Source organism: Hylobates moloch, unplaced genomic scaffold (genome assembly GCF_009828535.3).
Source record: "Hylobates moloch isolate HMO894 unplaced genomic scaffold, HMol_V3 SCAFFOLD_9, whole genome shotgun sequence".
Classification (NCBI taxonomy): Eukaryota; Metazoa; Chordata; class Mammalia; order Primates; family Hylobatidae; genus Hylobates; species Hylobates moloch.
The window spans coordinates 107499653-107571741 of NW_026652284.1; the positions used below are offsets into that span (position 1 = coordinate 107499653).

A 72089-nucleotide genomic window follows, 5' to 3' on the forward strand; every position below is an offset into this window, starting at 1 on the left:
AGAGAGTGGCAGCAACTCAACTCCAGCCAATTGTTTCCATACAATATTCAGCCCAGGGATTTTAGAACTTCTAGCTAGAAAAATAGAGGCTAGATATGTATATTCTTGTTCAAAATTGCCTCAATTAGAAGATATTAGCAAGTAATTCAAATGCAATACGTTTTTGTATTATCACTATACTGGTCCACATAATAAGGGGACAGTTTGCTTCCTGCTCTCACAAAGTGTTTCAGATTAAGTTATGACCACTTAAGTATGCAAAGACAAAACACTATATCAGTAATGCAGCGATTGTGAGCATGTACTTCAGAAACAAATGATCTGGGTTCAAATCCTAGTGTTGACATTAAGTAGTTTAAGAACCTTGGGCAAGTCACTTGACTTCTCTATACCTCAGTTTCCCTATCTGTAAAATGGAAGTAATACGAGTACTTACCCCTTTCAGTGGTTGTGACTATCAAATGAATTGACATGGGTAAAACAATTAGAACAGTTCCTGACACATAGTAAGAGTCATGTAAATATCAATGCTTGTGAAAGCTCTCATCCCAGGATAAGCATCTCCTAGGAAACATCTTCGTCCATGTACCAGCTTAATCATATTTATTCTGCAGTTGATGTTTATGCCACATGTTCTTTCTGGGTAAAGAAGCCTGAAGTTATTCTGTTTATCCTAACCTTGGAAAAGACAAAGCAGCTCATGTCCCCAGGGATCTAAAAATTTCACTGGGAATGATCACCCAGTGTCCCCAAAACCTCGGCCAGCATTTCTCTATTCACAGCTGCACTGAAGAGCTTCCTTCCTGGCTTGTGTCTCCAAAAGGGGATACGATGGCAAGGTCTGTAAGAGGAAGGAAAGGGGACCTTTTTAATTAGCTTTCTCTTTTGAATGACGCCACCACAGATCTGATTCATTTCCATGAATTGAAAAAAAAAAAAAGCAGGGTAGGTGGTAAGCGCTCTGTAAGGAATGAATGAAACTGTCAGCAGAGCACAGATTAGAGGAAAGCTGAAGTTGGAGAAAACAGCCATGTGAATTTGGCCCTCCACCATGACCCACGTTTAGGCCAGGAGATGATGTCAAAATCTAAATTTAAAATGGAGGTGGCAAAAGGTTTGCTTCCATGATTGGCAAGGAGAGGCCAAAAGAGAGATGGAAATGTTGGTCTACTTCTCAGTGTTGTAGAACATACCAAATTGGCTATCTGGAAACTTTTATGAAAGGATCTCCTGTTTGCAGATCTATTTCTGTGATATTCCACAGGAAGATTTCCTGCTTTCAGGTCACTTTATGGGGTGTGTGTGTGTGTGTGTGTGTGTGTGTGTGCGCGCGCACATAATACATTTATGTGTAAGTTCACAAGCCTGAGGCAGCCTACTAATTGCATGGCATGGTCTTTCCTGCAGACATTTACTCGATGACAAACCAATGTGCCTCTTTAGAGACTGAAGAACAGGACTGAGATCTATGGAATCTGGAGACAGCACCATTTCTCCACTAGTTTTCATGTTGTAGGCTCAGTATTAATGTCCTTATTACATTACCTCATCTTTCTTCACGTCAGTCCTTGGAAGTAGATATTAATTCTACATGATAGATGGAGAAACAGGCCCATAGAAGTCTACTAACTTGCCATAGCTACATAGCTACTGAGTGGGATTTTAGTTAGGTCTGACTTCTTCAAAAGCCTAGGCTCTTTTTACTGCCCCCCATGCGATCTTCAAAAGAATTACTTGATAAACAAGAGGTTTTTGCACACAAGACTATTAACCATTCTCCAAACCATCACTTCCCTCCATGCCACTGAGTTTCTTTACTTCTGCTGGGAAACTTCTACTGTCCTTTTAAGACCTAATTCAAAAACCCTGTCCTCAGTGAAAGTTTCACTGACCTACCATTCCCTCAGCCAAATACCATCTTTGTCATTTCTGGAATGTCACAGCCTATAGTAGAGGGCTCAGCTGTGTCAGTGATTATACCAAATAATAGGCAGGAATGGCTTTCTGAAATTTGATGAACCTCGTTATGTCTAGGCCAAGTCATGCTCATCATCGACGTCCAGTCCAGTGCCTGACTCATGGTGTCAACAAACCTATCTTGTATGTGTTTGTAGAAGGAAGAAAGGAAGGAAGGAAGGAAAAACTGAAGGAAGAGAGGGAGGGAGAGAGGCAGCAGGCATACAGATATGATTTCATTTTCATAAGCAAAAGAGACTTAAGTAAGAATCATTACTCTTTTTACTGAAGTAAAAAGTCTTTTAGATTTTGATTCAACAAATTGGTTCCCAGTCTAGGCCCCTCTACTATATAATAGCTCATACAGAGCATGTATGTATGTATGTATGGACCTCAGTTTCCCTCAACTGACTGGAGAACATTGCTTGTCTCCAAATGTTCATTAAATATCCTGCAAAGCCTTGCACTCATCAATTCTGCTAACATTTTATTGTATCCTGGCTAAAGTTAACTCAACTCTGGCAGCAAGGAAACCAACTCAGATGGGAGCAGATGGCTTTCATACACATTATTTGCTCTGTTGTCTGTTCTCATTCTTCCTGTTTGTATTTGTTTAGTTCTAAAGCCTTCCCCAACCCCACTTGAAAAAAAATGTTTCTTTCTGGGTCAACAGGTGTCACTGTTGAGCAATACAACTATGCACCCCCCCCCCACCGCCCACACCCCAACTTTTTGGTGCTGACAACCCTGGCTGCTTACAAGGCCCACCCTCTACTCAGTCCTGATGTTATCAGGTGAGTGAAATCTATAGTCACTGGGTCAGTTGCCTGAACAGACCTCCGAGGAGCACCAATATATCTTTTTCTTAATGATCTAATTTCTGAATGCAACTGTAGACCTTACTACCCAGAAAAGGAGGCAACTAGAAAGAAGAAACTATAACTGTTTCCATTTGCAAGAGGTAGCATTAGTGGAGGAGCCTTGTTGCTCCATGTAGAATGTCTAAACTTTAGTGCTTGCACTATCCCAACCAGTTGCCACTGGTATAATGGGCTCAAGCCAGAGGAGCCCCCACAGCAAGTTGGCACAGGAGTGAGATAGGTTGCAGATCACCAAAAAGACCAGATTATTAGTTTAGACCATAGATCTTCCAGGACACTCAGAGTTATTCAGGAAGAATTTAAGGGGAATGTATTCACAGAAAGTAGGTGGGGATAGAGCAAAAGAAATGTGTCAATTGCTACCTGTTTATTACTCTCAGGCTGATGTGGCTGGGGAGATGAGGAATAGTGTAGAGTGGAATGCGATGGAATATGAAATGGTGTGGAATACACTATAGGAATGCAAACAGAATGAAATCAAATGAAATGGACCAGAACAGACCAGGACATAAAACAGATTATTGTGTCAAAATTATGAAATGAAATAGAGAATGCAATAGAATTAGATGGACTTTTTCATTAAGTGCTTTGAGACATATAGAGATGTGTTTAATTGGCTTGAAAGTAATTAGCAAATTCAGGAAATTGTCGTTATAGTTCCAGGCCAGATGATTTAGCTACATAGGGACCTAAAAGTCTGGTGCTTTTCTTGAGTTATTCTACTTTAAAATTAGCACAAGTGGTCACCTGTCATGGCTCACAACTGGCACTCTGTTGTCACAACTAACATTTATTGCCTCTTTGCTGGACACTTGGTATGTATTATTTCATTCAATTATTCTATCAGTCAAATGGCAGATGTCCTATTTTGATCTCTATTTTATAGATGGGGAAATAGAGGCACCAGAAGGTTAAGATACTTGCCCAAGACCACACAGCTGGAAGGTAGTGGAATCAGAATTCAGACATCAGGCAGTTTGGCTTGAGCTTCTACATGCTAAACCACCACACACACTGCCTCTCATCATGCCAGCGGCTCATAGCCTATGACACTTAAATGTAGAAATATTAAGATCTGCGTATTCTGTTTTAGCCACCAAACATTACCTGCAAAAAGGCTGGAAAACTTGGGAGAGGCACTGCTCTGATACGGAAACAATAAAACAGCAGCACTTAACTCTTCTGCCATACTCAACACAACCAACACCACACTGGTCCCTTTTATTTTTAAACAAGGTTTTGTTGGGGGCTTCTGTGATCCTATTAAACATTCCTAATCCTGATACTCATTTGCTCAGCAAACATTTCCTAAGGGTCTGCAATGAATACAGGCAATCCAATCATTCATTTACTCATTTACCATTTGAACAGCTATTCTTTCTCCTTAGGTTTCCTTTCTCTGTCTCTCTCTTTTTTTTTCTTTCCTTTTTTTTGAGATGGAGTGTCTCTCTGTCACCCAGACTGGAGTGCAATGGCGCGATCTCAGCTCATTGTATCCTCCTCCTGGGTTCAAGCGATTCTCCCGAGTAGCTGGGACTACAGCCATGCACCACCATGCCCGACTAATTTTTGTATTTTTAGTAGAGATAGGATTTGCCATATTGGCCAGGCTAGTTTCAAACGTCTGACCTCAGGTGATCTGCCTGCCTTGGCCTCCCAAAGTGCTGGGATTACAGGCATGAGCCCTGCACCCAGCCCTCCCCTTAAGTTTCTAATAAAGTAGATTCAGTTATTGTAAAAAGATTCTCAGCAATAACTTTTAAAAAGACAATGCAAGAAAAATATAGAATTAATAATCAGGTAACTGAGATCTCCCCTAACTGAGATCCTAGAATGCCCATTTTTTAAAATGCCCCACTGAGGCTACTGATAGCTGCCTTTGTTAAGTGTTTACTACTCGAGAGAGGCTGTACGGTCTGCTCACTGAGAGAGACTGCCTGAGCTCAAACCCCGGCTCTAACACTAGATAGCCTTGTCTCCTTGTATGAGCTACTAAAGCACTCTGTACCTCAGTTTCCTCATCTATTAGATGGGGTTAATAGTATAGCTTGAAAGATAAAACAAGTTAATGTACCTGAAGCACTTTACAGCTTGATACAAATTAAGAATTTCATAATGTCAGCTATTATTCTTTTCCAGGTCTTGCATCATGTACTTAATAGATATTATTTCTTTTTTTAACACTGAGTAACAAGGAGTTTTTGAAAAATAAACTTATTTTTAGAGAATATTTAGATTCACAGCAAAACTGATCAGAAGTTACAGTATTCCAAAATGCCCCCTGCCTCCATTCATGCTTAGCCTCCCCCATTCTCAATATCCCCTACCAGAGTGGTGCATTGGTTACAGTCAATGAGTCTATATTGACAGATCATTATCACCCAAAGTCCATGGTTTACGTTAGGTTTCACTCTTGTTGTACATTCTCTGGGTCTGGACAAATGTACAATGATATGTATCCTTATTATAGTGGCATACAGAATAATTTCACTGCCATGAAAATCCTCTGTGCTCCACCTATTTATCCCTCTCTCTCCCCAACCACTAGCAATCCCTAATCTTTTTTAATGTCTTTATAGTTTTGCTTTTAAAAGATTGTAACATAGTTGGAATCATACGGTATGTAGCCTTTTCCTATTCAGATTGGCTACTTTCACTTAGTAATATGCATTTAAGGTTCCTCCATGCTTTTTCATGAGGCTTTATAGCTCACTTCTTTTCAGTGCTGTATAGTATTCCATTGTCCACCATATCACAGTTTATTTATCCATTCACCTACTAAAGGACATTTTAGTTGCTTTCAAGTTTTAGCAATTATGGTTAAAACTGCTATAAACATCCATGTGCAGGTTTTTGTGTGCACATACCTTTTCAACTCCTTTGGGCAAATACCAAGGAGCATGATTGGTGGGTTGTGTGGCAAGTGTATGTTTAGTTTAATAAGACACTGCCAAACTGCCCTCTAAAGTGGCTGTACCATTTTGCATCCCCACCAGCAACAAATGAGAGTTTCTCTTGCTCCACATCCTTGCCGGCATTGGTGTTGTCAGTATTCTGCATTTTGGCCATTCTGATAGGTGTGTAGTGGTATCTTATTGTTGTTTTTATTTGCATTTATCTGATGACATATGATATTGTGCATCATTTCACATGCTTATTTGCTATCTTATATCTTCTTTGGTGCAGTGTCTATTAAGGTTGCAGGTCTATTTATAAGTAGGATTGCTGGTTGTATTATTGTTGACTTCTTTGTGTATTGTGAATAGTAGTTCTTTGTCAGATGTGTCTTTTGCAAATATTTTCTTCCAGTCTGGCTTTTCTGCAAATTCCTTGACATTGCCTTTCATGGGGCAGACATGATTAATGTTAATGAAGTCCAGTTTGTTAATTATTTATTTCACAGTTTATACCTTTGGTGTTGCATATAAAAAAATATCACTATACCCAAGGTCACCTAAGTTTTCTTTATGTTATCTTCTAGGTGTTTTATACTTTTATATTTTAATTTAGGTTTATATTCATTTTGAGTTAATTTTTGTAAAGGGTATAAGTTCTATGTCTAGATTGAGTTATTGCATGTGAATGTTCAGTTGTTCCAGCACCATTTGTTGAAAAGACTAACTTTGCTCCATTCTAGTGCCTTTGCTCATTTGTTGATTATCAGTTGACTGTATTTATGTAGGTCTATTTCTAGGCCCTCTATTCTGTTCCATCTATCTATTTGCCTATTCTTTTACTAGTATCATGAAGTCTTTGTAGTAAGTTTTGAAGTTCAGTAGTAATAGTCCTGCAACTCCATTCTTCTTCATTATGGCTATTCTGTGTATTTTGCCACTCCATATAAACTTTAGCATTAGTTTGTGGATATCTACAGAATAATTTTTTGAGACTTTGATTGGGATTGCATTGCATCTATAGATCAAGTTGAGAAGAACTGACATCTTGACAATATTGAGTCTTCTTTTCCATGAGCATTGAGTATCTCTCCATTTATTTAGTTCTTCTTTGATTTCTTTCATTAGAGTTTTGTAGTTTTTCTTATATATATCTTGTACATATTTTGTTAAGTTTATACATAAGGATTTCATTTTGGGGGTACTAATGTAAATAGTTTCATTTTTAATTTCAAATCCCTCTTGTTTATGGCTTGTATATATGAAAGTAATTGACCTTTGTATATAAATCTCATATCCTGAAATCTTGCTATAATCATTTACCAGTTTCAGGATTTTTTTGTTGTTGATTATTTTGAATCTTTTGCGTAGACAATCATGTCATCTGCAAACACACACAGTTTTTTTCTTATTAATATAACTTTTTTTTTTTTTTTTTTTTTTTTGCTTATTGCTCTAGCTAGGACTTCCAATATGATGTTGAAAAGGAGTGGTGAGAGCATACATCTTTGCCTTGTTCTTACTCTTACTGGGAAGGCTTCTAGTTTTTTACCATTAAGTATGATTTTAGTTGTAGCTTTTTAGAGATATTCCTTATCAAGTTGAGGAAGTTATCTTCTTTTTCTAATTTACTGAGCATTTTCATTGTGAATGGGTGCTGGATTTTGTTAAATTTTTTTTTCTACATCTACTGATGTGATAATGTGGTTTTTTTTTCTTGAGTCTGCTAATGTGATGGATCACATGAATTGATTTGCAGATGTTCAGCATGGCTTGTATACCTGAGATAAATTCCAATTGGTCATGGCATGTAATAATTTTCATACATTGTTGAATTTGATTTGCTAATACTTTGTTGAGGTTTTTGCATCTAATTCATCAGATACTGAACTCTGATGTGTCTGTACCTCAGGACTGTGAACTTCATGCCTGCTTCTCAGGTTTCTTCCACTCCCCGTTTATGTGGGACAAGATAGCTGAAGTGGGCTGGAGTTGGGTTTTCTCCTCCTCCATTTGGAAGGCTGGAGCTTGCTGGAGTTGAATATTTCTTTTCCTCAGGTCAGTTAGGTTCTGATAAAACCCTAGTGGGTTAGGCTCTGGTTAGATAGCTTCCCCTGAGGGCAGACCCTGTTTTTTTTTTAAAAAGAATGCATTGCTGTATTTGAAAAATGCTTCCTTTTTTTCTTCTCTTGCCAAAACGTGAGGAAATTTTTCTCAGATATTCAGTGTAAGAATGTATTAGAGCTCCCAGAGGTAAAACTCATAAAAGTATTGTACCCCCTATTTCTGGATCCTCTGGGAGATTTATCTCTGACTTGTTGACACTGAGCCTCCAGAAATAAATCGATGTATAGTTCAGGTTTTCCTACCCTGGCACTGGTTCCAATGGATGTTTCAGCCCATAGGTTTCTGCTCCAGTAAGTTGTGATTCTCTTTATCTGCCTATCTGTCCCTCCAATTCTGGGGGCAGTCGTTTCCCTTGTGATCTTCCTTCTCTTATGTATCTAAGAAGAGGTGTTGATTTTTTTTTACCATTTCTTCAGATATTTACTTGTTTTTACGATGGAGTGGGAACCTTCAAGCTGCTTCTATGTCAAACTAGAAACAAGAAGTCCCTGGCATTTTTAATCATGATAACCATCCTATGAAGTAGATGTTATCATAATTTCTACCAGTTTACAGGTAGAAATGAAAAATCAGGTACCAACAAATTAAGTAATCAGCCCAAAGCCTCAAAGTTAGTAGGTAATAGAACTGAGTTTTAAATCCAAGCCAGTCCAACTCAGAAGCCAGGGCTCTTAACCATTATGCAATAATATCTCCTTTTCAAGCTGTTGGGAGGTCTAATAGAGTATAGGGAAGAACATCCAGAAGTTGGGCAGAAATGAAGGGTTTCAAGTGGTCCTGAAAGAAGGAGAGTTATGAAAACAGGAGAGGAGTACATGGGTAGAAAGTGGTGAACTTCAGGCAGAAAAATATAAAAACCGCCAGGCCATCAAAGAAATGTGCCAGCTCTTCCTGGAAATAGCTCATAGCTTCCTGAGGGCCCCACCCAGAAAACCACATTTAACTTCCTCCTCTACTTACTCTATACCTGCTGTTACCTCCTGTCTTTCTCCTACCACAACTCAATTTAGCCTTTTCTGATTTACCAACTACCGCCATGCCTACAGGACAACTAGGTACTAAGGAAGATCACAGAAATTAGTGCTTCCAGAATGGCCCTGCAATATTCGGCCTATCTAATGTGATGACACCCTGGTCCAAGCCACTATCTTCTCATTCCTGATCTCTATAATCATTTCCTAGCTAGTTCCCCTCATTTACACTACTCCTCCCCAATCTGTTATCCAACCTATAGACAAAGTGAGCTTCCAAATCATAAATCTATTTATCTCATTGTGTTGTATAATGTAATGCTTGCTTTTAATCATTCTTAGATCACATCCAAATCCTTAACAAGAGGCATCTTATGCAAGGTCTTTGTGGGGAGAGGAGACAACAGGAGAGTAGCAGGAGAGTAGAAAACAAAAGGGACAGTGGAGGATATGAAATTGGAAAGTTACAGGGTCCAGCATCTTTCAACATTAGCACTCATCCAGATTTGTAATTTTAGCCTCCATTGAGAAATTCTTTGATTCATGTCAGTAAGGGACAACCTCATTCATTCTGAGGTTCATATGAAAGCTTTGGAGACATCTTTGAATTATCTTTTCCTCTTACACTCAGAGTTTGATCTTTCTGTATATGTGACTTCTTAACCTTCAAAATATCTTAACCAACATAGCTGTCAGCAGCCTGGTCCAAACTACCTACTTCTTACATGGAAAATCATCACAGAGGCCTTTCTAATGATATTGCTGCTTCCCGCTGGCCTCATACAGTCTGGTCTCCATATGGTAGACAAAGCAAATCTCTTAACACCTAAGTCAGACCACGTGACTCCTCTGTCCAGAACTTTCTGGCATATTATCATCTCACTCAGAGCAAGATCGAAAATCTTCACCAGGGCACACAGGGCTCTACTCAAAGCTGCCCACTGCTCTTTGCTCCCATACCTTGTCTGATGTCACTTCCCTTTCTCTCTCCACTCCAGCACACTGCTCTCTTTCTTGCTTCTCAAACACTTTAAACATATTCCTACCTTCAGGTTTACATCCTTGCTGTTCTTTCTCAGAATATCCTGTTCCCAGATATCCACACAACTTCCTTTCCAGTTTCCTTCAAGTCTCAGTTCAAACATCACTTTATCAAAGAAAACATCCCTGATCATCCCGCCTAAAATCATCCCCCTCATTGCTCCTTTTCCCATTTTTCTGCTTTAATTTTCCCCTTATCATATCCTACCACCTGGCACATCATTATTTTGTGTCTGTTGCATACCTCCCCAACCTACCCCAGTACGATGTAAACTGTAGAAGTCAGGGACCATATCTGTTCATTCTCTACTGTATCCTTCATTTTAAGAATAATCCCTGTCATGGCCAAGTGTGGTGGCTCTGGCCCGTAATCCCAGCCCTTTGAGAGGCGAAGGCGGGTGGATCACGAGGTCAGGAGATCAAGACCATCCTGGCCAACATGGTAAAACCCCATCTCTACTAAAAATACAAATATTAGCTGGGCATGGTGGCGTGTGCCTGTAATCCCAGCTACTCAGGAGGCTGAGGCAGGAGAATCACTGCAACCAGGAGGTTGCAGTGAGCCAAGATCGCACCACTGCACTCCAGCCTGGTGACAGAGCGAGACTCTGTCTCAAAAAAAGAAAAAGTCCCTATTACATAGAGGGTGCTTAATAAATATTTGTTGTCAATAAGTGAACATCTGTCAACTTTAAGAAGCTACAGCTTCATAAGACTAGTGTTGTTCTCCATTAGTCCCCGATGCATGGCAGAATCTGGCTCAGAAAAGACACTGAAAATATTAATAGAAGAGTGAATGAACAAACAATTAGGGTAGCTTATTGACCGTGAGATGAGGATCTTAAAACATGTAGTGAAAGGGTCTGGAAATGTGAGGCAGGGTGATCTGCCACCTGTGAAGGTCATATGAGAAGAACAAGTCAATACCCCATTTTCAGAGGCCCAAGTTAGATTCTGGGCTGGAGGATAGACACAGCATTGGGGGAACATCCTGGAAGTCAGAAGTGTGGCAAAGTTGGGCCTGTAGGAGTGAGCACTTGATGCTTTATCCCAGGACATTAGAGCCTATGAGCTCTCTCTGGCCTCTGTTGAGGATTAACATTAGAAATAGGCAGGAGGAAGTCTCCACTGGAGTGTCAAGGGCTTCCATGCAGCTGGAGAAGCTGAGCAGTGCAGAGGCTGGGAAGGGCAGTGTCTGTGCATGAGGCATTTCAAAGGTGGAGTTTTGTTTTCTCAGGGAAGTTTTTACTTGGGTGGTCAGGGGGACTGTTAGTCCATGGAGAGTTTCCTGGCTTGAACTGAATGTGGATCCAATTCTTCTAGAGAGGCACTGTGCCTTCCAATATGTTTTATTTCAGTGCAGGCACAACTGTAGTGCCACATTTTGCTGACCCACCTGAAATGCAAATAGGAAGAGCCTGCTTTGCTTCAGAGGCTGCCTCCCCTCCTACTCTGCAAGAAGCCAATCAATAATAATTTTACTGAAGACACTAGGTTCCAAGGGACTGAGTCTGAAGAGATGTCTTGATATAACAAGGAAAAGTAAATGGAGGGTGGAGGAGATGCCATTCAAATTTAAGAGAACATAAACAATGGGTTATCTGTGCTATGTATCTGAGAGGCAGTGTGATGGGAAGGAAAGAAAACGAGCTGAGCACTCCAGATCAAGTCTTACTCCGGAACCTACAGAATGTGGGGCTTTGAAATGGCACTTAAGGTTTCTGAGCCTTTTTGATCCAAAAAATATTGTTTCCTATATGCTTCTTAAAACTCAATCAAGAGGTTAATAATATTTGTGTAGTATTTTTTGAAATACTTTCATGAATTTGTTAATGTAATCTTCTCATTCATTCTACAGAGTAGAAATTAGTGTCATTCTCATTTTATAGAGGAGGAAAGTGAAGATTTAAAAGTTGCAGGAGCCTACCCCAGCCTTGGTGTTATTGTGGCAACTCAGCCACTCAGCTGTCCTCCTCTCAGAGTTTTCTACTGTGGAAACCACACCCCAGGGAGCATTAAATATATAGAAAATAAACTAACACCATAAATAACCAGAGAAACCCCAAATATCTCTAAATGTGGAACTTTCTAGTAAGAAACTGGGATGGCAGTAATGTCTGAATCCTACCCCATTTCTCAACAACCCCTCTATGAGACATCTGGGAAAATTCTTGAGTGAAGATGAAGGAGAAAAGATAAACAAAGGTCTGGATTTTTCTGAGCTAGATTGATGCCCCAAAGTCTCAGTAAACTGAATATAAATGGCCCAACTAATAGACTAGAGGGGCTCTCCAATTCTCAGTTTTCTTACCAAACCACTGAAGAGTTGCAAAAGTGTAGAAGAACACACACATGCATGCGTGCACACACACACACACACACACACACACACACACACGCAGAGAGAGAGAAGACATACACACACAGAGACACAGAGAGAGAGATTCTAGAGAAGCTTTTGTCATAAAGAATGGAAGGAGGGAGGAGAGATGCTCACAGGTAGGAAACGTTTCAACAACCGTTGCTCCCATTTAATCATCAAATTGAGCACTCCACAGGGCAAGGTTAGGGTGAGGTGAGCATGGCCCCTCAGGTGAAGACTTTACAGAGGCATGGATTCTCAGACTTGTGACACCTGCAGGGTCAGCACCTGAGAGTGGGTGCTTCTGGAAATGTTGCACCCTGTGAGCCTCACTTACATTACCCTAGTCCCAGGTCTGCAGTCAGTATCCTAAAATCAAAACAATTTATCAGTAAATTCTGCTCTTATGGAGGATCTAGGTGAGAAGAGGTGTGTGAACCTGTATCTCCCCACAACCCTAAGCATGGGCCTTCTTATTGCCTTGCATCTGCCATTCCTCTAGACTCTCAATCCTTCTCAAACTATACTGCACCTGGGGATCTTGTTAAATTGTATTCTGATTCAGTAGGTCTTGGGTAGGGCCTAAGATTCTAAATTCTAACAAGCTTCCAGGTAATATTGATTTGTGATGGTCCACTTACCACTCTGAGCAGCAATGCCTAGAAATGCTGGTCCTTCAAATCCAAGTGATAACCCATAGTAATTAACTCATTAACTTAGTTCTGCCATAAAGTCAGAACAAAGCAAGGAGAAACAGAACCTCTGCAGTGAATGGGGGCATTTCTGAGGGCGACTTGAAAGCAGAAACTCAAGAGCCTGAATGAATAATAAATATGTAAGCTTCTGGATATTTGCAGAAATTTAATAAAGTTGTAAGATTCAGGGGCTTATAATAAGGCTGGCTTAAACCAAGAAAATTATGCTTGTTTCATACTGCTTCCATTCCAAATGGCTTCTTTCCAGATAGATAGACCGGTCCTCCTGAAAAATCTAGTCATCTCATAGAAAGACCCAAATAGCAAATTGAAGCTTTTAGGTACTGTCTTGGATCATTTTGTGTTGTGAGAAAAGAATACCTGAAGTACCTGAAGCTGAATAATTTATAAAGAGAAGAGGTTTCTTTGGCTCACAGTTCTACAGGCTATAAGAAGCCTGGCACCAACATCTGCTTCTGATGACAGCCTCAGGCTGCTTCCACTCCCGGTACAAGGCAAGGAAAGGCTGGTGTGAACTGATCACATGGTGAGAGAGGAAGCAAAAGGGATGGGGAACAGGTACCAGGCTCTTTTTAACAACCAGTTCACTTGAAAACGAATGAGTGAGAACTCACTCACTTCTCCTCCCACTCCAGGGAATGCATTAATCTATTCATGAGGAATCTGCCCCCACGACCTGAACACCTTCCATTAGACCCCCATCTTTAAAATTAGGATCCAATTTCAACATAAGGTTTAGGGGGACAAACATCCAAACTATAGCAGGCACCTTTGCACATGCATCAACTCTGCATACCTCCTGATATCTTATGGGTGCAAATAAAGTGACTCAACATTCATTTAGCTACCATTTTCAAGTGTCCATAATATTAAGCACAAAAATTTATACTATTACAGAAATAATTTATATTGCATGTATATCTTCTTATTCAAAATTCCTTATTTTCACATGATGTTGTGCTTGGAAACCTAGAAGGACATGCAGACCACACACACACCACACACACACACACACACACACACGTACAAACATGCACACACACCACATACACACAGCACATACACACATACACACACACACATATACCACACACATACACACACACACCCCACGCACAAAAGCATATCTACAGCCAGAGAAAATCCTTGACAAATTGATAAGACATTTAAAGTTTTTGAAAACAATTTTATATTGACAAATAGGACAAAAGAGGATTGAGTAGCTGCTACGTAAGAAATATCATGTGAAACATGATAAATCATGTTAGATCAAAAGTATCATTTACTTGTATATCCCCAATTCCTAGGAAAATGTTTCATATACAGCATGTAGTTCATTTCTATTTTAATGTATATAAATAAATTGTTGGAAAAAAAAAAAACAGAGACATGGAAATGCCATGGTAATGATTCCATCTTAAAGCAGTATTTTAGCCAGGATTAGGGGAGGAAAGACCAGGAACAATCTCTACCAGTGGGACCTGGAAAGAGCAGATCAGGGAACAAGTTTTCAAGTAAAGCTTGAACATTTAAGGCAAAACTTTAGTCTTGGTGAAATAAAATTTGGGACAGGAAGTGAGAGAGGAGTCCAATTATTTTGGCCAGGCCAGTTTGAAGGGCATCAAGGAAAACCTTCAGAGGAGTCAACATTCCACCATTCAGTGTTGACACCAGATACAGCAGGAACTAGCCATGGGCAGGAAACCATTCTTGATTCAGCCATTGCTGGCTGGGGTCCATGCATACAGCTTAACCTTGCCAAATAGATCTGGAGCTGCTAATTATCTCCCTTGTCACTTACCACTATCTAGGTTTCCTATATATTTTACCTCCTTGATCCACTAGAACATGGGCTCCATGAGGGCAAGAATGCCTCTTTCATTATACTAGCATCAAGAAAAGTGCCTGGCAATGGAATATTATGCAACCATAAAAAAGAATGAACTCCTGTAATTTTCAGTAACATGGGTAAGCTTGGGGGACATGATGTTAAGTGAAATAAACCAGGCATAGAAAGATGAATATTGCACATTCTCACTCATATATAGGAACTAAAAAAGCTGATCTTATGGAAGTAGAAAGTGGAATGGTGCTTACCAAAGGATGGTAGGGGAGGTGATAAAGAGGTTATTCAGTGGGTACAAAAATACCATTAGAAAAAATAAGTTTTAGGGTTCAATGGCACACTAGGGTGATTATAATTAATAATAATGTATTGTATATTTCAAAATAGCTAGAAGACTTGGAATGTTTTCCATACAAAGAAATGATAAATATTTGAGATGATGGATATCCTAGTTACCCCTATTTGATCATTGTATATTATATGCATGCATCAAAATATCACATGAACTTCATAAATGTGCACAGTTATTACGTATCAACAAAAAGAAGAGCGAAACAAAATAGGTACTCAATAAATATTTATTGCATGAATAAATAGATGAAGTAGAAAAATTAATGAAGGTATGAATGAACTGAATGCACAGAAGCGTTGTGGGAGGCTTAGAGTACTTCACTTTGAATCAGGAATGATGATGCAGAGTATCAATATATGAAGTCCGGCTTCAGAAGAGATTACAAATAATTGAGAAAACATCGCAGAAACATAAGAAAGGTTAAATAAAGATATGAGAATTAACTAGCCAAGGAATAATTTCAGAAAATGATAAACTTTTTTTGCATTTTAAGTCATGTCATTTGACTGGGAAATGAATGTAGAAAAAGAAAGGACAGAGACATGTGGAGTGGCCACCACAACATTTTTAGAGATGAGGTTTCATAATACTTTTTAAAAATTTTCCTGGATCATCAAGATCTTTTCCAAAGAGTCAAAATCATGAAGATTAAAACCACAAATGTTTATTATCTGATAATGCTATCAACGTTGATTTAAAATTTGCATGGAAATGCCATCAAAAAGGCTATCTTAAAAGGCATATGTCTGGGCCAGCCCAGCCGAAGAGATTCCTGAGATTTATAGATTCTTTAAAGTCATGGCAAACTATTCCAAGATACAAAGAAGCTTAAGATAGAAAGAGAAATGATATCTCAGCAGCACTCCCTCTCTGAGCCAAGGTCTCCTTACTTTTGGCTCTGTAGGCATCAGGAGTTATCTAGAAAGTTGCTCAGCTTTGCTCTATGTAAACACCTTGGGCTAAGTGACCCTCCCACATCTTTGTTTTACATTTATAAAAGAGAGGGTGTGATTAGTTTTTGTAGGCAGCAATTGGCAGAAAGTGGGTCAGTTGGTCAGAATTCTAATCAGTCACCTCAGAGGCAGTGAAAATGTCTCATGCTCAACCCAAAGATGGGAACTTTCTTTGATAACACAAAATTTAATTTGTTGTGGCCCCTTATAATGTCTCCAGGCATGTGTGATATCAACTTGGAAGAGCAGGTGAATTACTGGGACATTTTCTTTAAAAAGGCACAAGGAAGCACAAAGACATTATCAATTTTTCTTTATGGACAACAATATGTTTTTAAAATAATTTCTTAGCTGCTTCTTACTAAATCCTTTATGTTAAAGATAATCTGTTAAAACACAAGATGATATAGAAGTCATATTCATCTGATAGAGGAGAATTATTGCGCATAACTTTCAAGTCATACATAGCTAATGACTACATCATCCTGATGTTTCCCTCTTCTATGGACAAGAGAAAGTTTCTTTCTTCTGATTAGGAGAAATTTGTCATGAGGACTCAATAAACACAATAATAAAAGCTATGTTATTGTCCTCTCGGTTCTTCAATGTGAAAGAAATAAAAGATAACTTATTAGGAGCTAATGTTGATAGAAATCATTTCATTACCAAGATATGGAAAAGCAAATATATTAATAATTCCTTAATTAGAATTACGCATTGTAGAAAGTTTGAGGATCCTGTGACTGAATTTTAGCATCAACTTGGTCTGAAATTACACAATAGTACTCAATCTCATAAAAATAATAGTACAATAGTTCTCAATAGTACAATAGTATTCAATCTCATAATTTCAGACCCACAACCATCAGGTTGGTCTAAAATTACACAATAGTACTCAACTCATAAAGATACTAACAGCAAAATTTGGCTACAGAAGAATAGAAATAAGCATGTATGCTTTCGCTGTGACTAGTAATTAATAAGGGATAGTGAAGAAGATACGTACTTTTATCTTTAACTTTAATTTCTCTAAAACCATTCATACATGTAGACATGTAGAGTTTCACATACATATGCAGCTATTCCTGCACACCTGTATATATAATCTTTATAATTATTAAAACCATAATTAGCTATAGAAGTTCAGTTTTAGTATTAAAGTTTACATTTTGAATTTTAAGAGATAGCAAGTAAAAAGGCATATCAACCTTTTCAAGTTGCCATGAAAAATGAATGAATGTATGAATGAGCAACTATTATTCAAAGATAGCTACCACAAGTGAGGCCCTCATTGCCACCTGGTGGCAGCATACCCTAATTGAAGAATTAGTTTTTAAGTGAAATAAAGTGACAAAATCACATCACGTGAGATATATGACACACATGAGATAGTAGAGGGTCACAACCCCTGGTAATTTGAATGCAATACTTCTATTTTTATTTTCTACCTCAAGTAAAGGGGAGTAACACAACTCCCTGGTCGCCACGGAGCATACTTTGGTTCCAGGCTGGATTCTCCACTGGCGATATCTAAGAGTGCTCATTTAATGAGCCACAAAGCTATTTTACCCATAAGGTGGCCTGAAGCCTATTCAGTTGCCATATTGACTAAAAATGTTTTTTAAATGTTTTATTATGTCATTCTATGGGCAGAGTGTAGTGAAAATAACATTGGTTATCTATCTAGACCAGCAGTGTGTTCTAGGGATACCTATCCTTTACTTCTCAAAAATTCTCTGTAGTTCAATGAATTTGTGCACAAAATTATTTACAAAAGATTATTTTATTAAATTAATCCCAACGCCCAGGCCACAATTCAGACCAATTATACTAGAATCTTTGGGAATGAAAATAGGCATTGATATTTTTGTTAACATTCCAATGTCCAGCCAGTGTTAAAATCATTGAACTGGAGTAAAGGTTGAAACATAGACCAAGGAAAGATAATTTTCCTATTTAAAATTAAGCAAATTTACAGCAAAGATCAATATAAAATCCAAGCATATATAAAATATACGAAACCAAAAAATGCCATCAGCGTCTATCCTTCAGTAATGAAAAATTACTGTTTCCGTTATTGAAGAGCAGTGGAAAGTAAACTAGCTTTAGCTGATAGCTTACTGTGGAGGAGCTTTCTATTTACATTTCATGTAAGAACAATGTATTTAATCTTCTCCCACATCTTCACCCATGTGGTAAGCAGACTGTATTATCCCTGTGCCCCTTGCCGTTTTGGAAACTAAAGCAAAAATTGATTAATTAGCACAGGATCATGCAAGTTTTAAATAGCATAGCATGGATTTAAACTTGACTGTGTGACTCCAAATCTTCAGCGACGGCTTGCTGAATTCAAATTGTTTGAGAAACAGAATAGCAGCCATCAGACATCCAAGGATCTCCCTTGATTCATGAACTGGATTCAAGAACTGGAATAAAGAGATACTTTACTTCTTTTCAAGCCTTACAAACCACTAAGGCCAAGGCCAAAGTCTAAACAGTAGCACTGTACCCTGATTCTAAGCTTGCAGTTGGAATTGATTCAATAGTAGGAATTTTCACTAGTATTTTACAGGTTTAGAGACAGAAACTCCATTCAATGATGCATCTGACTTTCCCTGTGTGTTTTCTCCTTGTTTACCTGCTGGCCTACTAAAAGAAATCTACTTCAAATGCAAAAAAGGTAGAAGGTCAGCTGATTAGAAGTTAAATGAGTCAAAGGCAAATTTTCAGTGGAAAATCTTGGTAGAAAGAATGACTTTTTCAGCCATAATACAGACTACACCAGTAGTGTCAAAGTGAGGTCAGTCATGGTAGCTGGTTCACGGTGTCCTCTACTTTGGACTTCCCCCAGGCACCTGAGCTGTTTCAGTTTTGCCTTCTGGGTATCTTCATGATTTAATCAGTCAAATAGTAAAATAGGATTTACTCAGCTTCTACTCAGCCTCTACTTTTTTTTTTTTTTTTTTTGAGACGGAGTCTCACTCTGTCACCCAGGCTAGTGTGCAGTGGTGTGATCTTGGCCCACTGCAAACTCCACCTCCCGGGTTCAAGCCATTCTCCTGCCTTAGCCTCCCGCGTAGCTGGGACTATTGGCACCCCCCACCACACCCAGCTAATTTTTTTTGTATTTTTAGTAGAGACGGGGTTTCACCGTGTTAGCCGGGATGGTCTCGATCTCCTGACCTCGTGATCCACCAGCCTCGGCCTCCCAAAGTGCTGGGATTACAGGCGGGAGCCACCATGCCTGGCCAGCTTCTACTTATATGTGCTTAATGTAGGTCCCTTCCACCATAAGTTTGCGCCTGGTAAAAAAAATATATATATATATGCACATGTGCAAGTCTATTCATGCCACTTCCGAGCTCAAAATCTCTACCGTGACTTTCTCTTGCTTTTAAAGAAAAAATTGAACTCACAGCCAAGCATTCTAGCTCATGCCTATAATCCAAACACTTTGGGAGGCTGAGGTGGGAGGATTGCTTAAGCCCAGAAGTTTGAGACCAGCCTGAGCAACATGGTAAGACCCTGTTTCTACCAAAAAAAAAAAAAAAAAAAAAATTATCTGGGTATGGTCATCCACACCTGTAGTCCCAGTTAGTCAGGAGGCTGATTGCTTGAGCCCAGGAAGTCAAGGCTGAAGTGAGCTTCAATTGTGCCACTGCATGACTGCAGCCTAGGCAATAAAGAAAGACTTCTTTCCAAACAACAACAAAAAGATGAGATTTTTGACAGATTCTAAGACACTGCTTTTAGACTTGGCCTTGCCTAGCCCTCTGAAGTCTTCTATCTCATCATCTTTTTCAGTTCCCTAAAAGTTTATTCTTCCCTCCTCAGGACCTTTGCCTGTATCTTTCCCTCTTACTAGAATTCAGTCCCAGCTTCCATACTTCTCTCAGGGTATCAATAACTGACTGCCATGTAACATGCCAACCCCAAACTCAATATCTTATAACCACAGCTGTCTTATTAGCTCATGGTTCTATGGCCAGCAATTTGGGCTAGGATCAGCAGGATGGTTCTTCTGTTATTGCCTGGAATCACTTTTGCAGCTGCAGATATTTGGTATCTGTACTGGGGCTGAATAATCTAAGATGGCCTACCACACCGTTGTTGCAGGCTGTCAACTGGTTGGACTCAGGGGACTCAGCTGGAACAGTTTTTCTCTTTTCTACCAGCCTCTCATCTGCTAATAAACTAGACTAGACTAGACTTCTTCAATTGGCAGTCTCAGAACAATATTCCAAGGAAGCAAGAGCAGAAACTTCCACTTTATCTGTTGGACACTGCAAGTCAAAGGCCAGTCCAGATTTAATGCATGGGGAAAGCAATTCTACCTCTTGGTGGATAAGCTGGTCATCTTTTATATACTACACCTGGCTAACTAATGCTGACACTTCATATTCGGTTCCCACATCTCTTCTATAGGAGAACATTACTCTGAATCATCAGATACAATAAAATCCTATTATATACTCTCAAATCACCCTGTTCATTTTCCTTATAGAATTGGTTTCATTTTATAAGCAAATTCTCGTGTGGTTATTTGATTAAATCTGGTTTCCCTCCTGAACTGTGAGCTCTATGAGGGCAGGGACAAAGTCTGTATCTTTAGTGTCTACCATAAAGTAGGGCCCAGCATCAGGATTCCATAAGTGCTTGTTGACCGAACACATGAACGTGAAACTAAGCTGGGAGGAAAGTGGTTTAGAAAGTTACTCTACCACTTTCTAGTTGTGGGACCTTCATTAAGTTACATAACCACTTTATTATTCAGCTTTCACATAAGCAAGCTGAGTGTATTCACACATAGTAGGTGCCAGTAAATGCCCTTGAAAGCAATATGAGGTTAATCACTTAATATTGAATGAAAATTGTATATTTTATCTTCATATATTTTTGGTGCATGAGAAATCACAGAAAAACAGGAAATTGTTAACTCCTACATTGATTAACATTGGCACATTTATAAATACTGTTCTAACTACTCTTGTATCATTGTATTAGTCCATTTTCACACTGCTGATAAAGACACACCTGAGATGAAGCAATTTACAAAAGAAAGATGTTTAATTGGACTTACAGTTTTACATGGCTGAGGAAGCCTCACAATCATGGCAGAAGGCAAGGAGGAGCAAGTCATGCCTTACATGGATGGCAGCAGGCAAAAAGAGAAAATTTGTGCAGGGGAGCTCCTCTTTTTAAAACCGTCAGATCTCATGAGACTTATTCACTATCACAAGAACAGCATGGCAAAGAATTGCCCCATAATTCAATTGCCTCCCACCAGGTTCCTCCCACGACATGTGGGAATTCAAGATGAGATTTGGGCAGGGACACAGCCAAACCATATCAGTCATATATGTATAAACAGGGGCAGAGCAAAGTAATGTATAGATTCAATGCTACTCCTATCAAGCTAACATTGACTTTTTTTGCAGAATTAGAAAAAACTACTTTAAATTTCATCTGGAACCAAAAAAGAGCCCATATAGCCAAGACAATCCTAAGCAAAAAGAACAAAGCTGGAGGCATCATACTACCTGACTTCAAACTATACTACAAGGCTACAGTAACCAAAACAGCATGGTACTGGTACTAAAACAGATATATAGACCAATGGAACAGAGACCTCATAAATAACACCACACATCTACAACCATCAGACCTTTGACAAACCTGACAAAAACAAGCAATGGGGAAAGGACTTTCTATTTAATAAATGGTGCTGGGAAAACTGGCTAGCCATATGCAGTAAATAGAAACTGAACCCCTTCCTTATACCTTATACAAAAATTAACTCAAGATGGATTAAAGACTTGAATGTAAAACCCCAAACCATAAAAACCCTAGAAGAAAACTCAGGCAATACCATTCAGGACACAGGCATGGGCAAAGACTTTATGACTAAAGCATCAAAAGCAACGGCAACAAAAGCCAAAATTGACAAAAGGGATCTAATTAACTAAAGAGCTTCTGTTCAGCAAAAGAAATTATCACCATAGTGAACAGGCAACCTATAGAATGGGAGAAAATTTTTGCAGTCTACCCATCTGACAAAGGTCTAATATCTAGAATTTACAAGGAACCGAAAACAAATTTACAAGAAAAAATCAAGCAACCCCATCAATAAATGGGCAAAGGATATGAACAGATACTTCTCAAAAGAAGACATTTATGTGGCCAACAAACATATGAAAAAAACTCATCATCACTGGTCATTAGAAAAATGCAAATCAAAACCATGATGAGATACCATCTCACAGCAGTTAGAATGGCAATTATTAAGAAGTCAGGAAACAACAGATGCTGGTGACACTGTGGAGAAATAGGAATGCTTTTACACTGTTTGTGGGAGTGTAAATTAGTTCAACCATTGTGGAAGACAGTGTGATGATTCCTCAAGCATCTAGTACCAGAAATACCATCTGACCCAGCAATCCCATTACTGGGTATATACCCAAAGGATTATAAATCATTCTACTATAAAGACACATGCACACGTATGCTTATTGCAGCACTAATTACAATAGCAAAGACTTGGAACCAACCCAAATGCCCATTAATGATAAAGAAAACATGGCACATGGCGTATACCATGGAATACTATGCAGCCATAAAAAAGAATGAGTTCATGTCCTTTACAGGGACATGGATGAAGCTGCAAGCCATAATTCTCAGCCAACTAACACAGGAACAGAAAACCAAACACTGTGTGTTCTCACCCATAAGTGGGAGCTGAACAATGAGAACACAAGGACACAGACAGAGGAACATCACACCCTGGGGCCTGCTGAGGGGTGGGGCCCAAGGGGAGGGAGAGCATTACGACAAATACCTAATGCATGTAGGGCTTAAAACCTAGATGACGGGTTGATAGGTGCAGCAAACCACCATGGCACATGTAACAAACCTGCAGTTCTGCGCATGTATCCCAGAACTTAAAGTAAAATAATAATTAAAAAAAAAGGGCAGAGGTAAAATGGTAAAAAAATAAAATAAAAGACAGGAGCCTGAGGTCAGCCACCAGCAGTCTTTGTAACCCTCAGGTGGCACATGTCTTTTTTTCTCATAGGTGGAGAAAATTTCCAGAGTTAATCTACTATCTTGCCAAAAATAACCATGATTTGTCAGTTAATCCCCTGATATTCTTTGTGCTGGAAAATCTGTCAGAATGACCAAAAAGGCTTACATTCTACAGTCTATGAGAAACAAAACCACTGGGGTAGACAGAAATGAAATACAGTCATTAGTAGTAAGTTTGAGGTTGACTGCTCTTTAAAAAAAGAAACAGTTTTTTTTTTTTTCTTCTGTTTTTCCAGTAGTGTCACTCTTCAGGGGCCCCTCTTTACTTTGTACTCTTTGACAGTCAGAAATATACCTACCCATTTCCGATTTCCTGCTATTGTGCTTGAAATATGGATTTCACATATTTGGGGTAATCACTTCATCAGTAAAGTTGGCCTTCGTAAGTTAAAAACACGCAAATTTTAGAAACTCAATGTTCTGTGGGTTACAAATGACTGCCCACCATGCTGTTGCACTGGGGAAGAGACCTTTGTAATTTCTGAAATACAAAGTACTATTTTTTCTTCAATGCATTCTCTCTCTTTTTAGTTTCTCCATCCTGTGATACATCTGTCCAAAGGGACTTCTCAAAAAGCACTGTATGGCAGAAAAGGTTTTCAAAATGCATGAGAGAATTATAGCAAAGAGAAATAACTCACACTAAAGTTTTAAAAATATCTCTGGACTATGGCTAGGAACTATTACTATGGCTAACACGTGTAATTTCAGCATTTTGGGAGGCCAAGGCGGGCAGATCCCTTAAGTCTAGGAGTTTGAGACCAGCTTGAGCAATGTGGTGAAACCCCGTCTTTGCAAAAAATACAAAATAATTAGCCGGGTGTGGTGGTGCACACCTGTGGTCCCAGCTCTTCATGGAGGCTAAGGAAGGACGATCACTTGAGCCCAGGAGGCGGAGGCTGCAGTGAGCTAAGATTATGCCACTACACCCCAGCCTGGGAGACAGTGAGATTCTGTCTCAAAAAAAAAAAAAAATCTCTGGACTATAAACTCTCATGAATCTAGCATTATTTGGATCAGAAATATATTCGTAGGATAGACTGTGATGACAAATAGATCAAATTTAGGATGCCTCAACACAAGAAATATTTTTATGTGTCATTATGTAACAGTCCAGGGAGGCTGCAAATAGAGTATATGTTGCAGGTAAGAAATTTTGCCTGCAGTCATTCAGGAATTGAAGCTGATAGTGATTCTGCCATCTTGAACATGTGGCATCGCTGTCTGTCTGGAGGGTGCCATCACAGTCAGCTAGAAGGGGAAAGGACACAGAGAAACACATATGGAGTGGCCACATCACATCCATTCACATTCCACTGCCCAAAGCTCATGGCCACAATTAATTGCAAGAGAAGCTAGGAAATGCCATCTCTATATATACACGAAGGAAGAAGTGGAAGGTGGACTTTGGTAAACCATATCTCATGTAAGAAAAATTAGGCTGGGCACGGTGGCTCATGCCTGTATTCCCAGCACTCTGGGAGGCTGAGGAGGGTGGATCAACTGAGGTCAGGAGTTCGAGACCATCCTGACCAACATGGTGAAACCCTGTCTCTCCTAAAAATACAAAATTAGCCAGGCATGGTGGTGCATGCCTGTAGTCCCAGCTACTGGGGAGGCTGAGGCAGGAGAATTGCTTGAACCCGAAAGGCGGAGGTTGCAGTGAGCCAAGATTGCACCAGTCCACTCCAGCATGGGCAACAAGAGTGAAACTCTGTCTCAAAAAAAGAAAAAAAAGAAAAGAAAAAAGAAAGAAAAATCAAAACTTTCAATAAGAGAATATTATTCTTCAGTATTATTTTCCATCATTTCCCAAAGTGATGCTTAACTTCCTGCTAGACCAGCTTTCATGCTGATCTCAAAACACAGTGTTCTTCCAGTCTGTCTCATGCTCTCCTATATCTGCAATCTTTGCTCTGCACAGTGGTAAGGACCATTTTTCTAATTCTATATTCTTGAATCACTCCCAGTTATTCCCTGGATAAAGTAATATGAGGCATGGTGTGTCTCTGAATTTCTTTCTTTATCTCTAAAATGGGAATAATACTAATATCAACCTCATTATTGATACGTATTAAATGTAGTTGACTTCATATATGTAAAGCACTTAGCATAGTGAACATGTCTGAATTATTGTTCTATAACCATACATTCCATGATTCTATCTAATACACATCCCAACTCAGTGATACACAGTGTCAATGACAGAAACATAATCAGCAAGAATAACAATCACTTATGCAGTGCTTCCTATGTGCCAGAAACTGTGAGATAATAAATGTTTGTTGTTTAAAGCCACTAAAGTTTAGGGTGATTTGTTACATAGTAGCAGATAAAGTGGTAAGAGGTTATGTCTATTCTGTTTAACTGTTCTGGGCCTGGTTTCTTACAGTCTCTAGTGTTTCATCTGTAAAATGATGATAATTCCCCTTTTATCCATTTGTTAGAATTATATTAAAGTATTACCTTAGATTAAGACACATGTTACAAGGGATATGAAAGTGTTTCACTCAATTCCCAGCACATAGAAGATATTTAGTAAATATTTCCATAATACTTCTGCTGCAACAAATCACTGCAGCTCTCTCTTCACTACCAGCTTGGATTTCTAGCAATCGAGAGAGTTTCTTTAATGAATTCTTACACATAATTATAAGATCCTATATAGGTTGCTATCCAAGAAAACTAAGGAAAAAATCATTTCTACACTAATTCTCAGCATGCCTGAACAGCTTACAAAGGAAGCTCTTCCCACGTCTCAGTGTCACACTCCAGGGTTTTAATGTCCCATTTCTGAGAAACCATTCCAAGCTGCGGTAAATGCAGCCCAAATGTATAAGGACTTGGTACATTGGTAACAAAGCAGATGCAAGAAAAATATGCAAACTCAAGAAAAATGCAAATTTGAAACAGTAAGTGATTTCACTTGGTCATGAAATACCCCAGGGAGTGCACCAGGGCAGTGATTTATTAAGAGAACTTTTAGAAGCAAGTGTACAACCCCAAGTGCTCTGTGGGTTTCTGTAAGACCCCACTTTTACAATTGGGAGAGACTAGATTCTGACGGGCCTTTAATTATCTGTTCTTAAAAACCTAAATAATAAGCATTGCAAACACTCAGCCAGTTCAAAATTATTTTCATTACAGTGACTCTCTTGGGGTTTTGCTGATTGGTTTTTATTTGGAAGGTGTAAATAGAGTAGGCAAGTAGGAAAAACAAAGCACAAAAGAGGCAATGCATCTCTCTGCTTGAGGAAAACTCACTTTGGACAGCACCTTGAATGCGATCAGGGAAGCTAGAGTGTTCTCCTGTTCTTTGCTGTCCTTGCCAGTGTCTTCTCCTGAACTCACATCAGAAGCATGCCTTCAAGGGGAAAATGCAACAATAGTAATATTAATAATAATGAGTGAAATGTATTAAGTACTTTTGTGCCAGTACTGTTCTCAGACAGCCAGACAGACACACACAGACACACACACACACAAATAAATATGTATATATACACAAATGCTCCTCAACTTACAATGGGGTTATGTCCTGATAAACCCATCATAAAGTTGAAAATCATTAGTTGAAAAGTTGAACTATTATAAGTTGGGACACACACACACCCATATTTCACAAATGAGGAACAGAAAAGTTAATAACTTGACCACGGTCTTACAGTAAGCAGGTGGTACCAGCAGGGCTCTAACCCAGGCACTCCAATTCTAAGGTCAACTTTGTTAGTGTTATCTAAAAAAGAAAAGCAATAATAAATTATCCACAAGAAAATTTTACAACTCAAGTTTTTCATACTCTTTAAAAAGGCATTTTTTTCACATGTACTCTCATATTCTATGATTAGACCTAATCATTCTCACTTCAAAGCTAGAGAAACTAAGACCAGAAGAGCTTCCAGATCTTGACTAGTACCACTCAATAAGTGGGATGACCAGAACCCTGTACTGATGATGCAGACGTCACCACATAACAGCTTGTGATATTGAGTGAGTTGTTTCACCTATACGACCCCTCTAAACCAATTTACTATCTAGAAAACGGGAATAATAGCAATTTCTATGTAATAGGTTGTTGGAGCACAAGATAAAGTTATATGTGTAAAACATTTAGCACAGTTCATGATGCATAACAGGTCTGTAGTAAATATTTGTTATAATTATCAGCAAAATCATCTCCCTCATTACTGCAGTTGAGTTTCCTTTTTACATTATTGGAAAGAAATTTCTCAACTGAGTTTCAGTTGAATACAGTATTAGATTATTCCTAAACTGAGTTTCAGCATTTTAAATGTATACTCCCTACTCAAAACTACCTACTAAATCACACCTGTAACTCCAGCACTCTGGGAGGCCGAGGCGGGCAGATCATGAAGTCAGGAGATCAAGACCATCCTGGCTAACACGATGAAACCCCATCTCTACTAAAAAATACAAAAAAAAATTAGCCAGGCGTGGTGACTGGCACCTGTAGTCCCAGCTACTCAGGAGGCTGAGGCAGGAGAATGGCATGAACACGGGAGGCAGAGCTTGCAGTGAACCAAGATCGTGCCACTGCACTCCAGCCTGGGCGACAGAGTAAGACTCTGTCTCAAAAACAAACAAACAAACAAACAAAAATTTACCTACTAAAAAGAAGTTCTTCAATGCTTAGACTTTGAACAAAGAAAAACTCTGCTCTAACAGGAAGCTGGTGACGTAGAAAGGTAAAGTTTCACTTCACAGGCACTTTGATTTCCCTTCGAGGTGGACACTGAATGATTTGTGTGTGCGCACATTTTTCTATGCATTATTCAAAATTAAAATTCCTTAGAGGAAACCACTGAAAGCCAATCATTTACAAAACTTAAAAAATGACATCTTGAAGAGTTCTTTGGTACTCATTCATCAAACTTAGCAATGATTTAACTGTAATTCTTTATTCAGATTCATCTCCCACAAAATAAAGATGCCATAAGCTTTACAGTACTATATCCTAATCCATAGAGAAACTAAAGAAAAAGTAAGATGAGCAAGTGAGAGGAAAACCTGCAAATGAGGCTGCCCTGGCATGTTTCTAAAAAGAAAGAAACAAACAAGCAGCCCCTCCTCTCAGCTCTTAGGAAAGAAATATTTAAACTTGACAATATCTGCACTTCATAGTTGATTCATAGCATGACCTATCTCAAACAATTTAAGATTCAAATGAAGTTTGCAATTATTCTTTCTATATCACTTTGCAAAACATTCTCATAACCTCATCCAGCCCTTTCAAATCAATCCTGTGAGGTGAACATCACTGTGTTCCCATTTTACAGAGAAAGGCACTGAGCCACAGAGAGATTATATACTCATGATCAATAAGCTGGTAAGACTAAGAACCAGGAATGATACTGTCTTCCTTCTCCAAATATCCTGTTCTTTATTATGAGTACCTAAAGAGTATTAAAAATTAATTACAGATCAACAATAGTAAGTAAATGTCCTCATGTGAAATCCACGGTTTAAAACTTAAGGTTATCTATTTATCAAATAAATTAAATCCTACTCACTTAATATTCATTGAGCTCATTCTGTAAACAAACATTTGGCCAGGGGCAGATATGAAATATGAGGCTCAATCTGTGATCACAGACATGAAATATACAATTTAGAGAGAGAAAGATAAGCATGGTGACGAATAAATAACGTATGAAAATTAGCTATTATCTTAGGCCAACTTTTTCTAAGCTGTAAGCTGGCTTCCTACTTCTGCCAGGTGTTAATAATTGTTTTAAAAAGTGGAGGAAGAAGGGTACTTCATGGTGGGAAGATATTCATTGAGGATATAAGCATCTTCGTCTTAGAAATTAACAAGGCACAGTGGCCTATTGCAAGTTTTGAAAGCCCTGCAAACAATAAAAGCCTGATTAGTTTTTATTGACTCAGTATCTCCTAAACACTTTTTCATGAAACAAGGTTACTCACAAATCTTGTTGAGGATCTAATGTCCTAGGAAAGTGGTTTTCAAGCTTGAGCATGTACATAAGTATCATTGGAAAGGTTGCAAAAATACAAATGTGTGGGCTCCACTCCAGAAATTCTGATTCAAGTGGTCTCATTTGTCATCTGAGAACTTGCATTTTTGTCAAATTCCTAGCTGATCTGATGTTTCAGGACTGAGAACTTAATTTGAATAGTATCTCTACAGAACGGTTTTTAAAATGTTCTGCTGGAGTAGGATGATTATACTTAACAAAAATGTAATACACTCAGGTGATGGACACCCTTAGTATCCTGACTGGATCACTACACATTATATACATGTAACACATTTTCTCAAGTACCCCATAAATTTGCACAAATAAATAAATAAAATTATACTTTTCTCAAATAAAAAATAAAATAAATGCTCCTCTAGAATGTTAGAATCTTTCTGATTTTTTTGTAATAATCATAAATACATATAAATATTCTCATCATTACATGCATGTAGTTACATTCCTTTACATGATGCACCAGAAAGAATACCCACTCTAAGAAGGAAAGAATGAAGAGAAGAAGGCATTGTTTAAAAGACCTATTATGAGAATAATTCAAATTCTATGTCTACCATTATTAAGCTGTTTGATTTTGAGCAGGGATCAGAAGGCATTTTAAATTGAGGTGGAGATATGCACAAAGCCACGTGGGAAATGTCATGTGTCCCTGCATAATGAGAACAAGCTATTTTGCTTGGTTGGAGATGAGGAGACAGAGGCTGTACATAAGAATGTGTTCAATTTAAAGCAACAAAATATATCGACCAAACTACTTTGAGCAATCAAGGGGATATACTGGCTCACATCACTAAAATATATACTGGCACAGCAGATTTCCAGTTTGGTCTGATCTGCTAGCTCTGTCCCCTCCAGAATATACGCTCCAGGCAGGCAGGAAGGAAGAGGACCTCAGTTCTCTTGGTGTCTAGCACTCTGCCTATATTAAGGCAGGTCCTCAATAAATTCGTGTTGTAGGAAATGAATGCATGTCTTCAAAGATGTGGTTACTTTCAGTATCACTCCTTTCCTTATGGTTTCCACTTCAATATTAGTCTAACTTGCCTTAGGGACACAAGATGGCTGCTATTCACTTCAATTAGCTAAACACTTCTCTTTTCATGGCTGTGAGAGACTAGCTACCTCTTCCATAAATGAAATTTCTCTTATTTCTGGGCACAATAGTCTCTATTTCCCAGCCTCTTTTACAATTAGGTGTATCCATGCAACTCAGTTGTAGCCAATGGCGTGTAGTAGTGATATCCACCACTTGCAGACCTACACATAAAGGCTCCCAGACACATCTTCTGTGCTCTTTCCTGGAACACTTGCTTGATGCCAATAAATACAGCAACCTTAGCAGCTACATATTGCAGTTGGCAGAGCTTTCATGTTTTAGCCTCTTCATATTTTTTAGTTTTGTTGTCACTGTTTTTTTTTTTTTTTAATTGATTCAGGAGCTGACCTATTAAAAAACTGAAGAAAAATAAAGCATTTTGTTCTGGGTTTCTCATTAGGAACATGAGGTTTACTCTACTGCAACTGGCTTAGTTCATATGATCATTCCCTGAGGTGAGGGAAAAAGATGTGCAAATTGATTAAGCCAAGGTCACATGGTCGAAATGTAGAATTGGGTTTTGAGGTCAGTTTCCCTAAATCACCCAGATATCCAAGTGGAAATCAGGCTCCATTGACAAAAGGGAACTGTTCTTAGAAACACAACTACAAATGTCCAATCCAAGTTGGCAAGTTCCAAGCAAGGAAGGGCTTCCCATTAAAGAATGTGGATGCTACCTAGTGGGCAACTGGAGGCCACTGGCATACTTTAAGCGTGATAGTAACACTGTCAGGTTTTTTAAAATTACAAAATGCTTTAGCATAGAGAAAATTATAAAGAACAATATAAGTAACAGATATGCACTCACTATCCTGCTTAATCAAATGTCATACTTTGCCAAGCTTGATTCAAAGTTTTTTTTTTTTTTTTTTTGAAACGGAGTCTCGCTCTTTCACCCAGGCTGGAGTGCAGTGGCGCGATCTCGGCTCACTGCAGGCTCCGCCCCCCGGGGTTCACGCCATTCTCCTGCCTCAGCCTCCCGTGTAGCTGGGACTACAGGCGCCTGCCATCTCGCCCGGCTAATTTTTTGTATTTTTAGTAGAGACGGGGTTTCACCATGTTGGCCAGGATGGTCTTGATCTCCTGACCTTGTGATCTGCCCGCCTCGGCCTCCCAAAGTGCTGGGATTACAGGCGTGAGCCACCGCGCCCGGCCGATTCAAAGTTTTTAAAGCAAAGAAACATTACAGATATGGCTGAAACATCCTATGTGCCCCACTGCTGATACATACCTCTCTTCCCAAGGGTAACCACTTTCTGACTTTGATACTTATCATTCCCAGGCATGATTTAATACTACTGCTGAATTTGCATATATGCATAAATAATATATACAGTTGTTTGCATGTTTTAAAACTTTGTATTAAATAATATCAAATAATTAAAATTTTTCACAAATCGTACTTTTAACTCAATCTTTTATAAGATTGCCAATAATGATATCTCTTCAGATCATTCATTTTGACTATCATATTATTTTTCATAGTATGACTATGCCATGGCTCATTTATCCATTCTATTATGGATAAACATTTGTGTTGTTTCCATAATTTTGGTATTAAAAATAATGGCATTGTGAACACTCTTGTGTGTATATCATTGTGTACACATGCTAGAGTTTCTCTAATGTATTATGGTGTATATTGCTGGGCCAAAGGCTATGTAAGCCTTCAACTTCCCTAGATGTCATACCAACCCATACATATATGACTAGTGTGAGCATTCTCAGTGCTCTACCTTGTCCAGATTCTACATGAAGCACTGGTGGCCTTTTGGTCAGGTTGACTGATATTAGAAGGTTATTGCCAAAGTCTATGTGAGAGAGACTGAGGGTCTGAAATACCTAGATGTAAGGGAGATAAAGTGAGAGAGCAAAGAAGTTAACATATTTAGGAACAAAATCCACATGACTTTGTGATTGATTATGGAGAAAATAAGGAGAAGAAGGGAGCAAGAAGACTCTCAAGTCTCCAGATTGAACACAAGAGGAAGCTTATGTGCAGTGAGACTGATGACAAATTCCTTTTGAACATAGTGCCTTTGAGGTCTTGGTAGTAAAAAAAGAAAGCACTATCCATCAGGCATTTGGATATTTAGGTCTGGAAGATTGAAAAGAGATCAAAACAGAAAATACAAATTATAGAATCATCGAGATGGGTAAAATTAGAAGAGTTGGATCAAGAAAAATACCTAGAATCAGTAGAGAAGTGAGTTAAGAAAATATCTCTGGGAAACATTAATATTTAAAGGTATATAAAAGGAAGAGAAGACTGTGGAGAAGACAGAGACTGAAGAAGGAGACAAAGTGTGTCATATTGTAGTATCCAGAGGAATAGAGCTTCAAAGAATGAGTGGTCAACCACATTAAATGCAGCTAGAAAACCAAGAAGGTAAAAAAATGAACATTAAACATTAACATGCAATGAAGTTATCGAGTCCATGTTAAAATGGTTTCAATGGAATAGCATTGATGGAAATAATTGCAATTAGTTAAAGAATTTTAAAAAAAGTAAAAATTAATACAGCTAACTTTCTCAAATTAAATTTTTTGAAAATAAAACAGTGAGATGGAATTTGGGTGCAAGATGTTTGTTGAAAATCAACACACATGAAAGGAAAGAGAATGAACCTAAGAAAATTGGCTCCAGAGTCTATTAATGTGAAGACTATGTTATATTGTCTCTCTATCTTTAGGGAAACATATACCCAATTCATCTTGTGTCACCAGAATCAGATTCATCAAACCCATTTTGGACCACTCTGATCACTAGTTTCACCCTCACAGTCATAGTAAAGAAACTAAAGCAAAAGACTACAAGAGCAAAGGACAGAAAAGGAAATGTCACTTTCTCCCCTCACCTTTGTCCTCTTTGATTTTCTCCATTGTTGCTAAAAGGAACACTTAGAAAACTATGAAAGAAACTTCTGCCTGTAAGTGAAGCTCCATGATTATGAATTCTGAATCCTTGTAACAGAAGGACCAATAGGACTGATCCATGACTTCTATTAGTAGAGATTGGGAAGGTAGGTGACTTTAGCTCACCAAGCCTGATCACAGCAAAATAGAAAATGATCACAGTGTCCCCTTTTTATCCTGGGGTAACTATGAACATTCAATGGGAGCCAACTACTGTATTAAAGTCCTGGGTGCAGCTCCTGGCTCATGACATGGCCCACAAGGTTGTAGTTCTGAGTACCCTTGCCCATCAGTGGTGCTGGGGGGAGAAGGGAGGGCAGCCTGCTCACTAGGGAGAGCAGGAATGAGGCTAGGGAGGACAGGGAACTGGCAAAGTTGTCTCCTGTTTGAGAGAGACTTCAGTTAATGTTCAGTCAACTTCCTGTGGTGCTAAGAAGTGAAAGTTGAACTTGACTATCAAGGAACAGAGGCAGGTTGTTAGCTGGGCCCCTGGGAGGAAGTCAACAAGCTCCACCACATCTGACAACACCTCCTGCCTGCAGCCCTTCCCCCAGGTCAGGCAGCTGCAGACCTCATGCTTCCAACTGAGGGGGAATGAATGGGTACCAAGAGTAGATGAGTTTACTTCTTTCCCAGGGGTGAGTAGCAGGTGAAGAAATCAGCATGTAGTGGACATTTACATGTGCCGGATACCTCATATATGTAGTGCGGTATCATTATCCCCACTATGCAGATGAAGACACTGAGGCTCAGGGACTTGTTCAAGACACACGTCTGGTCAATAGGGAGCCAGGATTCAAAATCATGTCAGTCTGGTACTTAAGTCCTCTGTTCTTTCCATGACTACATTAGATGTATCCCTAGATAGTCTGGGTGTAAGAGCATGAGTCTCCCATGAAAGGAAGTGGGGGCTCTTGGAACATACCTCTTTAGGAAGCCTTCCATCATTGTGCTGCCTTCCTCCTCTGTGCAGCCTCAACACTCACTGTTGAGCCCTTCTCTAGGAGTTTGCAATCTAGGGGGAGAGATGGGCACATAAGGAAATAATTTCAATGTAGTATGGCAAATACTGAGCTAGATAAACGCATGAATGACTATGAAGAACAGAGGATTGGGGTCACCTAACTCAACATGAGACTCATGGAAGTCTCCTGAGGAGAAACCTCTGAGTCCTAGAGAGTGAGAATTGGCCAGAAAAATTAAGAAGGGGCAGGGAATTCCACAGAGAAGTAACAGATAAACAAAAGCAAACAGGCATAAGATAGTCTGGAGTCTGGTCAAATTACAATCAGTTGGAAGTAGTAGAGAATAAAAATCAAAGTGGAGACAGGGGAGAAGTAAAGCTGAGTAGATAAACAGGGTCAACTTACAGAGGGTCCTATGCAGGCTAAATTCCAGGTGCTGCTATACAAATACAGGAAAGAACACTCATGAAATATTTTAAGATTTCTGTGGAATATTTTAAGACCTTTTGTGGACACCTCATGAAGCACTCCTGTATTTGGAGGCAGCACTGGCAGCAAATCAAACATAATAAAAGGTATGTACATCAAATATTGACACATTTATTCAACAAGTACATATTGAGCACCTACTATGTGCCAGGCACTCTCTTCATCATCAAGTATTCCGGCACTAAATAAAACACAAAACACACTGCCCTCTTTGAAATGACAATAAAGAAAATAAGTGAATTATATATTATCTCAGCAGATATTGCATGGTATGTGGAAAGCATATCAGGGAAGGGGGTGTGAAGTATCCTGAGAGCAATTACAATATCAATAGGATGTTAAGACAGCTCCTACTGAAGTCATGTTTAAACAGACACTTGGAGGAGAGGAGGGAGTTGGCCAAGCTGATATTTGGGGAAAGGCATTCCAGGAAGGGGGGATCAGCCAGTTCAAAGCCCTGGGGGGTGGGGGCTGTGCTTGGCATATTTGAGGAGTGGTAAGGAGGCCAGTGTGGCTGGAACAGAATGATCAAAGAAAAAGGTGGTTGTAAATGAGGTCAGATAAACAGTAAAAGACAAGGGCTTTTTAGGTCATCTGGAATTTAGATTTTTTCCTGAGAGGGCAGAGGAGCCACGAGAAAGCTCTGAGATGAGGATGAGATGATCTAATTCAGGTTTTAACTGGATAGTTCAGAGCAAGAGTGGGGGCAGGGAACCAGCGAGGAGAATGTGGCAATAATCACGAAAAGTGGTGCAGTGGCTTGGACCAGGGAGTTAGCGGTGGAAGCAGAGAGAAGTGATGAAACTCTGGATATGGGAAAGGGTGGGCAGGAGAGAACAGTGCCTAAGATGATCCAGGATTTTGGCCTGAAAAGCTGGGGAAAAAGACAAAACAGCAACAAGATCAGTGGAAGGGGTTTTGGGAAGACCAGGTGTTCTGGTTGCAGCTTTGTTTTGCCTTAAAAATATTTGAGTGCATAACCAGTAATGGGATTGCTGGGTTAAATGGTAATTCCATTTTTAGTCCTTTGAGAAATTGCCACACTGCTTTCCTTAGCAAACTAAGGCAGGAACAGAAAACCAAATACCACACGTTCTCACTTGTAAGTGGGAGCTAAATGATGAGAACTCATGAACACATAGAGGGAAACAGGAGACACTGAGGCCTATCTGAGGGTGGAGGTTGGGAGGACGGAGAGGATCAGGAAAAGTAACTAATGGGCACTAGGCTTAATACCTGGGTGATGAAAGTATCTGTACAACAAATCCCTCTGACATGAGTTTCCCTATGTAACAAACCTGCACATGTACCCCTGAACTTAAAATAAGACTATATACATATATATACATATTTGAAAGAATTAAACTTTTGATTTTTAATAGCATGTTTTCTGTAAGATTTTGCAATTTAAACTTCACTATATTTTTATATAAACAATTAAGAGTTGAGTTGACCTTGATATTACATAATACAGATATTTTATTAACATCTATTAATTTTTAATTCTTTGATTTTTTTCCAAATTTTCGAATAATATACCTACTTTTCAGATTTCAGGCAGGCCGTCGAAAGCTCCTAGTTCTAATTACTGTTCCTGTAAAGCTTTATGAATAAAACAGTCCGGCCTGTCCTTTACAGTCTAAGGTAGAGAAATATAATAAAAGAAATATAAAATTAAAAAAATATATAAAAAATATATAATATAAAAAATATAATAAAAGAAAATGCATGAATTTTTAACTAATATGGTGTGGGTTCTAAAGCTCAGATAAATTATTTCATTTAGTTCTCACAACAACCCTCTGATGCAGGCACTATTGTTTCCCCCATTTTAATAATGAGGAAACTGAAGCACAGAGAGCTTGGTTGACTTGCCCAATATTACCAAACTCTGTGTGGCTAAGCTGGGATTTGAACCAAGAAAACTCTCTTCCCATAGGTCGTTGAAAAATTATGAAAGGTTAAGCCACCTCTCTGCTTGTGTTGCCTATTTCCACCATGTGAGTCCAATGTGTGGTGACAGAGAAGGGTAGATGTTTGGCATCTGTGAATTCTGTGGATCGTGTGTCATGATTCTTTATTTCTGTCCTCTGTATCCTGAATTGCCACTACCCTGAGCAGGTGATAAGAGTAAAATTCCATTACATTGGTCTTGAGGGGATGGGCAAACACTTTGAACTCTCTTGATATTCTAGTTATTAAATATTGCTCAGCGTAAGTTAAACAATGAATGAGACTTGTTGATGTAAAACATGTCTCAACATGTAAAACAAACCTTTGGAATATTTCTGAATAAACATGGGGCACCAAGTCAAAGAGCAAGAGGTAAAAATGCCTAGTGTGAATCAAAATCTACTCTATGATAGGGAATCTCATGGGCTCTGAAGGATTCTGGTCACACAGGGAGTAAATAGCAGACTCTCAATTCAATGTCAGATGTGAGTTCACAGGCAATGTTTTGGGACTTCATCCTGTCTTTTCTCTGCTCTGGGAGTCATAAGAACTAAGTTCTAATCCTAATTCTGTTGTTATCTACCTGAGTGACACTAATTAGATATATAACTTCTCTGAGGCTCAACATTTACATCTACAAATAAAGAAGGCTAGAATACTAAAGCCTCTTCTATTTCTTCCAATCATTGATTGTATAGGCTCTTACTCTGTAAATGGTTTCTTCTATTTTAGGGAAATTAATTATTTTGTTCTTATGGTGTTGCTGGACCTGTTGCTTTTCATTGCTGTAACTACTTCTCTTTGTTGAAGACCTTTGCCAGACCAAATGTGATGGGTGTATTAGGCTCTGGCATTTTGCCCAGGTCTATAGCACATAGAATTCCACTAATGGGTCTGCTGGGCATCTGACACCACAGAGCCATTTGTCATAACATGACAATTCCATTTGGGCAGGGATAAATATTAGCTTTAACGATTTTGGACCAGAGTTTGTCTAGAGAGAGAGCAGAGTACAGAGCCAAAAGCATCATCTTTAGGGCTAAGCAGGCATGAGTTCAAATCCCAACTCAGCCACTTACTGGATATGTAGCCACAGCCACAGCCAAGTCTCAATTTAAATGTCACTTTCTCAAACAGGCCTCCTAGGGTCTCCCAGGTTGGCTTAGTCCAGAATACCAGTGTATCCTTATGGTAACATTCATTCCATCATCACACACTAGTATTTAATAAATGCTGTGGGAATGTGGAACAAATATTTGTTAAATAAAAAGTTACTTAATCTTTCTCTGTCTCAAGCTTCACTTCTGTGAAGTGGGCAAAAGGGTAGGACAAGTTTCCTGTGCAAAAAGAATCAGGTCAAAGTGCCCTATAAATAGCAAAACACTGTCACAACCCTAGATAGCATGATTACAGTCTGAAATAAACTAGTTCAAAAAGCAAATCTCAGACTCAAGTGGGGCTTTTTCTAGTTTAGAACCTCGAGTTAGAGGAAGAAAGAAGGGGGCTAAAGTGTGCTGCGTGTCTAGATGTGCCAGGTACTGTAAGTAATAGAATGTCACACATTTAATATTTGTCTGAAAGTGTGAAAGTGTGAATTTCCAGAAGAGGGACATGGGGTCTTGGTAAAAGCAAAGTTTGCTCTAACTTTTCACACACTTTGGCAGACTGCTTTGCCTTTTTCTCCTAAGTTGGAACTTTGAGGCCATTACTGCTAGAAGGGAAAAGCTAGTGATGCTTATCTATGTTCAGAACTAGAAAATGGCCTCTTCTGCTCCCCAGTTTGGCCCCATTGTTATTCACATGCTGCCTATAAAAAGACAACACCCCCAGAAGGTGGAAAAGATGAATGTGCAGAATGCTACACATAGATACTCATCTAGGTGAGATGGCGTACACAGCAGATTTGGGTCTGCCAATAAGATACTACCCCATTTGGGATGACACACCTTCCTTAGAAGTGACAGTGGCAGAACATAGACAAAGGGACTAACTAAAAGTATGTGGGTTCTGCAGATTGCATCTAGAATAAGAGTCCAGTGATCTAAATTGTAGCCCAAGGCCTCTTGCTTGCTAACATCCTCTGTCTGCCTCAGTTTTCTTACCTGCAAAGTGGATCACTGAACACCACGTCTCTTTATTAATTTATTCATTTGCTGAAGAAGCAAGCTGTCAAAAAGCAACTGCTACATATGTCAAGAAAGATGCCAGAAGCTAAAATAAAATACAAAAATTTGATTACTACAAATTGCTACCATCGAGGTGTCATAGTCTAATGAAAGAGAAAAACATGAGAGTGAATAATGAAGTTAGCAAAAAGCTCAAAAGAAAAATAAATAAAAGGTATAGATATTAAAAATGAAGAAATAAAACTATCTTATTCAGAAAGGATATGATTATGTACGGAGAAAATCCCAAAGAATCTACAATATCAGACTCATCAGTGAATCTAGCAAGATCACTGGATACAGTTTATATATAAATGTTATCAATAATTGTATTTCTGTGCTTGACAACAAAAAATTGAGACAACTTTTAAAACAACAATGTTTATAATGACACCAAAAAATATCAAATTAGAAGTTCATGTAAATTGTAGTTTCCAAGCTCTCCCACTGGAAATTGGAAGCCATTGTTGAAATAAATTAAAGAAGATTTAAGCAAATGGAGAGACTTACCATGGTTATGGCTCGAAAGACTCTACATTGCTAAGGGGCAGTTTACTCCAAAATTGTCTACAGATTCAATATAATTTCAGTTAAAGTTTCTGAAACTTTCATTTGTTGTTGTTGTTGTTTTTGGAATAGACAAGCTGATTCTGAAGTTTATATACAAATGCAAAGGACCTAAAACAGCTAAAGAAAATTTGCAGAAGAAAGAAACTAAAAGAATTACACTGTCAGATTTCGAGACCTACTACAAAGCTACGATTATTAACACAGTGCATATTGGTGCAAGAATAGGCAAATAGACTAAAGAAACAGAAGACAGAGTCCAGAAACTGAACTACACATACACGATCATCTGATTTATTACAAAAGTGCCAAGACAACTGAGTGGGAAGAGAATGATGTTCTACGTAAATGGCAACATTGAGTATCTGTATGGTAAAAAATAAATCTTGGCTATATGTTATATAATATGGACAAATTAATTACAAATGTAGTATACACCAAATGTGAAAGGTAAAACAAAATAACATGTTAAAAGAAGGATAGTATCTTACCTTGGGATAGCAGATATTTCTTAAACAGGACACAAGAAGTGAAAAGGCAAGCCACAGCCTGGAATAATAATTTTATCATAATATATGTATATGTTTCTATCTGGGAAAGTACCCATACCCAGAATACATTAAGAACTCTTACAAATTAATAATAAAAATGTGTTATTAATATATACATATTATGTATATATTAGATGTATCATATGTATATGTATCATATATATGATATGTATGTATCATGTATATGATATGTATGTATCATATGTATATGTATGATATACATATGATAAAAGCACACACACACAAAAACTTTGATCAGGCACTTCACACAGATTGCGCATTAAGGAAATGCAAATTGAACTACACTGAGTTACCAATACATACTCATCAGAATGGCTAAAATTTTAAAAGACTAATAAAATCAAATATTGGTAAATATTGGGAGTAATTAGAACTTTCATACGTTGTTATTTATTGTGTGTGAATTGCATCAACCCCTTTCAAAAACAGTTGGTTGTGTCAGTTAAAACTGAACATCTGCCTGCCTATACTATATGACCAGTAATCCCATTACTAATTATATATTTAAGAGAAACAAAATATACTAAAAACATGTGTAAAACTCTCCATAACCAAACCATTCATAACCATGCTGATTCATAACAAGAACATGAAAACAATTCAAATGTTCATTAACTTGAAGAAGGATAAAATATGGTCCATTTATACAATGGAACACTGCTACTTAACAAGAACAAACTGCTGATACACACAAAAACATGGACTAAACAAGTACGTTGGGTGAAAGAAGTCAGACACAAAAGAGCGTATACAGTACAATCACATTTATATTAAGTTCAAGGACAGGTAAAACAACTCGTTGATAGCAGTAAGGAGAGTGGGCTCATCAGCAGGTATTGGTGGAAAGAGACACAGGAAATCTTTTAAGGTGATTAAAATGTTCTCTATCTTGACTTAGGTAGCGGTTACACAGGTGTACACAGGTATACACGTACATAAAAAAATCACATAAGATTTGAGTTATTTGCATACCTTACTACATGTATTTTATACCTCAATAAAAAAATGAAAAAATATTCTTTAAAAAATTACTATATGTCACATTTTCTTGGTTTCTCTCTCCTCTCTCTTTCCCCCCTCCTGTTTCTCCCCTCTCTCTGTGTTTCTCTCTTTTGGCAGATAGGTCAAACCTCAGAGAAACAAAGAAATCCACATGCACAAATTTGAATTCAAGTTGTCTCCATTAACCACCAAAATGGAGACGGTAAAGTCAAGCTGGGACTTGAATTGCCTGCTTTGGATATCTGTAACAAAGTCTTGATGGATAATTGTCCTGAATCCCACTTTACTTTGTGGCACATACCTTCCTGGTTTCTGGCTTGAGTATTAAGCAGGGCATGCAGCAGCAGAGGAGAACAGATTTCCAATTGCAATGGTCTTGACTCATCAAGTCCACTAGATTCTGGAAATTAAGGCTTGCGTTCTGCTAATTGTTAGCAGAGTGGGCTCCAGGACTATCGCATAGCCCTCTGGGTATCTGAACCCTCATTGAAACATGAAGGGATTGAACTGCATGTTGTTCTAATGAAAATGCAGCCTTCACTCATGCAACTAATATTTCCTGAGTGCCTGCCACAAACCAGGTGTGTTACATAAGGGACTGGAACTCAGGAGTTCATTTTTACTTTATTCAATATTAATTATAATTTTACTTTGTGTCAAAGAAAAAAAAACATAATATCACTTATTTAATCCAGGGATGATCTATAAACCCTAGCAGTGGCGGGCGGGGGTGGGGGGTGCAGGGGGATGGTAAGCAGGGGCACAACAGCAATGGTGACAGTAAACAGAAACGCCCTGCTTCCCTCAAAAAAGAAAAAAACCCAGACCTACTTCCATGACGGGGTTCTTATGTGTCCATTTGGGAATCCGAATGTTTTGGGTCTTTTCATTTCCCTCCTCCCACAAAGAGAAAAAGCTAATTCCATACGTGTGTGCGCACACGCGCATGTACGTATGTATGTATGTAAGGGTGTTTACATGTATAGTGAAAGTGCCATAGCTATGTATTTAATTTTGTGTACATGTATGTTTGTGTATGCGTGTGTTTCTTAGTGTTTGAGCATAAGGATGTGGACATGTGTGGTCTGTGTTTGTATTATGTATGTATATGTGTGTGGGAGGGAGGGTGTACATAAAGTCTGTTCTAGATTTTACTTTACTCTAAAAGCTGACTAATAAAATGAAAAATGTGAGTCAGAAAGGTGAAGGGTTAACTGTTTAATGAACATAAAGTTCATTCAGAAAACTGTGGTTTGTAACTGGTGAGAGGAAGTATTGAGCAATTTCTTGTAAAGTTACAATAGCCAGATCTGCAAAGGAAACCCCTCCCAGCCTGGAATTCCAGAGTGTTTCCTAGAGCTTGAAAGGTAGCCAAAAAGTGAGCAGTCATTTAAAAGGGAAGGGAATGGGGGGAAACCTGGAGTGAAGGACATGAATCCATCTGTCTTTCCCATCCACTACCCCATCCCCCTCTTTCATAAATAGTTTTAAGAGGAACTAATAGACCTCTACTTAATATCTTCTCTCCTACCTTTTCACTTTTGTCTTCCTCATGCCTTCTCTTCTAGTGTGGCTCAGTGCTTAGTGCAGGAGAAACCAGTAACCCTGAATTCCAGCTCTTCCTTTCTCACTACATGAATTCAATTTCCTCATCTGTCAAATGAGTATATCAATTCATATCTCGAAAGCAGTTGCTGTGAGAATCAGATAAGCATAACCTCACAGCTTATGTCTATTAGAACAGCACTTGGCACATGGTAAACTCTCCAAAGTATTTGTTAAATGAATGAATAGATTAAAAGGTGGCATGTTTTGTACTAACCTTTTCAATGATAGTATAAAACCATTTGGTCATAATGCGGAAGGGGAAGTAGGGAGGAATTCCTTTAATCTGTATTTTATGCAGGTTCCAAGGGAGCGTGGTGGAGAGAAGGATGCAGATAGTCTGGGTGAGAGCTGGAGGCAGGAGTCAGCAGGAAGGACTGAGGCCGTTGGTGCTTGGGGCGCGAAGGCTCCTTTCTGCCCCGTCCTAGGCTGTCTAAGTTCCCCACCCATTCCGTCTCGAGATCTACCTCAAACACAAATCCCTCAATTGACCACAGGGGGCGCCCCTTCTGTGCATTTGGCGCTGATTGTTGTGATCTGCCAAGCACAGTGAGGAAAACACAAAATTTGCAGATCAGGCATGTCTGGGCTCAGATTCCTACTCCAGCACCTGGTAGCCAAGGGACCCCAACTGTTAAATAGGCAGGGTGATGCCTGCTTTCCAAGCCTGTTGGGAAAGAGAGAGGGGAGTGGGGAGGAGTGGGAGAGAGAGAGAGACTGAGCAAGCATACCAAGACTTAATATAATTATATTTATATTAAAAGAAATCAATATCAGATGATTACAATTTGGTTGAACTAAGATACACAGTAGAATATGGAACTAATATGCAACATCACAAAGTATTCTGGCGAGCCTTCCTACAGAAAGAATTGTGGGTGGATGAGGAGTAGGCATTAGCTACTATGTGAGTGCACAGAATACTCAGCCTTCTTCCAGATGATGAGCTAAAGTTCAAAGATCAAGTCACATACACACCTTCTTTCTCATCCCAGGTCCTATTCTGCTTGAATTCAAATGGCCATCCACACCTTGCCTGAAATACTTGCAATAATTAAGATACGGCTTTCTCCCTGCTTAGGGTTTGGTCCATGATTCCCTTAAGTGGCCTCATTTCAATTAGGACTCACACATTCCTTCAACAGTAATTTTGTGTCAGGCTTGGTTAGCAACACAAGGCTCAAGCATAAATGGGACGGAATTCTTTTCCTTTTGAAACTCACCAATATAGTTATTGTAACAACTAGCTGCATTGTTTTTCCCCCCCCCCCAATTCTAAGCACTATGCAAAGGCTTTAAAGCAGTGGTCCCAAGCCTTTTTGGCACCAGGGACCAGTTTTGTGGAAGACAATTTTGTGAAAAGACAAAATGTAGAAGACCATGGACCGGGATGGTTTGGGGATGATTCAAGCACATTACATTTGTTGTGCATTGTGTTTCTACTATTATTACATTGTATTATATAATGAAATAATTATACAACTCACCATAATGTAGAATCAGTGGAAGCCCTGAGCTTGTTTCCTGCAACTAGACACTCCCATCTAGGGGTGATGGGAGACCGTGACAGGTCTTTAGGCATTAGATTCTCATAAGGAGTGCACAACCTAGATCCCTCACATGCGCAGTTCACGACAGGGTTTGTGCTCTTATGAGAATTTAATGCCACCACTGACCTGACAAGAGGTGGAGCTCAGGCAGTAATGTGAGCAATGGGGAGTAGCTGTAAATACTGCTGATCTCACTCACCCACTGCTCACCTCTTGCTGTGTGGCCCAGTTCAGAACAGGCCACAAACTTGTACCTGTCTGTGTCCCCAGGGTTGGGGACCACTGCCTTAAAGGCCTTCATCTCATTTAGTTTTCATCGAAATTTTGTGTGGTAGGTACTCTCATTAGACCCATTTTATGGGTAAGGAACTGAGAGTGTAAAATTGGTTATATAACTTGCCTAAAATAAGTCAAGTCTCTGATGAGAGGGCCAGGATTCAAGTTCAAGTAGTCTGACTCCAAAATCTCAAAGCACTTTTGTAGTAGGAAAGAGAAATGAATGGAATGGCATAGAGTCATCCAAATGACTGCAGTAGAAAGGGAGCTTTTCCCGTGTGCAGTGTTATTTTTTCAGGGCTTTGAAAGATAAATAGGAGCATGCAGTTAAAAAAGAGAAGAGAAGGCATTCTAGGCAGAAAGGCCAGTGCTTACACAGAATCTCAGAATTGTAACAGTTCCTATTACACCCTGGCAGTGTGATGCGAAGGCTATTGTCAAGCACCCTCCTGCCTCCCAGTGGGGTTGAGAAGGAGCGAAGGGACACTGGCAGAAGTGAAGCTGGGAAGTTTGCACTTGCTAGTCGGGACTTGCATAGCCATCTTCTCAATGCCAAAGAGGACCTCAGTCTCTGTGTGCACTTTGTTTTTTTTTGTTGTTGTTGTTGATTTGTGGCCCAGGCTAGAGTGCAGTGGTGTGATCTCTGCTTACTTCAACCTCCATCTCCCAGGTTCAAGGGATTCTCCTGCCTCAGCCTCCCAAGTAGCTTGGATTACAGGCGCCCACCACCACAGCTGGATAATTTTTATACTTTTAGTAGAGGCGGAGTTTCACCACGTTGGCCAGGCTGGTCTGTGTGTGCTTTGGATTTGAGACAATCTGATGACTTAGAGTTGAAAATGGGAGTAGATTGGGTGATTCTCTAGTTATCACATTTAGTCAAATCAGATCCGTGCATCCAAAATCATAAGGCAAGTTTTCCTGTGTGGCTCAGTAACGTCCTTAAAGAAATAGTTCTGATGTCCATCCAATGTTTTTTCAGAAAGAGCATCAGGGTTGACAATAGCTGTGATGCTCCAGACAGAGCTGCGGATAATAGTTGTAAGGTTCAGGGCAGTGGTTGAGGGGCTGTGGGAGGGTGGGGAGGGAAGATGGATGACCTTTCTCAACCATCCATATTTGACTGGAATATTGTGTGACTTGTGAAATAGAATTAAAGATATGATCTTCTTATGGTCTTCTCACAGTTTTCAAGGGATTTTAGGAGAAAACTGTTAGCCATACAGAGCTGTGGACAAGAAAATCACCTATCAGAACATATTTATCTAGAAAAGGAAAATTTAAACAGCCAAATAGAAGAGTTATTAGCTTTCTTTTTCCTTCTCTCTCAGAAGGTTATTTAGAATCAGCTTTCTTACTCACTACATCCTGTACTTAGAAATGAATAACCTGCACATGACACTTTCAAAAAATCACCTTTGCATTCTGAACCTAGCTGGGAAATTATGACAACAATGAAGACATACGTGGGCGTCCTCACATTTTGTGTCTTAAAATGTCCAGCTCTCAGGGTGAAATATTTTCCCCCGTGAAATCCCCATTGAAAACAGAAACCAGAACTATGATCTAAAAGAAAAATATCTATTTGAATATTTCTACTTGTGAACTGACATTTTTAGCTATTTTAGTACTTTTTTTTGGTGACTGAAGCATAACAAATAGAGGTTTGTTTCCTTCCCACAGATACCAGATTTCTTTGAACAGTACATAGAATGGTGCACATTACAGGGCATTTACCACACAAAAAAACAAAGGCACTGGAGGAAATAAGGGTTGGGGGAGAGGGAGGAAATGGTAGGTACCATCTTACATGGGGATATAGTTCTCACAGATCACCAGGTAGCGTCATGTGATCTGCGTGAGTTTCCTAAGGGAGAGAGGGGCTCTCCTTTTGTTCACGTTGGCTGCATCCCTGCATTTCATTAATTCTGAAAGGCAAGTGAGCAAGACCCTCACTGCTGAAATCTGATCAGATGTTATTGATGAATCATGGAATTCCAGAGTTAGGAGCTGGAAAGAAGGTCAAGAGGACATCTGAGTCAGTCTCTGACTAGTAGCAGGTGATGGGTTATGATGTCAGTCTTGGAACCAGACAACTAAGGCCCAAAGGTGTTCAGGCATCCTCTTCTGGCCCAAAGGTCAGCTCCAGGGACCAGGCTGCAGGTCTCTGACAGCAGAGGATAATTCTCTTTCTATATCACACATGCCACCTCAACTAACCAGCATGAACATAAAATCTGCATTGTAGCAAAGCCTATAGCTGTGGAAAACACAGACTTCCTTCTTCCCACACCCACTTTTGAAGAGGTTACTATAAATGTGTGGCAGATCATCACCCCTGGGGCTTAGCTTTGGGATTTCCTAAATCTCAGAGAAACGTAAGCACAACGGCCCCACTTTGCATACCTGAACTCAAAACTGAACAAAATCATACTGGGTGTTTTGTTTTCGTTTGCAGCCAGATATTTTTAAATAGCCTTTTCTTATGCAATATAAAAATAATACATACCCATTAAGAAAATAAAAGATAAATATAACAACGCTTTTTCAAAAATATCATTCTGCAATTACAAAATTGGCACACAGCATGGGTCAGCAAACTTTTTCTCTAAAGAGCTAGATGGCAGATATTTTGGACTTTGAGGACTTAGGGTGTCTATTGCACATATTCAATTCTGCTGCTGTAATGCAAAAACAACCATAAACAATACATAAAGAATGAGTGTGGCCATGTTCCAATTATTTACAAAAACAGGTGGCAGGACAGATTTGGCCTGTGGGCCATAGTTTACCAGCACCTGGCATATAGAATTGAGAATTTTTTTCCTATGTTTATCACATCAGATATCCAACTGTGTATACTGTTCTTTTCACTTCATGTTGTACCATAAATACTTTCTTGGATTATTGAATAATCTTTACATAGTATTTTGCACAAAATGGTTGTTTATTATCCCATTTTATGAATGAAGCAATATTTGCATGATCATTGACATTTAGATGTTTTCCAGTTTTCTTACTATTTTACATATTGTGATAAACATCAGTATACCTTAGATTTTTGTCTTCATTTCAGGTTATTTCCATAGGGTATATTTTGGGATGTTGAATTAAAAAAATATATACTCTTAGAAAAAAACTGGTAATTCTTCAACTCAAAAGGCTTCACCCATTTTCTCCCAGAGCTGTGGATGAAATTGCTCATTTCTCCCTAACCAGACCAACACAGAATATTAGACTTTGTAAAGCATTGCTTATTTGATAACAAGGATGTCTCAGGCAAGTGAAGAATTGAGCAAACATGATGCTCAGGTCACTAAGCCTCCTCATCCTTTACTCGGTAGGCCAGATGACCCTCCTCACTCCACTCCCAGCCCCCAACCCCACCCATGGCCCCAGACAGAGGGCAGAGAATGGAACCTATTATCTTTCTGAATGTTCCTTCCCTCTTCCTGTCCACCTCACATCTGGATGGAATACAAATCCCCTGACTTCCTGTTTCTCTCCCTACAATAGGTCCTGAATGTCAATTTCAAATTAACCCTTTTTTTGCTTTTTGCTTCTCTCACTTCAACCCCAAACTCTCTTTTTTTTTGAGACAGGGTTTCACTCTGTTACCCAAGCTGGAGTGCAGTGGTGTCATTATGGCTCACTGCAACCTTGATCTCTCAGGCTCAAGCAATCCTCTTGCCTCAGCCTCCCAAGTATCCGGGACTAAAGGCTTGTGCCAACAAGCCCTGCTAATTTTTTCTATTTTTGTAGAGATGGGGTCTCACCGTGTTACCCAGGCTTGTCTGGAACTCCTGAGCTCAAGCAATCCTCCCTCTTCAGCCTCCCAAAGTGCTGGGGTTACAGGTGTGAGCCACCACACCCAACACAAACTCTTTATTGTGGTATTTTCTCAAAATGAGTTTCATTGAGCTTTGCCTATTTAAAAGTCTCCATTTGGCCACTCTTTGTTAATTTCTTTCACTAAGGCAGGCAGTTCACAGGAGTATGTGAAGAGGCCCCGTGAGCAATAGGGAGTAGTGAGGTGTGTGGTACAGAGAGTCAAATGCAAACACTTTCAACAATGTTCCCGGAAAAAAGATAGGTCTATTGATTAGATCAGGCCTATAAGGTCTTTCATTTGTGATCCTGGTTCTAGATAATTCACTTCTACCTTTTATCGTTCACTAGCCAGGCACACAAAACCTTCACAACCTGCCCTGCCCAACGTTACACTGCTTCCTTCCTCCACACCCCACAGCACACCCCCCGACTGCATGGGTAACCCATAACCAGCTAAACTGAACTATTCCAACACACATTTCAGCCTGTCTAGTCTTTTGTTCATGATGATCCCTTCTTCCTCAAATACTCATTCCTCTTCTATGGTTTTTATCAATAAAGGCTCAAAATCACTACTCTTATACTACCTGTCTTTCAAATGTCCAACTACTGGGGCATATCAGTCTTCTAACAAATATTTATTGGGCATCTAGTATATGCCACTACCTGTGCTGGGCACTGGGAATACAGCTGGAGCAAGACAGACCCTGCCATTCTCATGCAACTTACAATGTAGCTTCTGCATATTGATCTTTCTATTACTTGGAAGCCAGGGGCTCCCCACTCCCAGACTGGGAGCCCCTTGAGGACAAGGGTGGAGTTCCATTCATCACTAAGCCCGATGCCAGGCACAGGGTAGGTGCTAAGAGGATGTTTATGAAATGACTACATGCTGTGTTGCTAACAGGAAGCAGGGACATCCTTGAGGACAAGATAGTGTCTGATTCACTTCTATATCCCCCACAAGCAGCTAGCACAGAACCTGGCACCATAAATCCTAAGTCAATAAGCATGGGAGGAAATGAGTGACTGGCTTTAGTTTACCTCTTTACTCCTTTCCCTATAATATCGCCAAAGAAAACAAAATCCTGCAAAAAAAGCAACCAGCAGATGGTGGGAAAACTGGTTTCTAAACCTGAGTATCACTATAAATGAGAAATTCTCTTTTATTTTTGGGAAAATATGAGTTTTGCATCTTATTAAGATTGATGTGTTTTAGCTATAATTAATAATCATGATCATTGCTGATGGCTGGTTCACATATTCACCACTTGTTGGCCGAGGGAGCTTGGGTGAGGGAGTGATCTCCTCTGAGCCTCAGTTTTCTTTTGTATAAGATGGAGATATGAAAGTGTATCTATCTAGAGTGTTGAAGGACAAGTTAATTAAATGAGATAAAGTATGTTTTAGTGCTAGTACTAACACATACCCCTACTATGTTTTACTAGGGGTATGTTCTACTCCTAGTACAGAGTAGGTATTTAAGAAGTTGTAGATTTTTCTCCTTCTCATTATTATTCCAATAATCTAGTGTGACAGCAAAAATTAAGCTTCTATTTTAATAAAAGTGTCTCCTATTTTTTCTCCAATCAAAATCACAGATTCTTATTTTAGGGGAATCATGTCTATTGGTTGACCCCAGAGGATTCTGAATTATCTCAGTGTGCAGTACGATGTCATATTAAGGAACTATAGGGCAGTGGTTGAGAGGGTTAATGAGTCAGTGTTAAGTGTGCCTGGATTGAATTCATTCATTTATTCAACACATATTTATGGAGGACTGATCATGTGCTAGACAATATACTAGGTGTGGGATACAGTGGAAATCAAATCTTTGCCCTCATGAAGTTGACATTCTACTGACAGAAGACATTCAAGCAATACATATATACAATTTATACTGCATTTATATTATATGAAGTGAGAATGAGAGTGATGGAGGAACATCAAAAAGGGAAAGAGGCAAGGGTATGCTGTGGGAGAGATCGAATCTCTGTTTTTAAACTCGTAAGATGCATGGCCATAGGAAGGATGACCTCCACAATTTGTAAAATGCAGTGCGAAATGAAAATGTAGCACCTACTGTTCAAAATTTTGAGTCGATGACTGCAGAAAATTGAACCAGGCATAGGTCCTTTTAAGCACATGCAGGACCTGTGCAATCCCACAGAGCAGACACCGGTGAAGCTGATCCTGAACTTGAGCAAGTTGTTGATTTTTCTCAGCCTCAGTTTTTAATTGGGAAAGGACTTGGAAATATTGAAACATGTGATAAGAGAAAATGAATCTAAAGCTTTTTCCTCTAGGTACAGTGTTAGACAGTACAAAGGGCATTTTTACCTCCAACACATCTTTCATGAAGAGTGTTTTATCCAGGTTTCATGGATCCCTACAGTAAATAGATTTGCCCAAGTTGTAACAAGATTCTGGAATCTCATATGTGGGTGTGTTTGTGTTGGGGTATGTGTGTGTGTATGTGTGTGTGTATGTGTGTATGTATGTGTGTATGTTTGTGGGGTGTGTGGGTGTCTGTGTTTTTCCTCTGGAAAGCACCATAGTCTCTGCCACATTTTTAAAAAGGTACATAACCCTTTCAACAGGAACCATTTACTTTAAATGGAATCAGAAATCTCACGATAAAAAAGCCATAATATTAATTTCTACTGTGTGTATCTCTTACCGTTTATTCCATGTTCACAATTCATCTCATTTTCATCCAAGACAACCAACTGGGCTAGTTAGAGCCGAGATTTGAGCCCAGTTTTTCTCACTGACTCTAAAACCCATCCATGCTCCTAAACCTCCTCACCATTGGAGGGCATTGCTGTTTACCCTTTTAGTTTCAGCTGTACCGTCAAAAGCAGCAAACCAAGGGCAGGGACCACAGCTTGACCTTAAACTATTCAACTGCACTTAATTACCCATTGTAGTGGAAGCACATAAATACAGGATGTCCCCTCACTCTGCCATTCTGCTTTGCATCATTATCAAAAAGACAAAGGTAATTCATGTCTAATTACTCACTCACCGCAAGGTCAGAATATTTATTTTTATCATACTTGTGATTTTTAGGATTAGTGATATCAGTATTTATTCATGGCTAACCTAAATCAAACATCCTGTTGGTATCTATAAAGAGCCATATAGTTATTGTCGCAGGTATGCTGAGTCACAAAGCAAATACAAAGTTTATGAGTTGACAGGGAAAAGGCTGCAGGGAGGTAGAGATAAGTGTGCCTGGGTAATCACAAGTGTCTTGCGAAATATACGCATTGTTTATTTATATTGTCCATTTATCAAGCTCAATGGGGGCTTGGGAAACTGAAAATAACCAAAATAGGAAAAATTATTAGTATTATTTTCTAAATTTGCTGCTGGAGCTGACTTTTTGGTTCAATTTATTAAATACTTATTTTAGAAATTATTCTCTGTTTTTAGTGGAATAGAGCTTTGACCAGCTTGAGAAAGATGAGAAGTAGAAGAGAAGGGGAAATAAATGAGGCTTATGTGACTGGGATTAATTTACTCAGAGATCTGGAGTAGCAATAACTTGTGTCTTTCCAAAACCCCCGCAGTCAATTAATGAGATCAATTTAAAGTGGCAGTATTGAAAGGGAAAACCCAAACACTTGGATATAGCAGTATGCAATTGACCTATTCCTTTTTCCACTCAGATTCAGTCAGTCAAATATATCTTATTGACTTTGACTACTGTCATCATAACTGTGTTAGCTAATTGTCTGAAGTTTTCATTCATTCTCTGTCTTTGCAGATGTCACTCCTATTCAATCTGTATTTCCTTGCTCTGTCTCGCTCTCTATCTGCACTAACAGGATATACACATGTGTGTGTACACATTTTTTTTTCTTAATCTATCCCGTTGTTCCTCTTGATGTCCTTGGACAGATCAGCAGTCTGAAAATCAGGCTTCTGATAGAGTCTTACTAGAAGTAACTACCTGTGAAACTTGGGCAAGTATTTGACCTCTCACTTCCTCCATCTATGAAAGGAAGATGTGAAAACAAATGGTTTTGTGGGTCCTCTCCCACTTATTCACTCTATATTTCTATAATTTTCTATCTAGTTTCCATGGAGCACAAGGTCATTAGTAATATGCCCCATGACTCTCCTTAGATTAATCAGACGAGCCAAAATTGGGGGAGATGTGAACAAAGTCTTAGAGTCTAGTTGATAGTAAGAATATGAAATGAATATGACTCACTGATGTGATATAGTCTTCAAAAAACTAAATTTGGTGTTTGAATGTGTAGAAATATATTAGGTTTTAGAACATAAAATTTCTATTTTGGTAGATGAAAAATGTTGAACAAAGGCAATTTCATAAGCTTCATAGTCTGTAGAGTGAGATGGAAGCGGAAAAACCTCACTTTGCTCTGTTCTACTCTACTTAGCTCATACTTTAAGTAATCATTCAGTTCTTGATGCCATACAAACAAAGAGGGTAGTGGACAAAAAGAGACACACATATTCAGTAGATAGCAACCCAGCTGGGAGGGGACTTTAAGGCATGTCTGGTTAATGGGGAAAAAAATAAAGAGGCTCTTTAACTTGGAGGTGTTAGCAGTCTTTTAGTCTTTAAAAGATAGGTGCAAAAGACAAAATTTTTCTGTGTGTGTGTGTATATATATATGTATATGTACATATATTTAATGCAATATGTGACTAAGTAGTTCATATAAGTGACAGTAGTAACAGTGACTAAGAAGTTCAGGAAAGATTCAGATCCGTGTAAGGAGGAACTTTTTGAATGGAGCTGTCCAAAATTTAAATGTGCCATGTCAGCTGCTTGCAGTGTGCCATTGCCAGGGATGTTTAAGTTCAACTCAAGCAGCACCAGGTGGTAGGTCTAGGACACTGGCTATCTACCTGGGGTGAGTTTGTCTCCCAGGGGACATTCGATAATGCTCGAAAATATGTTTGATTGTCACAATTTTGGGGGTTGGTGGGAGGGTGCTGTTGGCATCTAATGAATAGAAGTCTGAGATGTTTCTAAACATCCAGCAATGCACAGAACAGCGCCCTCACTATAAAGAATTACCCAAGCCAAAATGTGCCAAGGTTGAGAAATCCTAGTCTAAACAGTTTGATACAGATGTTTAATTCCTAACATCCCTGCAGCCCGGAGAAAAAACTGAAATTGATCTATCAGAACAATGGTTATGTAGGCAATTGTTTATAATGACATTTAAAAAAGAATGTTAATGACACTCAGACATGTAAATTTTAAAACATGTAACATTAAACATAAAAAAGAATACATCTCTATTTTATAAATATATTGAAATATTGAGTGGTTAATTTTGATCAGTGAGGTTATTCATCTTTTTGTTTTTCTTTTTTCTCCGCTTTCCAAGTAGCTATAATTTACCAGTCCTGCTTTTACATTCAGAAGAAGAAAAAAAGAATCTAAGTTGAATTTTTAAAACCTGATATGTCCCTGAGGACTGAATGGCACATGGTAATAAGAATAACCATAATAGTAACTTCAATTTAGCTAGCAGCATACGAGGAGACAGGCCCACTCTTTCACTCCCAGTCAGAATGTAAATTGTTATAACCCCTTTGGAAGATAATTTGGCAATATGACTGCAGAACCTCAAAAATATTCATACGCTATGACCCAGTCATTCCAATTTTGGGAAGCCAGCCTAAGGAAATAATCAAAAATAGGCACAAAGATGTTCGTTTAAGCATGATTTATAATAGTCAAAAATTGGATTTGTAATGGCTACAAATTGGAAACAGTCTTAATTACTAGAAATAGGTGAATGGTTAACTAAATTATAATAAATCCTTATGATGTAACACATAGCCATTGAAAACAATATTTACAGTTACTGATAATGGGGGAAGAGATTTAAGATGCACAAATAACTATAAAAAATAAGAGTCCCAAATAAATAAAAAGGATAACCCCCAAAATGTAAGTATACAAAGAAACCATGATGTTTGAAAGTGTATGTGTTAAAGTGTTAACAGAAAGTAAAGATCTTTAGGATATGAGATATCAGTGTTTTAAAAACTTTTTTTCTTTATATTTTTATGACCTTTTCTAATTGTATACAGTGAAAAACATAAATTGTATAACCAGATAAAAACTTTAATAATATTTGCCAAATCTGAGTCCAAAGCCATTGTCCATTTTAAGAAAATCATCTGATTTAACATCACAACTACTTTTCAAGAGACCATCATGCCCATTTCACAGAAAAAAACATTTGGCCTAATATTCCTCAGTCTCCATGTTTTAACTTAGATGTTGTTTCCTCCAGGAGGCCCTCCTTGACCTTCCAATTCTGGTCAATTACTCTTTCTCTGAGGTCTCATTACTTTACTGATTTTATATATATATACATACACACACACACACACACACACACATATATACACACGCACATATACACACATATATATACACATACTTATATACACACATATATATACACATACACATATATATATGTTGTGCCTAGCAAGTGTATGACACAAAATTTCCATAAACTGAATGAATGAATGAATTAATAAAGAAATGAATAACTTACCCAACCTGGTAAGTGGCGGGGCTGGCCAGGTCAGTGCAACTTCAAAGTCAGTGTTGTCACTGAATGCTCCAGATGGATTGCAGAGAAGACCAAAGTTCATGTCTCGGAACCTTTCCCGATGTACAGGGCTTATTGTTGGGACAGAGTAGTGCCTGGCCTAGAAGTTAAACATTCATCCAGCTAGCTATTAAGGCTTGAATGCCTTCAAAGAACAGCATGGATTTTTCTGTGAATCGTGAGCGTTTTCTCAATGCTTAACACGGCAGCTGGTAATGATTATTGCTCCTGTTTCCCTCTGAATTTCATGTTCGTTTACTTAACAGAGCATTGCTAATCTAGAAGAAGGGAGTGGGTGAAGAATCCCATTTGTAAAGAGGATAACAGGTTAATGAAAAGAAGCAGAGGTATGTGTAGGTGATAGTGTTTCTACAAGGCTCAGTTCGATTGGTATGATTTAAAGGCAAGCCTTGGCTGGCTGGTCATAATAAGGGCCACATTATGGAGGGGATTTACGTGGCAATTACCATGGTCCTTCCTAGTGGGATACAATGTTTTAGGGCTCCCTGGATACTTAAGATTAATGTCTGAATCAGTAGTGTTATTGTTGCAAGATCTTAGTGTGATGGGAGCCATTTGAGGCATGAATTTTTATCCCTTATCAGAACGCAAAATATCTCATAGTCTGCAAGAACACCAATGACTATGGCCTGAAGTTGCCCTAAAATAGTTTAAGCATCCTGTTGTTTTTTTTTTTCCTTTTCCTTGGCAACCAGAATGCATAAATGAGTCTAGAGCTACTTTTGTTCATCCAGGTAATATGATTGAAATGGGAATTATACATGTTCAATCATTTAGAGAAGAGGGACTAAAAATCATAGACCTATAGCAAATTAAATGATTATAGAGAATCTACCATGTAAATGACTGCAATTAAGGACTTCTTCATGTACCCCGGGTCAGATTCACAGCATCTGGGGCAAACTCACCGTGGTTTTTCCCTTAATGTATTTATTAAGAATGATGATCCTGAACCTCAAGGAGCCTTGGGGAATTTTTGGATTCCTGCCAGGTATGTACCTGGCCAAGATTAATTTGGTGAATCAGCAATTCCCAGGAACCATATCATGAGTACTAAGAGAACAAATTGATTTATCTAGTAGTATGTTTCTCCAACCTAGATATCTGTGCAAAAAAAAAAGTGGAGTGGACATGGCACACATTCCAAGTTCTCCTCCAAGGAAGTGGTGAAAATATGTAATGCTTATTTATTATTCATTTTGAGACCCAAATTATCCAGTCAATGGGATCAATACCTTACTCCTCTTCCCCAGAAGCCTCACAAATAAAGTCTTAACACCATCTCAACAAAAATAAGATAGGGACCTAGACATGGAGAATATGGCTGTCTCATGGATTCCAAGCAATCAGGTAGAGTATTGAGAAATGCTGTTGAAACACGAAGTTCCTGCTAAAGGTGTTGGTGAGATTGGGATGCCAGTGCAGAGTGATACAATATTTGGACAAGAACACATAACACGTAAGTGTCTGAATCCTGTTCTTGTCTATAATGACATCTTGCCATTAAATCCTTGAGAACAAAGAAAAATAATATATATTAGCTGAATCGTTTGCTAAAATCCAGTGTAGAACTCAGTAGAACAGACAGGACTACATGGAAGATTCCTTTTTCCTGGACAGGGTATTGCCAACTAGCCTCAAATTAAAGCAGGACAGAGCCATAAAACCATTATAATCCAGGGGAACCTGGATTTGAGGCCTTTTCATTTTGAAAGCATTATTCAAATCTACCCAGAAAGTCTAAGTAAATCCTTATGGATCTACTTCTAGTTGGCTGCTATCCAATTAGCATTCTGAAACCTGAATGCTCAGATCAGCCCTCCTTCCCATCTTGGTGGAGGGGCAGGGGGAGTAAATTAGAGGAACAAAAGAACAAAAAAGAGGCTTTAAGCTTCTGCTAGAAGCCAGTATCACAAATCTAGAATGATGAGCCAAAGCCAAGATATAGTTGGCCTGGGGCAGCCAATATCCTTCATTTTCTTATTCGTTCACTAATTCACTCATTTATCAGGTGGACATTCGCAGGGCACCAGTGATGCTGTCCGGCACCATGTTTGGTGACAAGTTACCAGATGGTCTTAGCAGGTGAAAAGACTGGGAGCCCACTGGGAAGGATACAAAAATTATTACACAGCTATCAGAGCAAGAGGGAGGTTAGTAAAAGCTGGTGGACCTTAAAGTTTCTTTACTTTTGCAAGTGTAAAAACTGGAGTCGAGATAGAATTTGGGATAACAGATGCAACCATAGTCAAAGAATGAGTCTAGTGTCTATAGAGAAGTTGTGATATTTGGAATTTTCCATGTGCAAACACACGTGCACACGCACATACGCGCACACACACACACACCACACCTCACCTTTGCCATTTTCATAGGGAAACATGAAGAAATAAGTATATGGATTTTGGAATTGGACAGTGTTTTGTTTCAGCCCCATATTCGCTTGCTAGCTATGTGATATGTGACTTTGGGCAACTTGTTTATCTTTTCTGGGAAAACATATACCTCTAGGGGTGCAGTAAGGGATAACTGGGAACAGTGGAGGGTGTGCCTGGTACAAAGCCTGGGGTGTATATGCCATTTAATAAATGATGGTTTTCTCTCTCCTGCATCTTGAGAGTAGATCCAATCTATCGTTTATTCTTTACAATAGGCATGGTAGAGTAAAAGGAACAAAGGAATAGAGGGAGGAAGAAAGAAAAAAAAGAGAAAAACCGTCAGGCCAGGCGCGGTAGCTCATGCCTATAATCCTAACACTGGGAAGCTGAGGCGGGCGTACCACGAGGTCAGGAGTTCGAGACCAGCCTGACCAATATGGTGAAACTCCATCTCTACTAAAAACACACACACAAAAAAAATTAGCTGGGTGTGGTGGCACGTGCCTGTAATCCTAGCTACTGGGGAGGCTGAAGCAGGAGAATTGATTGAAACCGGGAGGTGGAGGTTGCAGTGAGACGAGATCGCACCACTGCACTCTACCCTGGGTAACAGAGCAAGAGGGATCTCAAAACAAAAAAAAAAAAAAAAGAAAAAAGAAAAGCAACCATAAGATGAGCAAGAAGCTAAGTTTACAAATAAATGTGATCCACACTTCTCAACATCAGGACAGGTCCTTCATGCTTAGATTCCAGGTCTCTTTTGTGAATGGGAACAGTCAACACTTATCCAATGATGCATTTAAGAGCACCAAGTTTTAAAAAGAGACAAATGTCAAAAAGAAATGCCATTTATCATCAAGCACCATTATTAAACACTAGCTTGTTGGCATATCTGTAAGTCTGGTTGTCATTTTGCTAGGTGGAGAGGGCAGAATTTTGGAAAGTATCTAGGCCACACCCATGTTTCAGAATAGTAATTACAAAAGCCACAATGTATTGGTCACTTAGACTCATCATATGTTTGTCCTTTTATTTTAAATACCCCAAGGATGGAGGTCTGTCTAGCCTAATTTTCCAGCTAAGAAAATCAAGGATACAAAGTTTCATGTGTTGTTACTTTATCCTTAGTACCCCCATGGGAAGTAGGTATAATTAGCCTCATCTTAGAGATGAGAAAACTGAGGCTCAGAGAGGACTGTCCTGTAACCAGAAAGAGGGTGTGTTAGGATCTGAACCCATCTGATGAAAAGCTATGCTCTTAATTAACAACATTTCCCTGCCTTGCAAGGACACATGTAGGTCACAGGATACCTGGGGAAGGTAAATGCTCTGTCCTTTTCTCACCAGTACTACAACTTAGTAACAGCCTCTGGCCCAAAATGAGACTGGACATTGACTTTCATGGATGGAAGTACACATTTCTAACATGGATTCATTCAGAAGCACCCAGATTTCACAAGAGGAAATGATGAGGCATTTTTCTGAGGTGTTGAAATTGCGCCCTTTGTCAGTCACAAACAAACCAAAAAAAAAAAAGGCTTTGAAAATTCCTCAAAGGTAAAAGGTAGCCTTTCTTCTCCCATAGTTCTGATATAGTCCCAAAAGGAAACAAAAGCTTGCATAATTCTAGCCCCAGTGATTCTTCTTTCCTTCTTATTAGCTACAAATCCTCACCACATTTTTTCTTACTAATTAGTTAAATGCTTAAGCTCCTGAGTCACTGAGTTGTCTACTGGTTATAGCTTGTTCTAGCTCTTCCACCCTTAAATGGAACTTGCAAGGAATTAGGCCCTCTGAAGATCCCACATTCAAGTCGTGAAAACAAGCCAACAATGAAATCAATCACTGCCGAGAAGGGTGGACAAGCACAAGCATTAAGACCCACTACTGCTGAGTCAAGGCCTTCAGATATGCTGCCAATGGGAAGAAGAGAGAAAAATTATGTTTATTCGTTTATAAATGTGTGCATTCTTGCCTCCAAAGCTCCCGATTTCACACTGGTCCAGTTGGGTTCTCTTTCTTTTGCTGCATTCAGGAGCACAGTTGTATTTCATCTACTGCTTGAGAATGTGGCGGAGCTCGTCCCCAGCAGTGATGGAGCCAAACATAAAGCCAATTACCTTTCCCTGGGTGGCTAATGGAGGCTCTAAGAAGCCAGAGGTTGCCCACAGCCATATGGTCCGAGAGAATAGACCATGTATTTCTGGAAGCTTTATGTGACTTTCGCCAAAAGCCTGCACAGGACGTGGAACTTGGCCTCCTGTAGAAAAGGCATGTCTTCAGCTTAGGTTATTCCTTTCTTGGTGCTCACCATGATGTCAGGCTCCTTGTAGGAGAGCCATTAATAACTGTCATGTAAACCACAGGAAACAAAGCTATGAGTGGGATTCTTTAGCTATACTTATTGAAACAAACCCTTTAGTATGAATGTATGACCTTCTGCTGATTGGCCCTAAACACTTTTCCAAAGCTTCCCTCCAATTTACTCATCAGCAATGCAGCTGCCAGAATTCTCACCGTTCCCAAGCAGCCATATTCTCCCAGGCTTCTCTAGTTTACATTCTCCACCCTTCCTTTGTCACCAGGTATCATCTAAAAGTCATACCTGATTATGTCACCTACGTGCACATGCACATACAAGGACACACACACACACCCCTCATTAGTCCGGATCTCCCTGTTTGCATGTAGAATGAAGTCTAGAAGTCTAGGCCTGTTAACATAGCATGTAAGACCCTCCTCAATTGGCCTCCAAAACTATGCATCCAGCCTCATTTCTACTCTCCCTCCTTCATCTTTTTCCTTACTGATGTTACCACAAAATTCTCTTATACTCCTCATCATTTCCAAAGGAGACCAGGCCTGGACTCAGTACCTTTGTGTACTGCTGCTTTGCTACCTGCTGTTATCCTCTCCTTTATCTGTACGAAGCAAACTCTTTCTCATCCTTCAAGAGCTAGTTCAAATATCCTCCTCTGGGAAGCCCTTTCTGAAGCCCACAGATGGAGTTAGTTACACCCTTTACTGTGAGCACACCAAGGAAAAACAGCTTTACTCGTGTGCATATCTCACTGTGTTGTAATAGCTTACCTGCCTATCTCACCATTAGACTGTGTACTTCTAGAAGGCAGAAATCTTTTTCTAATGATTTCTTATTTCCCAGAACCTAGCATAATGCATATTAGAAAGGGTTGCTTAGTGTATATTTTTAGAATAAATGAGTGCCTTCGGTGACTTGGCATTTGATGGGCAATCTTGGCCATCCTAAAGCATTCCATGCCATCAGATATACCCTGCATTGCCATGAGCTTTATCATTGGCTTTTAGAACATCATCCTCCCACTTTGAATAAATGGTCTAGCAGACAACACAGTCCTAAGGAACAGAAAACCTAAGTGTTAGCTCCAGGATTCACCAGCATTTTATACTTGCTCAGGACAATGGAGGATGCAATTAGAAGCTGAAATGATTATCTAATTTCCCATGCATGGTAGATCCTAAGTAACATGCTCAGCAAATCATATTTATCCTTTGAAGTTGAGAACTAACTCCATACAGCAGAAACAGGACCAGGTACTCTCTAGATCTTGTTTCTATTTGGAGAATCCTGGTCAAAGAATTTCAAGGCTAAAAAGACCGCCAATATCAATCACTCTATTTTAGAGATGACAACGTTGAGGCTTGAAGGGGAAAAGAACCAGGAACATGAATAAAGGCAACCAGTTAACAAATACGCCACAGATAATGGTAGAAAATCCTCCGCTGCATAGAAGAAAGAGGGTGTTTGTTGAAGGTTCTGGGTTTTCTCTATTTGCCCAATAAGCAGGTGCAGCTCTGAGCCACTCTACTGTGCAGTAGATCCTAGACCCTTCTGTGAGGCAGAGCAGATCTAAAAAGCTGCCTTAGGCCTTGGCAGCTCTCACTGTTCTTATAGAACATTGACATTTTTGTTAGGGGTGACTAAGAGAGAAGATTTGCATTGGTTAGAAATTAGTCAGATGGCATTTCCTTAGGCTTTGCTTTCATTTATCAGTGAAAGGTTGTGTAGGAAGCATTTGATTTTCCTGTTATATTACTTTATTAATAATCTGTAGTTATTGGCTAGTTTCCAGAAGCCTAAAGCAAGAGATCTTGATAATGAAGGATACCCTAAAAACCAGAGACCTTTGGGCAGACACTGACTTGGGGCATTAGGAGAACTCATTACAAGTCCTGGATCTTGATTTTCCCCTTTGTAAAATGAAGGACTTTAACCAGGTACTCTCTGGGTCCTGTTTCTGCTTGGAGAATTTTTAAGACCTCAGAGTCTATCTATGAACTGTTTTTTACTGAGCACAGTTCTCTCATGCATCCTTTGTGTGCTCATTTCTCAGGACACAATGATAACAAGATGGGCTTCATTCCTGCCATCATGGAGTTTTAGCCTAGTGGAGAAAACAGATAATACCATTGGAAAACTCACACTGAAGAAAGATTGTTACCAATCCTTATGTATGCAGTGAAAAAAAACAATGAGGCTCTGAGGGTTACAACTACACAGTATAATGAATTACACAGAGGGGGTCTTCAACTTAGATTGAGGGCCAAGGTGTCTTTTCTTAGGAGGAGGTTTGTAATCTGAAACTTAAAGGACAACAAAATCTAGTCATGGCCTAGATCATGGCTCATGGCCTGTAATCCCAGCACTTTGGGAGGCCGAGGTGAGAAGATCACTTTGGCACAAAAATTCCAGACAAACCTGGGCAAGATGGTGACACCCTGTCTCTACAAAAAAATAATTAAAATTAGCTGGGCATGGTGGTGCATGCCTGTGGTCCCACCAACGTGAGAGGCTGAGGAAGGAGGATTGGTTGAACCCAGGAGGTCAAGGCTGCAGTGAACCTTGATCATGCCATTGCACTCGAGCCTGGGAGACAGAGCAAGACCCTGTCAAAAAAAAAGAGGGGTAAGACTTGAGCATTTCAGGGAGAAGGAAAAGAGTGTGCAGAAGACTGAGGTCGAGAAAAGTTTGGGCTGTCTGAGAAACCAAAAGGAGAAAAGGAGAGAAGTGTCAGTAGAGTTCAGTGAGTGAGGGTGCAGATGGGGGATTATAAAATATGAGATGTGAAAGAGGGGCAGGTGCAGAAAGATCAAAATTGAGGTTTCTGTATTATGTGGAGAGGAAACCTAATTTGGTTTACATCTTAACTCCATTATTCCGATGGCCATTTGGGGAATAACCCAAATTAGGGCCAGCACAGAGGCAGGGAGAAAATGTAGGAGGCTTCCACAGTAGACCCAGTCAGAGATAATGGTGATCAGGTGGAGATGGAAAGAGGTAGATGTGTTTGGTTGGTATTTTGGAAAAGACTCTGATAGAATTCCTTGATGGACTCATACTTGGGTAATCATTGAAGAGCAAGTCACTGTGTTAGGGGCTGGGTGAGATGAGTATACAAAAGTAAAGAGAACATGGCTTCTGGCCAAGACCTTGAGAAGCTCAGCGTTCACGTAATTTTTATAAAATTCAAGTGAATAAGGGTTACGGCAGCAATGAGATGTTCTTTTGCTTTCACAACAGATGAGGCCTCCATGAATGGGGAGTGAGAAGAAAAGGTTTCACAAAGGAGTAGGCCTGTGAGCTGGGCCATGAAGGGTGGGTGCTGATCTAACAAGCAGAGCAGGGGGAAAGCCCTCAAAGCAGCAAGAGCAAAGCCACATGGTGTGAAGACTGCATGTGATTCAGGAACCATGAGCAATGGTAGACTCGTGCCAAAGCACAGTGTGTAAGGAAGACAAGGCTGGAAACGTATGCTGAGGTCTGACTGTGAGCGTTTGAAGCCCCACTGAGAGGTCTGCACTCATTAAGAATTTCTGAGAAACATGATTAGTTCTACAATTGGAAAAATAATTCTGGTGCTAAGAACTAGTAAGGTATAAGATAAGCCTAATCACAGAGTGATTTGAGTTGAAAAGAGTTTATAAGTTATTCTTTCAGAAATCTCTGTTATTGAGGTGTGAGGCAAAGCCAGTACATAATGTCTATGTTCTGAACCAACTGAACAGGGAAACAAAAGACTAACATTAATATCAGACATTTGTAGAGCATTTACCTTGTGCCAGGTAACATTGTGAATGCTTTATGTACATTAGCTCATTTAATCATTTCAACTCTAGCTTGATAGGTAACACAGCAGGGGTTTGAATCTTAGCTGTTTGAGGTCATTGTCCATGCAGTCACCTATAACATTGTTCTGTCTCTTTCTGCAAACGTAAGATAAAAATATTACCTTCATTCTAGAAAACACGCCTTTGTAGAATAGGTTTATACCTTCAGGCATGTGGACTTTCCAATCCAAACTCCAGGAGTAGACAGATACCCACCAGGACTGGGCAATGCAGGAAAATCTCAGGCTTCAGCTAGGACTGTTTCATACAATTTCCTGCATGGCCAGGAACAAGGGTGAAGGCATGCACTCTGTGAGCAGCCCATTGGTGGACAGTAGGTCATGGGACTGAAGGAACCATGTTACACATGCCTGAGTTTTCTTTCCAAGCTCGGAAACCATATTGAACACCCCTCCCTTGGGGAGAAGCGAGTGAGCAGGTGGAGAGACGATAGTAATGTTAGTATGGTGGAACTTCTTCCCCATAGATGGAAACACTGAGGGCTAAGAAGAAGGGCCTCTCCTCCAACATGTGTTATCTAGCAAGGCTGGTTCTATTTAAGAATGATATATAGTCTAGTGTAATAGAATACAATATGCCTAGATCTAAAATTATGTTGGAAAAAAATCAACATTATGATGTGCTATATTCAGTCAATGAGTAAATATTTCTGTGCCTGCCACATGCTCAGCCTTATAATTAGAGCCACCATGAAAAATACTTATCCGTGATCCTTTATGCTGTCAAAGCCTAAATTCCCCACTTAACCAAGAATCCTGGATAATTCCCAAAAAACAAATTTATTATTTGTTTCTATGGTTGTGTGTTTGTCAAAAATTGAAGCATTAATAGAAATAAGAACAATTTAGACTATAAAAGCCATAGGCTTATAAAAATGCTAGCATCAGCACATTCCAAAACTGCCTGCCCCATCCCTTGATGGTATGTGTGATTGCTGTCACAAAACTAGCAGTTAGAATCCTTTGTAACTGAAGATATAAACCCAATTTAGAAATATGTCTTTACTAAAGGGTGGAAACTTAGAAACTGAAACGGATTTACGACAATGAACTAGAACTAAATGTACCAACACAGGCTCAAAACACTATAAGATAATTTTTCAAATTTATTTAAAATTAAGAAAAGAAAACTGGGTAACATTGAATCACAGACAGTTGAGAACACTGGGGTTACATAGTATTAACATATGATTACATGATCATTTGTGATAAACAGAAAATTTTTAAAAAAGAGAAAGGAGAAAAAAATAAAAAAGAAAAACAAAAATAGAAACAAAAACAAAAAAAGAATAGAAAATGAAATGAGAAAAAAAATTAATCAATGGCAAATCACTGGAGATCGATCATTGTGTATAGATTTCCCTTCTGAAAAAAAATAACAATAATTAAACACCAGCTAAGCCTTCTTTCTTCTTTTGATTTTTGTGAAAAATTGTAATAAGATGTATCTCTAGGTTGTGTGCTTGCCAGAATCTTTGCTGTTTGTTAGGTGAAAGATCATTGATAAGTATCTGGTGTGGAGAACAGTCACGGAAGCATTGCAGCTCAGTACAAAACGGTGGCCAGGGAAGATCCACTGAATTAGGAGTCAGCAGTCATTATTCTACTACGTGCTAATCTTCTATGAGCTTCGTCAAGTCATTAAAGCCTGGTACCCATCAGTTTCCTCATCTGAAAACTGAGAAAAGTTGTTCCAAATTCTCTAAGTCCATTCCAGCTTGATCATACTAGCATCTTATGTGCAGCTTCTTAAAGTCCAGCTCTCACCTCTGTCAACTCCCTGTATGATATGACTTCAAAAGAAAAACACCTGTGGTTTGGTTATACGTATATATTGGTTATACATATATATGGACATATATATGTCCACTCTTCTCAGATCCACAGCTGCTATCAATATAATAAATGGGCAGTATCTGTAGTATCATTTATTAATAAAATGAAGTTTTTCTGGCATATACACAACCCAGACTATTAGGTCATTATCTCAATAATCCCTTAGTGTAGGGGAAAGGGCAGAAAACACTTTCATTTTCTGTCTTGAGCATTAGCAAGCCACAGTCCATATAATTTAATTAAAATAACAAATGAATAATCTATAATTGACCTGTGTCTGTTTCTCCAAGCCAAAGGGTAAGTCAGATATACATGATTTTAAAATCTCTTGTTATTTTCAATATAAATTGTTCAGCTAAGTATCCAATAAATTGGAAGAATTAAAATGTTACTATCCAGTGCAATAATCTAAAACCTACTGGTCATCTACAATATAAAATGTTAGATTCTAAGGAAACTTCAGAACTTATTTTACACAATTCTTTCACCTTTATGGTGGAAATTTTAATTTTGCCACTTCCTTTTATGAAGATCAGGAAGTTACAAAGACAGAAAGGTAACATACCTCAACAGTAAAGAATCAAAGGAAGTTAAATAATGTACCAAGATAAATCAGTTTCTGGCATCAAAAATCCTGTCACTTGGACTTGAAAACTGGTGATCCTGGGATAGAGCCTAAAAATAGGTCTTTCATCCATATATCTATATACACATACATATATACATACATACATACATATATATACACACACATATATATACATACATACATACATATATATACACACACATATATATACATACATACATACATATATATACATATATATATGTATGTGTATATATATATACATATATATATGGAGAGAGAGAGAGAGAGAGAGAGACGGAGTCTCACTCTGTTGCCCAGGCTGCAGTGCAGTGGCGTGATCTCCGTTCACTGCAACCTCCACCTCCCAGTTCAAGCGATTCTCCTGGCTTACACTCCTGAGTAGCTGGCATTACAGGTGTGTACCACCACATCCAGCTAATTTTTGTATTTTTGTAGAAATGGGGTTTCACCATGTTGGTCAGGCTGGCCTTGAATTCCTGACCTCGTGATCTGCCCACCTCGGCCTCCCAAAGTGCTGGGATTACAGGCATGAGCCACCACACCCGGCCAATCCTAATTAATATTGATTACAAATTACCAAAAGTCACTCAAATTGTAATTATAACATTCTTATGCCAGCCGTTCTCAACAACATAGTATCTGCCAAAAAGTAATTAACAAATACTCCCTGTGTTCTTGTTGCTGAAGGAAGTGGGATGAGAAAAGGAGACATTTAAAGGTACTCTACAGGAGGTATAGATTCATTTTTCTATGATATAGGGTGTTTATTTTTAATGTGGACTACACATTGGAAGTAATATTTCTTGACTGAAAAAAAGGCTGGGAATAATTGCTTACAGCCAGAAAGCAGAGGATATAGATCTAATAGAGAAACAAGTAGCCCTACAAGAAACAGCAAACACAGACTCAATGTGTATGAGAGAGACAGGGGTTGCAATTAAAATGACCAACCATTCCAGTTTCTCCAAGACTGTCCAGGCCTTCTCCCACATCTCCAGAAACGCCCCCATAGTAGGTAAACCAGGTTGGTCACCTAAGCTGCAGCATCTTGCTGCCATTCTGTAACAAGCAAAGACAAGAAGATTTTAATTGGTAACCCAAGCCTGGAGAGCTAGCTGCACCTAGCCAGTATGGACAATGCAAGTCAAGAGAAGTGCTGGACCTACTGAAAATAAATAACAGGATCAAAATGAGATGGACCCCTTACCCATGCTGGTAAAGAACATTAGCAAGTGTTTAGTAAGGGAGGGCCAGTGCCTAAATTGAGAATGCATTACGTGTTCTCTATAGTGTCCTCTGCACCTCTATATGAAGCCGAATTGATAAATGCCTGATTCCCAAGGCACGAGTCCATCCTCTGCCCAGACAGGCACAGAACATTTACCAGAGCACATTTTCCTGCTGACTCCTGTTCCAATGGGAACGCAGAATCTGCTCAAGAAATGTCTCTAGACCAGCGGTTCTCAAACTTTAATGTGTATTGGAATCACCTTGTTGAAACGCAGATTTGATACTTTGATTAGGGGAATGTTGGCAGGGAAACTGAGGTTTTGCATTCCTAACAAGCTTCCAGGTGATGCCCACAGACCACCCTGTGAGTGGCAAGGCTGTGAGCTCCAGTAATCAACCAGGTTGGGAGGCTGATTACTGGAGATGAAAGATGAAACCTATTTGACACACCCAACCTATAGTAAAACTACCTACTTATAGGGCTGCTCTGAGGGTTAACTGAAATAAGCCACACAACCCTCCTAGCACAGTGCCTAACATCTAAACCACATATAGTTTCCATGCCAAATGATGGGTTCCATCACTCTTATTAGTAGTCTTGTAAATGCAATTTAAATGAAAACTTCAGAAAGCCTGGTTTGTAGAAGTCAATGAGAAGAGTGGGGTTATTAATATATATACACTCAGTTCTGACTCACACAGAGAACAAGGCTTCTGCACAGCAGAATTCAGAGGAGGTCTGCTCTAGTGCAGGGCTTCCCAGCCCTGGCTGCACGGTGGAATCACATGGATATCTTGCAAAAGACATGAATGCCATTACCTCACCCCCGATCAACTGAATCGGAATCTCCGGTAGTCAGGTCCAGGCTTTCCAGAGTACAGAAAATTTGCAGGTTATTCTAAAGTGCAGTCAAGTTTGAGAGACACACACATAACGAAACTAGAGCTCCCTGAGTTCTGGGGTTGACTGTCAGCTCTGCTTCGACAAACTCTCTGTGCCCCATTTTCCTAATTTGTAAAATCAGAGTAATGGAAATAACAGTAGTGTCTATCTCAAAAGGCTAAATAAATCAATTTATGTAAAGCCCTTATTACAGCTTAATTTATGACTATGCTACATTTGGCCCTACCAGAATGGATAGGTGGTGCATGACTGTTACTATCAATATCTAAGACCTAGTACCTAGGTAAGAATTAATTCTACAGAATTCTGTATTTAGACCTGTTTGTATTCAGGATGCTATATCTTATACAAGCATTATTTTAGGCATAGTAATATGACATTTTAACATATTGTAAGCACATACTATTTTCAGGCATAAATACATATTATGTACTAAATACTATACTATTAATATACGAAAGGCAAAAGAGTATAATAGGAAACAGATTCAAACATGAATTGTGGTTCTACCATTGACTATATATGTGACCTTGAGCAAGGTACTTTTCTCATCGGCAGCCTATTTCCCTATCTATCAACAAGTATGATGGTAATACCTACCATTTAAGGAGTATTTCAAAGCACAAATGGAGATAATCAATGTAAAGAATCTGGTATAGCACTTGGCACTGAATAGGGGCTTACTAAGTGCATTTCTCCACCCTATCTATGTGTTTTGGGGTACAGGAATGAATAAGATACCCCCAGTTTCCATAGTCTACTGGAGAATATAGGAAACAGGCATACAAATTTCATTGCTTCCTCTTTAAAATCCTCATATTAGAGACATACAATGATAAAGAGCTAGAGTCTATTGATAGGAAATAGGAAGTTCATTATGTTTATGTGCTCGGTTCCTTGATATGGTACATCTGGGAATTTTATTTTTTTGTGTGTGCATGGTTAGCCATTGTTTTGATTTTTGATGGGTTTTATACTTGTTACAGTTTTTAAAGTAGACATGATTTGGCAGATGTTTAGAGTAGTAGGTGTGTGTTGCTTTTGATGTCTTTGAGAACACAGAGTCCTCGAGGGCTTGGATGTCTTTCTATAGTTGTATTCTCTAACTAATAACTATGCAGTTCATGAGCGTTAAACAGTGTCACTCCAAGTTATATAAGAGGCCATTCCACAGGAAGCAGAGGGAGTTAGTGTAAGAAAAAACTGCACATTCCACATGGATATTGTTCCACCCCACTCAACAAGTGGCAAAAGTGATTGAGGAGTTCATAGGGGATTCTGGAATGGATCTTATAATCTTCGTAGAACGTGAAAGATGTATTGAACCTACCAATTCCTTGATAAACTGATGATGGCTAATAATAATGATTCATTCGAAACACTAATGCTTACTCAAGACTCAGAGATGGGTTGAATTCGCATTTACATTCCTAACTAGATGTTTAATTGTATCTAAATACTATTTAACATTTAAATAACACTGTAATTTACAAATAAATATTTCTACCACCATTTAAGTGGTGACTAAATCATGATTATTTGATTCACACATCATTCTGTGTACTATTACTATCCCATTTTACAGATAAGCAAGTCAAGCCAAAGAATTCATAAGTAATCAAGACACAGGTATTCATCTAGTCAACAGCAGCAGTACCTATGAGCCCCAGCCATGTCTCATATCCACTGACTATGCTTTTCCCACTAAATATTGGCCATGTTGGGCAATGTGTCTTGTTACTTGCCTGTGTGTCAATTTCTTTATCTCTTGACTCTACTTCACAATGAAAATATGACAAAAATGAAGCTAATTAAGAAAAGAAATTCTGGAAAAAATAAAGTTTTGTGTAAGCCTAGATTATTATGATGTTTCAGGAAATGTGGAAGTTCACCAGAATTAGGTGTGTGTACAAGTAAACCTACCACCCTCATTGAAGCCTAAAAACCAGGCACTCTGAAATTTTAATTATTTTTTGGTTAACACTGCATTTCTAAAAGCCTCCTGGAACATTTTACTTCCAATTGCCAATTCTTTAAAATCCTCTTGGGTTGAGTCCAAGCTTGAAAAATTTCATCTGAAAATGAATGTTTTGGTTTTTTTTTTTTAACATTCATAAAGTTCAGGGCATAAAGTACTCTTTCACAGAGAATAAAAACAAAGTTTACAGTGGAAATCATGTCATAGACAGGCCATGGGGCACTTTTCTCCCTAGCCAATCAGCCAGAGCTGGGTAAGTGAAGGATGGAATCTGGCCTTAGGGAAGAGCTTTTTAGGGTAGACCCAACCCCCTCTATGAGACTGCTCCTGCTAACTACGCTGTGAGTGTCCTGGGCTTGCAATGAACTCAAAATTCTCATCTGAAGTTTGACTTTATTTCACTATACATTGTGAAAGGGTGACTTCTCCAGTCATCCAAAGGAAACATGGTCTCCTTAGCAAGACTGGACTAAACCAGCCTAAAGCCATTAAACCTGAAATCCAGTGCTGTTAACAAGGTGGAACAAGTGAGCTCCATGCCAACTGGTTTTCAGCCCCAGGTAGACTATTTAAACAGTCTGTGAACTCTTTCCACCACCTCCATTCTTTAATGCTTCTTAGTGAATTTAAAACAAGTGATCCCAAGCCACAGTGATGGCTTAGGAGCTGCCAATACCAAGCGTATTGAAATGCAGCGTTCCCTTAGCTGCCTACTCTTTGTCCATATTATGCCGCAACTGTACTGAACCACCTACAGATGCCCACACATACTATGCTCTCTGTTGTCTTTGTGCTTTTGAACCTGAGAGGCCCCTCCCTGAATTTTCTCCCTCATGGCTCCATCACCACACTCACCTCTCTTTCTGGTTCAGGACACAGGTCAGATCCTTCCTTCTCCCTTAGTCCTTGGACTAGTCTGCAAGATCTCAGGTCTGCACTCACAACACACACTATGTTTGCTTCCATCTCAGCACTTCTCTTCCCATTACTTGCCTGTATTTTTCTGCATTCAACCAGTTATGAATTCTTTAAACATTTGGTACATTCTACTCTAAAAAGTTTGAATAAAGAATGACACACATACAAGCCATTCACTGTTGTTTAGGTGGCAGAAAACTACTAGTTATCAAGTGCCTTCAATATGCCAGACACTGTGCTTGGTACTTCAAGTGACTTTTCTCATTATGTTTTTCCAAATATGCGGTGAAGCTGATATTATTACTAACATCGTCATTTTATAAGTGAAAACCTTGTGCTCAGAGAAGCTAAGTAATTTAGAATTGTTCCAAAACCATACCAAGAGAAATTGTATTCATTTTGGAATACAATTCCAATTCTGGAGTATTCCGAATGGAATCCCATGTCTGTCTAACTTCTAATCTCAAGTAATTTCCATGTCATCATATTCCTTTCCTTACTTCTAGGGAATAGCACTGGTTTCATGCTTTCAGATTTTTTTTTTTTTTTAATTAGCCAAGTGTCAAATGCATTTTTAAATTTCCTTGAACAGGGACCTGCACATGCTCTGGTGTGTCATTCAGAACCCCCTTCAGAGCCAAAGCACTAATTTACCCAGTTGATGGGAGTGTTGGATGCTAATTGCATTGCCCTCTTTTGGAGACCGCTAGTTTGCCCACAGTTACACTCCCTTCCCAGAGTCAGTCTGATCCAACGTTAGTCAGTGTAGATGTGCTCTTTGCCCCAGTTCAGGAAAACTCTGCGGGGCCACCCTAGTGCTAGAGCTCCCTGTGGAATGGGCTAGTCATCCATTGCAGCTGCCTCACAGTTCAACTTCTCCCTCTGCCAAATCCTGTTTCCCTCACTCTCTCTTTTTTTTAAATTATACTTTAAGTTCTAAGGTACATGTGCACAACGTGCAGGTTTGTTACGTATGTATACATGTGCCATGTTGGTGTGCTGCTGCACCCATTAACTCGTCATTTACATTAGGTGTATCTCCTAATGCTATCTCTCCTCCCTCCCCCAACCCCACGACAGGCCCTGGTGTGTGATGTTCCCCTTCCTGTGTCCAAGTGTTCTCATTGTTCATTTCCCACCTGTGAGTGAGAACATGCAGTGTTTGGTTTTTTGTCCTTGCGATAGTTTGCTGAGAATGATGGTTTCCAGCTTCATCCATGTCCCTACAAAGGATGTGA

General features: G+C 39.1%; 1 long non-coding RNA gene across 1 annotated transcript; it reads right to left on the bottom strand.

Moving 5' to 3' along the window:
• Positions 1-26446: 26446 nt before the first annotated feature.
• LOC116812711 (uncharacterized) lies at positions 26447-34289 on the bottom strand. The gene is made up of 3 exons (XR_004370759.2): positions 34137-34289; positions 26848-26918; positions 26447-26546 (listed from the first exon to the last, which is right to left on the bottom strand). It is a non-coding gene; the product is annotated as an uncharacterized LOC116812711 (long non-coding RNA).
• Positions 34290-72089: the final 37800 nt, after the last annotated feature.